The sequence below is a fragment of the Venturia canescens genome, chromosome 11 (genome assembly GCF_019457755.1).
Source record: "Venturia canescens isolate UGA chromosome 11, ASM1945775v1, whole genome shotgun sequence".
In the NCBI taxonomy this organism is placed as follows: domain Eukaryota; kingdom Metazoa; phylum Arthropoda; class Insecta; order Hymenoptera; family Ichneumonidae; genus Venturia; species Venturia canescens.
The window spans coordinates 11,012,257-11,084,345 of record NC_057431.1 but is presented as its reverse complement, the minus strand read 5'-3'; the positions used below and the strand labels follow the sequence as shown (position 1 = coordinate 11,084,345).

At 35.8% G+C, this 72,089-nt stretch overlaps 1 protein-coding gene across 1 annotated transcript; it reads right to left on the bottom strand.

Annotated features, from left to right (window-relative positions):
• Window positions 1-48,636: 48,636 nt before the first annotated feature.
• On the bottom strand, window positions 48,637-56,683 carry LOC122417998 (uncharacterized). Its single transcript, XM_043431966.1, has 6 exons — window positions 56,600-56,683; window positions 56,454-56,519; window positions 50,406-50,432; window positions 50,230-50,319; window positions 50,124-50,153; window positions 48,637-48,939 (listed from the first exon to the last, which is right to left on the bottom strand). Exons 1-6 carry the CDS (start codon window positions 56,675-56,677, stop codon window positions 48,919-48,921), a joined length of 312 nt encoding a protein of 103 aa, XP_043287901.1. The 5' UTR covers window positions 56,678-56,683; the 3' UTR covers window positions 48,637-48,918.
• Window positions 56,684-72,089: the final 15,406 nt, after the last annotated feature.

Sequence of the window (72,089 nt, the reverse complement as noted above, 5' to 3'; positions counted from 1 at the left end):
ATATGTTTACATCAAATCTCAATAAAACGGCAGTAATTTTTTGTTTTCCTTATTACCTCTGGTCGTGATACGTTTTCCTTATTGATAATTCTGACTGATTTATATTTGGCAATGAGATAACACAGGCATACGATGAGAGCTTACACATATTCGTTTCGGTAGATAAGACCAAGATTTGGGATGACGCATAGAAAAATTGCGTAGTCAAGTAAAAAAAAAAGAGAGCGTACAATATGCTTATATCTTTTATTGATAATATGTCAACAGCAATAAATAGAAGCGAATATATAATCGTATGCTCTATTAGCCGTTGTAAGTACTGCAGTAATGATAGTCATCGAAAAAGTGTTTAATACATAGCGACTTTTTACACCAGGAACAGCGAACAATAGCAACATTTTCACATCCTGGAACTTCACAATGTGAGTTGCAAGAATCTCCAAATGCAAAGTCTACAGGATTTTCAAAATTGGCTGGTTTTTTTTCAATATAACCACTTTTGTACCAAGAATATTTGAAAAGATCGATATAACGTGGTGACGACAGTTGGTTATGAACGAGTGACTGCAGCTTTATGATATTATTTCTCAAATGCAAATCAACATTATAATTCATCAATAGACAAGTATCAGAAAAATGTCTAACAAAATTTTTCCATACTCGGAATCCAAAAACATCGAGGGGTTGGATTTTTCCGGTAGTTCCTTTAGGTATAATCATTACTTTGACATCTCTATTTGAAGGTTTTACATCAAGTACAGCTAGGGGGCAGTGTCCAGTCCAAGAATCAATCAGTAATAAAGATTTTGAACCAATTTTCGGGAAAAACACATGCTGCAACCAAATTTTGAAATGATCTGAAATTAGAAAAACGTATTTTTTTCATTCGAAAAAATATCTATACATAAACAGTGGGTGTAATTTATACCTGAAGTAAGCTTCCCAGACTTGGATACTTCTATGTACACATTATCTGGTCTGAAAAGCGTTTTCTCCACTATTGGACCAATCTTGCCGGTTGGTTCTTTTAAAACCAAAAATAGAGGAGATAGCAGTTTGCCGTCAGCTGATATAGTCGGCTGAATCGTATAACTGTGGGTCGTAGATGAGACTGATTGTACAAGACATTGTACTTGCTTTTCTCCTTCGATTGCTAAAGTTCTTCCGGAATGCATTTCTAGCTGGAAGCCACTCTGATCTGCGTTGAATGTATTTGACAATTTGTATGTTGCAATATTTTGCTTTACGTCAAAGACAAATTTTTGAATTTGTTGTTCCAAGATTTCTCCATCTTCAATTGTTTTGGATGTAATGAACTTATTAATTTTTCTCGATACGATACGATGAGCCGCTTTAAATGATTTTATCCACTTAGGAGATGCTTTGAAACGAAAATCAGAATGCCCTATTTCTTTTTGAGTATGTAAGGCCCATTTTTTCAAATCGGAATCGCGCACTATTAAACCAGCATCCACAGCAGCTTTGAAATTTTCCAAAGTGTAACTACAAATTCGTGCTAATTTTTCTTTGTACGTCCCACCCTTGTTCAAATTGTGTGCCCACCGCTGCAACTGTCGTATAGATTGCACTCTCTTGAACTTTTGTTTAACACTGCCCAGACTTAAATTTCCTTTCTTCCCGCTGCGCCAATACTGAACGGCCCTTAATTTGTACTCGTAAGATAAATCTTCGTCATCACGAGTGCATGTATCAGGCGGAAGTTCTGGTTCATGCAAGGCGTTTGCCCACTCCTTATCTTCAACAATTTCCATTTCCCAATCCTTGAACGGTTCTTCAAAATCCAAAGAATTTTCTTCTACCATTTCAAAACCACTGTATTCGTTCATTGCAGTCAACAAAATATTTTCAAAGTTTTCTTTCAACTGTATTTCATCGTTATTCACTGGCGAATCCGGTAAATGCATGACTTCAAAAGTTGCGAGAAGCATTCTAATAACGTTCAAAGGATTTATCTTCATTTTAATTAATACTTGCAACTTCGTTTTAAATAGTCTCGAATTGTAAGGCACTTCTTTCGTGTAGAATAAAAATAACCGACTGTGGTGAATATATTCCGCGATCGCAATTTTATCACTGCTTCTGCGTCGTATTTCAAATCTAATTTTGGGAGCGAGTCACAGACTGAACAGAGATGACTTCCAAATAACACCGTCAAGTAAAGGGACGGGGGGGGGGGAGTTGATGATAACTTGAATTGATGATAACTATAGAAATGTGTCAATATTTACCGAATTTTTGTGAAAAACATAAGGAATAGATATTTTTGGAATTTGTCTTGGGGGTTATTCAATATTAACTAATAAAAAAAATTGTTATCTGTAGAAGTTATCCCATCAGTAATTTTTGGCGGGTAAAAGTGAATTCTTTCAAACTATGGATGTGATAGAATTTTCAACCGAAAAATTTGATGTTCTCGCATTTTTCTTGCTCAATTAGGTAAAATCCATTGTTTAAATAAATTTTGAATAGAATCTTCTAAGTATAACTAGAAGAGTCAGATTGCCTTCAAATGAAAAATAAACCATAAGGATTGGACGCATACTTTAGGTTCTATAACTTTCACTAGTTATGAAAATGTAATTTCGAGAAAAATCTATCCATCATTTAAGATGTAAATATTGAAAATGTGAAGGAAAAACGTATCACGACCAGAAGAAATAAGGAAAACAAAAAATTACTGCCGTTTTATTGAGATTTGGTGTAAACATATATAGGGGTAGTTCACCCCCTTAACTTGATTTGCGAGAAAAACGCAAAAACCCGTATCTACTATTTTTTTGCCCTCTTCGAAATGCAATTAAGTTCATCGAGATAGGTGCAATACTTTTTTTGTTATAACGATTTTGTGAATTTCAACCCCTATAACTTTTTTCCTATGCAACCCTCCGATATGAAACCAGTGGCATTTTTCATCGTTTATCATTAAGATAATTATCCATTTGGGTGCATTCTATTATCTCAGGTGAAAATAGGTGAAACCTGAAAAGTACCCCTCGGAGGTCTCAACTTTGAAGGGTGATTTCAACCCCTAGAAACGTTTTTCCGCCGATAAAAAAAAATACGTGTCTTTTAGATTTTGATGTAGAATAACATATTTAAATTTCATCAAAATCGAAGGACGTCAGCAGAGAACCTTTCCTTGTAAGTCTGGGTTTCAGTGTACATTGAGACAGAGCCACCTGTATCGGCCGGGTTTTCCACAGTTTCCCTCGGCCCTCGTGCAAATGCGATGCAGTAGTCCATAAGAACGGAGTGGCTGTGGGCAACACTTCCAAATAATTCTGTTACATTTTAAAAATAACTGAGATGTAAAAAATTTTATAATATTACAAATAGCAGAACATTGTGTTTAGATGTCGGGTTCCAATAAGAGATGAAAATCTCTACTATTCAAACTTCATGGATTAACGATATTTCAATTAGTGATCAGAGTTACATTTATTGAAACGCCAAGATCGAGATTTTGTTAAATGTTTAAATTTCGTCTTGCAAGCCTTGGTCAAAATTTCAAATTTTAATTAAAAATTTCGCATATCTAATGACAAAAGTTGAGATACGACAAAACATTTCTTCATCTAGCAAAAATATAAAGATTTGATTTCAGAATGTTCAATTTAAATGGTTTAGTACTAAAATTCACAATATTTCGATCATAACATTCAAATAGGACAAAACTTTCACAAAGTGAAATCGAAATTTTGTTGAAAAGATGAAACATTTTATTGCGTGAACACAAAATCTTGTTGTACGTACTCACCAAAATATTTTTAAAAACACGGTGAACCATTAAGTCAAACTTCCTCACGCTTTGAAATTCCTCGTTAATGTTAATCGTTATAAAAATAGTGAATGCAGGAATAAGTAGTTAATTATCGATAAATAACGATAGAAAATAGCTTGCGTAATAGTCGTGAATAGAAAATCTGTGCACGATGTGAAATAATATATTTGTTTACACATACTAAGAATTGTAATGATGAATGATTACAATAATTGTATAAAAATAAATTTATCTTGAAAAAAAAGTATTATTATACTTTCCAGTCATGCAACAATGGTAAAGTAAAGACGAAGAAGCCACCAATGAATTCGAAAATTCGAAGCTTCATGTAGAGAAGTTCGGAGAAAATGAGGTACTTAAAAACTTGTGAAATTTTTTTTCAAACTACGAATTTTCAATATTTTGCTGAAAATTAAAAAAAAAATTCATCGAAATTTCTCCTTTTATAATATTTTTTCAAATTTTTATTTATTTTTCAGAATTTCTTTCTTTTTATGTCGAATTCAAATATAGAAGTAAACAAATTTTTACGAATTTTCATGAGTAGCCCGTTTTGCCCTGGTCTTTCCAAATGTTCATAAAATTAACAACGCACTCTGATGACAAATAGATTGGAATTTGGAATCTGTTGCTTGTTTATTATGTTAAATCAACTGACAGGTGTTGTTTTTTCAACCGAGCTCGTTATAATTCCATTATTGATGCTCCAGACATGCTTTTACCATCAGCTGTATTCTTTGTTTATTTATTCTCCATACGAATCTCGTTTCACTATGAATACCGACTTTGTCGAGCCACTTAACATGAAAGATCATTCTTCAGCAACACTAGAAAACGTAACAGTGACAATGGATTGGAGAATAAAAATAAGAAGAGTTGAAAAATCTATTTAAAAAAAAAAAAAAAAAAAAAAACACCGAACGACTTTATAGCTCACAGAAGTGGTTCACAACGCGTGGGTTAATGTATTCTATTCGATTAAACAAACACGAGACCTATTAGAATGGAAAAGTGGCGCTGAATGTTGATTCCCCGTGGCACGAGAGCGGAAGAGAATAAAATTGGTCAGTTGAACGGTAGTACATTGGAATCTTCATCTCGTGCCGACCTCCCATCTTGATCTCGTGCTCAAGCATCGCTGTAATAAACGCAGAGAGACTCAATGGACCTGTGCCCATCTTTTCATCATCATTTTTATGGCTTTTTTTTATCTTCCCTCGTATAATAAACATGTGCGTTATATACGTCATTTCTATATGAACATATATCCTTCTGAGGGGAATAAAAAACGACGCAAATCATCGTAAAGTACATCCAGTCAAAACTTGATATGAAAAATTATTTGAATAAATAAACCTGTAGCCTTGGAAACCAAATTTCTTTCCCCATACGACCCAACAGGCAACGATCGCTCTCGGCATCTATGAGGTATTCGCTTTTTTCCCACTTCTTTTACACCTCGATTTTTTTTCAATTCAAGAATTTCTTTAAAAAAATTCTGACTTTTTCCATTTTTTCACAAACACTTCGAGTGATGGGCTCGTTCGAATTATAGAAACGATTTTTTCAGAGTTGTTGTTTTCTTTTAATCGTTAAATTAAAAAAAAAAAAAAAAAATTTATTTTAATTTTATTAATTTTGTTTCAATAATCAGTTCGTCCACGAGTATCGCTTTTTTTATTGATCCATTGGCGCTCGTAAATATCGTTTTTGTTTCTATGCAGTCACAATAGTTGCGCATTTTTTTGCTTGAATCCTTTGTGGTGACCTACGTTCGAGTATCGACAGAATTTCTTCGTGTCTGTCACATCAAAAAATCAGTAGCCTGTAACAGCGACGAATAGTCGAAAAATTCACTGCTGTTCTCATCATTCTTTCATCACTCAAGTTCCAAACTTTTCATTTCTTCCTTCATTTTTTGAATTAATTACTCAATTAATGTTTTGACGTATCACTCACTACTTTTATCACAGATGCTTGTGAGTGTCGTCAGACTCAAATGAAAAAATACTTCATTAATTTATCAGTGACTGGATAAAAAAGGAGAGAAAGAATGAGTGTTTGATTGATGATCATTAGCTTTGCCAGCTACTTGTAATACATTTCTTTACATATTTCTTAAATGCGATGTATTCCTTTGCCATACGCTTAAATTAAACAAGTTGCTCACAGTATTATTGTCTACAGATAACTCATCTAGATTTTTATGCCTTCATAAAATAAACTTTTTCCCGCAATCGACGTTTTTCGAAAACGTATCGCAATTCTACTAATCCCTCATGTAATTATATCGGTATTCAATCCAAAAAATTACAGTTTAATTTTTATTTGTCTAAATAGTAAGTTTCTAAATAAATATACTCAAATTATAGCTTAGCCTCTTACAGACATAAAGTGTAACACCTGACGCATGTCATCCACCTCTGTATACCTGTCACATTGCAATATGACTCTCATCGCTCGATTTCACGATATTTGCAGTTTGTTTAACTCACGAGTTTCGCATACCAATTAGCAGGGTCGCACGGTATTCGAAATGTATGGTAATAATTGCTTTGCATACCATACGTCGGGTATATGATGACGAGTATTAACCTATTCGACTTAAGAAAGAGTAACTCAGCAGCAAAATATTGAATTTAAGGATGTACAGGCGCGGGGGCTGTTTTTAGACAGCACTCTAATTTTTTTGTGTCTTACAATCCAACATTTTTTTTCTATGCCTGTGAAATTTCAAGACCCCACATCGATTGTTCGGTTGAAAAATTAAGGAGTTTCGGTACAGGCGATACAATGTTGCCATGCTAAACCATGCTAAAAACATAAAAAATTTCAAAAAGTTCAGAATTTTATAAAATTTGGTGAACATATTCTTTAGTGCCAAATTTGGCAATACAAATTTTTTAAGATTTTTCTTCTACACAGTTATCGAGTAATTGATCACTAAAGTTCACGTATATAAGCATAGCGTTTTCATATATATAGCTATATATTCCGGGCATAAGAAATCTGCTTTAATGCGTAATTACTCGATAACTAAGTAGAAGAAAATTTTGAAAAAAATTGTGTTTTTGCACTTGATGTTGAACAACATTATCACCAAGTTTGATCAATTTCTTAATATTTAGACTTTTGTACCGAAACTCCTTAACAGTCGAAAAGTACACGAAGAAAAAAAATATTCGTTTTGTATTGTGAGGAATATATTTTTCAAGAATTTTCAAAGTATTTAGGCACCGATTACAAAAAGCATAGTATTTTTTGAATTTTGCAATTTTTCATCCCTTGAATTCTAAACAGCTTTATGTTGATACCAAAAAGTGATGCACGTGAGAACTATATTTCGTTTTGTTTTCGGTTGTTCTTCGTCGTGTTAGACTAGCACTTACCGATAAGTGAAAATGTATTGTAAATCACAAATTTTGACTGTCAGCATATTAAATTCTATAATAATAAATACACGAATGTACACCGAATACGTGTGACATTTTACCATACATATAGTTTTTTTTTCAGACTTTCCCGAGCATACTTTACAATATAAACATTTAAAGTGACTGAAAACGTTTTTCACTATGCTTACAGAGAAAAATACTCTTGAGACTTTTTTAAATAAAAGGTATGGGTATTGGTCTTTTTACTATTATGGATAAAACAATTCTTATTACTGCTCTTACAATTAATTCTGCAATCCAGTACGTATATACTGTCCCTGAGATACGGTGCTCCTAGTACTTTTCTCTAATATTTTCGGCCTCATTTTTTCCGTATACAGAAATTAACATGTCGCTTATGCCCACAATGAGTTACTGGCCTCTTCAATCATCTTCTACTCCTTAAAATTGAATATATTTTTGAATGAAATGTCAAAGATTAAAACCATTATTTATATGATTTGAATCGTTCGGAATCCGTTAAAAAAGAGGGGTCAACGGCTATTTGAATTAGAAATATTGAGTTGAAGACGACAAATTGTCAACTGTCAAATCTAATCTGTTAACTGACTACGTCCAACGCTGTCGAACGCCGCCTTTCTGTTACTATCGAATCACGTGAAAGACTCGGAATGAAATATGTTCTGCAATAAACTAAACTTAAATATTACTCACGATCAAAAAATTAAGATAACTTTAAATAATAAAATTTTCGCTTTTTAAAATTTTTTTTTAAATAATATTTTGCTATATATTGTTATGATGGGCGAGATAAAATAGTCAACTCAATTTTTATAGAGATTGGGGCGGTTTATTTGGTTACAAAAGTAATACGATGTGTCTGCTTGAGGTTCGTATCTTGAATTGAATTCTTGATCTTGTTGACTTCTAAAAGACGATCGTTGCCAAGAGACATCAAATGTTCGTTTAGTTAATACAAATATATATGTGCATTTAAAAGGGGGAAACCGTAACACTACTCCCCTTCGTGAAAAAGATTGCCACCCCGGCAATCAGACTAGAGACTATTTGAAATATTTCAAAATTTCAATTTTCAAAATAAAAGATTGAAAATCATATATTTTTTATTAGAGAAAAGAGAATTTTACGAAAATTGTAAGATCTCACATAGGGAAGGCCCCAGTTTGTTCTTCAATTAAAACCTCCCAGAAATCAGCGTTGAAGAACAATCCCGAAACATTTACAATTATTTGATTTCATACAAACATACAAATTTTAGAAAAATTGTGTGTTACGGGTATTTAAAATGTTTTAATAGAACCGAATTATGTATTGATTTCCATTCATATAAGTCAATTCGAAGTGTGTGTAAAAATTTGTGAGATGAGACTTTACTGACATAAAAATGTTGATTGGACATTTTCCTCTGGTTAAAGAGTAAAACCTGTAAACAAATAATCACAAGAATTCTTTTAAATAGAGAGAATAAACAGAAATTTCAATCAATTACTACAATGCAATTACATTTCCACAATTACTACTTTTCTCGATCAAACAAAATCAAGCGCAATTAACTACAAAGCAATACTTTAAAAATAATAACTTTTTAAGTCCATGAATAATTATCTGTTTATTAGTAAGTTTTTTTTTTTAATATATTTTTTTTATTTATTTTAATTTTTTTTTTTTTAATATAGAAAGACTGTCAACTGACTAATACGACGCGTATGCGCGTCCTTAAATCGTTCAAAGCCTAAAATCCTCGAAAACAATTGCAAACACACATTCGTGTACATTGGACTACGATCAGGACAATCGAATTCTCGAACTTGCCTCAAGTGTCGTCAGTCTCGCGATCCACTTTTACGATCGGGCATAAAATTGTATTCCGGACATTTTCATTCGTTTTCTCCTCCCCAGGAAGGTCCCGGCGTTCATCCCTGCGAGTAGCTCAGGATATGGAAACGACTGATTATTCATTCTCCAACATTTGTGGCAGTATTATGGAAAGAAGGAAATTCGCTAAGAAATCTCTTATAACAAGTCTTTCTTGAACATCGCTAAAATTCACGCGGGTGAATTTATTTATTAGGAAGTTTGCATCCATCTTGGCCTGGGTTTAGTTCAAGGAATCAATTTAATGTCAGCGTCTCGTGTCATGTTTTATTTCAAAAAAATAATTTAAAACACCGTGATCATGTTTGGTTTTAACTGATCAACTCGCCAGCTCCTTTCAATTTTACATGAAATTTTAAAGAAACGAATTACTCACCAGCACACACAATAATTCCTGGCTTTGGGGCTATTCATTCCCTGTTTTACTGAGAAACCAGAAAGTAAGATTTTCGATATTAAAAAAAATTCTTTTAAGTTCAAAATTTTTCTCGTTGATCCATTTTTTGAATGGAAAATATTTGGCACATGTTTGACCCATACCGACTAACCAGTCAATGATTTGCGAATATTAGCATCGATCAACAACGTACAGTAAATCATTTTTTCTTATGATTTGTCGAATGAAAAATCTTTGCAGACGATTTTTTTTACGTTTGCTCAAATTTTTCACTTATCTGGTTACCTGTCACGTGACAGTCTCGCTTCAAGTACTTCCGAACACTTTTTAACTTTTTTATCCTAAAAACCACCTCAAAAGAGGGTACGTAAAAAAATTCGTGATTCTTTTTCATATTTAAAATTTTTTATGTGTTTTTCAAAATTAAAAAAAATAACGTGAAGCCTTTGATTATACATGAAAGTTTACTCCAAAAACCTTTCGATTCAAAAAATCACGTAACGAATCGTAAATTTATTTTCTGTTGAGGACCAAAACGGACAAAATCCTGACAAGCACAATATTCCCCGAGCTCAACTATTTAGCTCCAAATAATTCTCGAATACTGCCCGTCGAAAATTTAGTTTCCATTTCTCATGATGAAATCTTCAGCAAAGAATTTCATTAGCCGAACAAAAAAGTGTGTTTCTTTTTGTTTGTTGCTGTTCCACATAAATACGACAGATTTTCATGTTTGTTACGAGTTATTTCGAAGCGTTCGAATTTTTTTGATCGTCCAAGGTGTAAATTAGCGTGCCCAAAAGCGGATGGTCCGTTGGGAACTTTGACAGGATATGCGCAAGGTAGAAAAACGATTTTTTCGATATCTCACACCTTGGTATATGAATAAATGTATAGATATATCGTTATATATCAACGTATATATCCCGAGTGAAGAGATTACGAGTCGCGAGCCCGCGCATAAGTAAGATCTCGGGATTTTATGTCGTTACCTCACACGAAGTTTCGATACAGAGCGCACTCGCGCGCGCCTGTCTTAGGCCTCCTCGTCGAGATAGGCGAGAAAAAACGAAAAAAATGCGCGAATGAAAAAAAAAAAAAAAAACGAAATGTACATAAAAATAAAACGACGCAGATGAGTCCTGTTTCTCGTTGGTGTGCGAGCCGTTAAAATCGCATTGCAAGAGAGCGGCAACGTTTCGAGGGAATCACTAAAAGCGAGAGGAAATGAAAAAAACAAAACGAGTATTCGTTTTCGATAAATTTCTTCATCTTTTACAAAACAGATGAGAGACAAAATCATTCCAGTTGTTGGAATGCATGGAAAAAAAAAAAAATAAAAAATACATTTCGATTGAATATCGTTGGTGGGCAGCCATAAAAAGAGCTTTAAAAACAGCTATAAATCCGAGGAAGCAAGTGGAATAAAAAGAAATACTTTCCCAATCGATAATTCAAAGTATAAATCATTCATTTGTTAAATTGATTCGAATGAAAAGATCTGCTTTCACCGAAGAACCTACAATTTAATTATTGATTGTTCGAGTTAATCCAGCCTCGAATGCGCCAATGGTGGATGTATGGAAATGAGTCGGATGAATAGCATAAAGTGAAGTAAAGGAATAAGCACGTGTGGGTGGAACGCGCGAGCATACACTTCAGTCGCGTGTGATTAAGCGATGTTATCCACGGAGCTCTCTGCCTTTCGTATCTCATTGCGTTTGCCTTTCTTTTACGAGTTTATGTTGTTTTTTTTTTTTTTTTTTTTTTCATACCGCGTCTTCAAGAGGTGTGCTGAGGCACCTGTACATTATTGAACTCCCACTCAGATCTCTCTGTCTCTCGATCGCTTCGCCGCGTTGATCGTTCTCGTATTTAGTTTTCTCCTTCAATCAGCTTCTTGTCGGGTCCTTCACATTTTTTATACTCGAGATTGAATAAACTATTTAGCGAAAGTGATTGAGATCCCGGTAAGCATTGACCCCGCGGGATTCCATCTCAAAATCTTTTCTGCATGGAGCCAACAAACTCAAACTATTCATCGGGACCATTTTCCACTCCAAATATTATGATTATTCACTTGTTTGACTTTCGACCACCCAAATTCAAAACTCGTTATGCACTATGAACTATTATTGTGAACTAATAGAATTTAAGGTGATTCATGCACGAAACTATTTTTATGAAAAAGTCTTGAAATTTACACAGAGTTTAAATGGTTAGTCGACTAACACGCCTATCAAATTTTAAAGGGTTCGTCTTTATATAAACGTATTTAAATATAAAGAAAAATACACAGGGTTATAGGGACTATGCGTAAAAAATCGTTTATCTTGCCACATAACGAATGAACGCTTCTTACAAAGTTTATGAAAAACGTACATAATAATAATGAAGTATATAATGAAGGTTTGGGAAAAAATACGGGACGATTGTCTTATTAGTAACAATGATATGGTACGTTTAAGATTGAACGAAATCAGTAATGAGCACTTTTGAAAATTTTTCTAAAAGTTGATTTGTTTCATGTTTTTTTTTTCGAAAGGATTCAAATGCTACCATTTTTTTTTTAAAGATCGAAGTTGCCTAAAACTGTACTTTTGTGTGATCTTCATGTCCGCTGCCTGAGCACGTTCTTTACGATTAAAATTATAGCACATATCAAGGATTTATTTTTTTAACTTAAATTTCAACTTTTTTAGCTAGAAATGGTAAAAACGCACGTTTTTTTCCTTCATTTTCGATAAATGTTTGCCATTTTGTTATTTCTGAGGACATGGAAAATTGTAAGATGTGCCCTATGCAAACTTTGATTTTTATTGCTAGTCCAACGTGTGTCATTAACAAAATATCTTTATTTATTCTTAGAGTAAATCGCACGCTATACAAAAAAGTCTGTTATAATTTTTCGTTAAACTAATATAATAAAATAAAATAATTTATTATAGGTAAAAGTTCAATCTATCGAAAATTTCACCGGTTTCAGTCAATTACAGCGGATTTAATGGTCTTATTAAAAATAAGAATAAGCGAAGACATTTTTTTATGACTCACGATGGGCTAGCAATAAAAATGAGAATGTGCAAAAAAGAATTTTCCACAGTTATTCTTATCTTATGGAAAACAGTAAAGTACGATGCGGAATATCTAAATATTGATATGCGAAGGGCTTAAATTTTAACTGCTATATTTTTATACCAAAAAGAAACTTTTGAGCCTGTTTACAAGCACAAACAAAATACATTTTTTCCGAATCATCCCAGTGTAGAGTCCCTAAACGACCTAAATACCATTCCAACGTTATGTTCCAACTAGAGTTGTGAGTTCGTCAGAAGACGCGTCATTTGACCGTCGCAAGACCGTCATATGACCGTCTAAAAAATGACCGATTTGTGACCGATTCATTAAAATGGCCACCGTTTGTTTCCCGTCGAATTTTGAGTTTGTAACAACGGTTTGTTTAAACAAAGACTGAATAAAGTAAATGGAAGAAATAATAGAAAAATTGACGCAAGAATATAATTAAATATATTTATTATATTGGCATAAAATATGTGCGTGTATAAGTTTTCAATAAGAAAATGTATTGAATACAGAAATATAATATAAGAAAACTGACAATTGATTACATGTATATGCACTAGTCGAGATGGCTTTATATGAGAGTGAGATCATTACAATTAAAAAAAAAACGAAAAACATGTATAAAATATGTCAAATAAATTTGATACTGAATAATAAAAATTTAATTACTACGTTATTCTTGTATTGTGACTCGCGACTGAAATAAAAACATTCCCAAATAAAATTATAATCAATACAATTAGCAAAATTTGTGACCAATTCGTGACCATTCAAAAAATGACGGTCATTTTGCAACTATGTAGACGAAATCCAGCATTTGACGCGGTCAATTGACGTTAAACAAAAAGACGCTCATTTTAGTGTCATTTGAGCAGACATAAAAATGACCGTCCTTTTGCAACTCTGGTTCCAACCTTATTGACAAATAAGTGTTACCACCAAAATTGGATATCGTAAGTTGAACCGCAAAAAACAGTCGCATATGACAAGAAGACAAAAGTAAACGGTCGATCGCACCTATAAAAAAATAAACAGAGAGTTAAGTGCGCGTGAAATTTTCCACTTAGCAAGCGCTCGCGACCTTCATGATACTAAAGCAGATAAATTTCTCGTCGCTTGTGATAGCTCATTGGATCGGCTGGCTTCGCGGTAGCATATGAACGTACACGCGACCCGATACATTAATAATAAAATCCGCTGCGCGCGCTACCGTTGTCCATTTGAGCGTAGCAAGAGAGAGTATTGGCCTGCGTTAAGGAGCGTGATGATGATGGCCAGGAGATACTAAATAAAAGCACTAGTCCACGTTACCCTAGCGGTTACCGAAGAAACTAGCAGTTGGGCGGGTTTTAACTTCCAGAAGCGCATGCGCACGCGCATGCGCGCGCGCGCTCCCGCCTGGCAGCTACACCGGCGAGCGAGCCCAGAGGCAAACGTATTTATAATTGCACTTTCTGTCCCGAGTATACGCGATAGCGGCACCATACAGAGAATTATATACAACGAAAGCGAGCCGAGCCTAGTTTAGTAAGGTGAAGAGAATGAACAAGGGGAACGACGGCTGGGCGGTCGGGGGGGGGGGGGGGGGGGAGAGCTTAGAGACACGCGAGAAATACACAGATATCGTACTACCCGAGTCAGCAATGCATGCAATCTTACTAGACTCTGGTTTACTGCATCAACCGGTAACATCCAACCGTTATGCGCGTGTCCCTCGTTTAACTCCAACAACTCGCCGCTATTGTCTCTTTTATTTAGGAATAAATAATCGAATTAATTTATATATGAATGAAATTAAGGATACGACTCGAATCCATTTATCTGATACGAGTACAGGTTTATTAGGATTTCAACATATTTATTCCGGTGCTTGTCCGCGCTCACCGAGACAGAACTTTGGCTCGATCATTTGCTGCCTGCCTGCCTGCTTCATTTACTTCGTTTGAATTCTAAGCTGTTCACTCGCTTTGCTTTGGTTAATGTTCTCAGGGTTTCAGGGCCTCCTGGCGTTTTGCCGGATTCGTGGAAATGAAGATTGGAAGTTTGACAGAGATTTTACGCAGCCAATCCCAGCATAGCAGGAAGGGAAGTCCTCCAATTTTTATGGGAGACAGAAACGTAGCACGCTGCTCCTGCTGCTGCTGGAGGCTTAACACGGATCCGGCATTCCGTGGCTAAGTGAATTCCGGCGTGTGCGTCGTCCTCTACACCGAGGGTGTCGAAAACAGTCTAAGGGTATATCACGCACAAGGCAAAAGAGTTGCAGCACGCACGTGTGCTCGCCAGCTTCTTTCCTGGGTCAAATGAACGACCGGGTGTCCAAGTTTTTTTCAGCGGCTCTTCTTCTCCTTTTCGATTACCCGCTTAAGGTGCGAATTCTACGTTTTTATACGGATATCGCGATGCTCATTTATACAGGGTGTAGCTTGGTACATTTTCGAAGAGCTCTGCTTCCTCGAAATCTCAAGGTTTTGAGGATCGCTTTGGAGTTGCAGCTGAAGATTCAAATTGAGCGATTCGCTTCGAAACGTTGGACGAGAAGGTTGGATTTTTTTTTTATCTGCTTATACATACACAAAATTTCGATTTCCAAAAATCTTTCAAAGCACGAAAATCCTTCAATTTTTAATATTTCTGTATGATTTTACTCTAGACGATAGCCACTGCTTTACTCATCAAAACGCTCTTTGTTTTTTTTTTATCTCAAATTAATCAATCCTTCGGAATCGTGGAGACTATGAAAAAACATATCGGTTTCTGTGGAGTAGTTTTACACCGAATCAACCTGAGATATCAAAGTTAAGATATTCTATTACAGAGTTGAAATATCAATAAATAAACCCTTCAAACTTCAAGAGTCTATGTTTTTTTCCTCACCGAAAAAAAGTGGCGAAAAAACCGCAAAAAATCCGGCTGCCACACGGGGTGACCCGCTTAATATTGCTGGTGCTATTATAATGGGAAGCAGTCCCAGATTCTAAATGCACAATTTTCTACTCGAATGTCCCATTTTCTTCTTTTTTTTTTTTATTAATGATTTAGGGCAAAAATACAATTTCTATGGTTTTTTGCTTAAAAAATTGAAACTAATGGAGCACCGTTAATGGTCTCAGGGAATGAAACGCAGAGTTTCAAAATACGAAGATTGTGGGCACCTGAGCGATCCGATTGGATTATAATTGAGTATGAGAAAAACGAAAAAAACCAAAAAATTAAGTATTTTTATAAAAATTTGTGCCGTTGCCTTTATCACTCCGCTATGGCCAAAGCTAGAAGCTTCAACTCGATATTCGTCTATTTATTCCGATGCAAATTATTGAAGAAGCAATCGCGAATCGTTCGATTCCGAATTGTTTGATTGGATTTTTTTTGTACTCAACAAAAAAAGAAAGCACTTTTCAGTTTTTACGTGTCCTCTACATATTTTCTACGCGATGAAAACGCGATAATTTTAATTCAGTAAATAGAAATTTGAAAATCTTTGAGATGAATGAGAAAATTTTAATTGAAAAAAAAAAAAATAATAATCAACAGATTTTTATAATACGGATAAGGATAAATTTGGTGAAAATTTTTATGGCATTGAAGTTTTTCAAGTTATCGTCGTTCTAATAAAATAGTAAGAAAAAGTTTTAGTGCAATTACTCACAGGTTAAAGTATTTTTTGCATCCGCATTTGTATTGGATCACCTTGTATACGTGCGTGTGCGCTTCCATAGCAAAAATTCATACAGCGCATCGAGGAAGATGGTGGCAGCCAATGCGTACTCAGCCAATTGACGGGATACATAAAACTCCATCGTTGAAAAAAAAAGCAGAGAACCGAGGGAGAGGGGAAGGGAAAAGAGGCAAGAAAATCGTTGGACGGTACAACGAACCCCACTTAGAGCATAGCCGATTTAGAGTCAAAGTAGCACAGGAAGAAAAGGATTTTAAAGGGTGCAAGATTCAACCCCCCCATTTCATGGATATATACTAATACTTAGATCGAAGGGACTTTTTTCTTTTGGGACTTCAACCGAGGCTGACTTAATAACAACAAAAGGTCATTGGTGGAAAAAAAATAAACTTTTTCTACGCACATTTTGTATATATACGTGGGAACGAAACATGAAAGAAAAAGACGTATTTGAAATGTGATATGTTCACATTGTAAAAAGTAATGATAAAAAAGAACAACTCTTTCTTAAAAAATAATTGAAAGTGAAGAAAAAGAAAATATCAAGAGAAGTGGCGGTTTTGTTCATGAACCTCGAAGAACGAAGTCTTTAAGCGTTCCTTTCGCATGACCGTATTGTTTGATGGGGCAAACTAGGACACTCGAAATTTGGACTGATTCCTAAACTTTCAGGAGTCACGGTTATATGGGAAAAGCTTCTGCTTCTGCCATTTCTCCAACTTCTTAATATCTCTTTTAAAGATTCGGTAAGCCTTTATTTTTATCATCGCTATGGATTTCTTAGATTTTGTTCTATCTGTGAGACAGTTTTTGTATCAGGACTTTAGAATTATTTAGTACATGAATTATTAAATAGAAATGTGGTGATGATCTCCATAAGTTCCCATATAAATTTTACCATTTTTGAAGTTTTCATTCTTTATTAAATGTTCGGTAACCTGACCTGAAATTTCGCAAATCTATTCGCATGCACTTTTACTTTGCTGTCATTTAAAATCAGTTATTTGTAGAATATTCGGGTTCGTTAACGAGATACCTTAAAAAAAATATTGTAATTCGTTTGAAATTGAATTTGAAAATAAAGCATTTCGAATTTATTATATCCGATTCTATATATAAAAAGCGATTTTGGCTCGTTTTTTAGCGTTATACCAAAACCAAGATTTGGGTCGTCACGATCTGGTATTTCAGGAAGTTGATTTTACCATAATCGAGTGATTTATTAATTTACGTTTAGAGCATCCTAATGAAAATCATAATTTGAAAAAAATGCTTTTTATTTGAAAACCGATGAAATAATAAGGTGAAGAATTTAAGGTCGACCTATCGCAATAGCTAATCAAGAGACACCTTATTATTTTTTAAACTTTAAATTAACAACAGATGATGGATTTATATATTATTTTATTAGTATTACGAAAGTCCATGATTTTTCCGTGACACGTCTAAATAACTTGTTCAAAATAACTTGTCAAAAATAACTTTATTCAAAAATAACTTCTACATAAATAACTTCCGCAACAATAACTTTTGCAATAATATCTTTCGTAATAATAACTTGAATATAATAACTTTTCTGAATTATTAGAATACTATAAGATATTCTGAACTATTATAATACTATGGCTATTCACACTTGTGTGCACGTGTGTGTATAATGTGTCAATGTGTTGTATACGACAGATATAATCGTTGTTTCAGAGAATTTATTCAGTACGGCAGTGGTCATTATGCGATGATTATTATATTCAAGTTATTATTACGAAAGATATTATTGCAAAAGTTATTGTTGCGGAAGTTATTATGTAGAAGTTATTTTTTGTTTTTTTTCAATTATTTTTGACAAGTTATTTTGACCAAGTTATTTTGAACAAGTTATTTAGACATGGAGCCGATTTTTCAGGTGTGTGTCGTAATGATTTATAAAACATCATTTATTATGAAGTTTTTTAATGTTATTCTCATTTGATTCACATCGTCCAATCAGTCATACTCCTAATACATACGGCAACGCTGTCTCCTTTGCTTACCATTTACTTTCCCTTTATGCGAGGAGGTTACATTTGACCATGGATCAAAGATGTTCGACTTGACCAGAAACATTGTCTTCAAACAAATTTATTTTTTCTAGCATTCTGTTTCTCGGATAAGAACCCTCAATTCAACTATTCAATGAATACAGTTTGACAGTTCACATATTCAAATCCGTTCCGGGTTATTCGAGGTTATGCAGCGATGCCACCTTTACGCAGTCAGTAGCAGAAGACGACGACACACCACGTTATTACTCGACTAAATCGAATATTTTTATTTTATTTGTTCGGCAAACTTCGTTTTTTTTTTTATTCAAAAATGATCCTCATAATTTTTTTAACATTGGAGAATTTGTTTTTAAAACATATCTAATCGGGAAAATTAGTTATTCATGGCTCAAGTCTCTTTTGGAGCACGGTCTTTATAAGCCGTGTGTTAAATTTCGAAATTTCATCGATTATTCATTGTTATAACTAGTCGATGATGCGCTCAAAAATTTTGCAGACATTTTCCTGTGCACTTTAACTATGAAATAAAAAAATATCACGTTCTTATCTAATAATGAAGTTTGCGATAGGTCAAACTTAAAGTTCACTCGCCACACGTCGAGGTCTTATTTCGATGGTGATTTTTTATGAATGCATGATTCTTTAAGGTAAGAATGAACCGCGAGAGAGAATATCGCTTCGCTTCGGTCCGGTCTCCTTTAATTCGCACCCACGCCACGATCATTAGCTTCTCGCGGCGTTCTCCCATCTGGACCTGCCTCAACACCTCGCATTATGCGTTCTCGATCATGCGTTTTCTCCGGTGCAATTCGTGTTTAGATTTTTATATTACTTTTTTTATCCCCTGTTCTTTCTGCGCCAGCCTGGAGGCTCGAACTCCAGGTTTCTCTATTCGGTATCGTGTCTTAGTACCTTCGTGCTCGTGCCAGAGTTCCGCTTTTTTTTCTCATCACATTTGCATCGTAAATAACGAAGATTCCCGGTAATTGTATTAGATGAACGGCTGTCTCATACAGAGAACCTTTTACGTTCAGAAAAAGTCGAGGCTTCGTGTGATACTGCAAAAATAAAAAATACATTTATTTATAGATCCAACTCATGTCAGAGAGAGAAAGAGAGAGCGGGAGAGAGGCAACAAGTGCGAATCTGAGCATAAATCAAAGTTCCTTGACGATTTCCTGCCGAACTTTCCTTCATTTTTTATTATTTTATATTTTTTACAGTATCACCTCTCTCAAGACCTATGATAATAAGATTGTTCCCACAATTGAATAATAAAAGTTCCAATTAGAGTTTAAAACTTGGGACAGGAGTGGACGAGGGAGACATAAATTTTATTGCAAATGGAACTCTTTTCTCCTTACTCGGTTCCAAGTTGAGTCAAAAGCCCTCTTTGACCTAATTTTGAATCTATGAAAGTGAAAATGAGATGAAGTGAAAAAATATCATCTGCGACTCAATTTGGTACTCACATTTCCACTTAGGTCCTGAGCTCCAATTGCGACTTTTTTATTATTTTCTATAGGTACTCGCTCATCCGAAAGTATACATATTTAAAAGTATCACACGAAAATTTTATAAAGATCTGAGCAGTCTGAGTGTACTTTTGAGCGAGGTTTACTTGGCTGTCTGAGCGCGCTGATGCGCACAATCAAAATTACGTTTTTCGACGGATTTTTGATAAAATTTTCGAAACTATTCAACCGGTCCTTACCAAAAAATTGTCACGTTTTTTGTATGACCATAGCTATAGCGCATATCATAGGAATTTTGAAATTTGGAATGGAACTATTTTATTTCTTGTAAAAAACGATGAAGAAAAACGTGCTTTTTCGTATTTTTGGGAAAAATTACCGGCGTTTTGTCACTTTTGAAAAAATCGTATGATATGCACTAAAGTCATTTATCTGTTGAATCTAAAACGATTTTTATTTTTTTCTCCGATCATCCATTCCAGAGATTTTATCAACAACGACCCATCGTTTCTTTTGGACCCGTCCTCCCCCATTTTTCTATACGAAAACTGAGTAAAATAAGTATAAAAAAAAATTTTCTGTATTTTAAGAGTGTATTTTTTAGGCCTAAAACTTTTTGCATCCATATTTATAATTTATACCGATCAAAAAAATTCATGAAAATAGACTTTTTTGCTCGTCCCATTAGGGTAGACCCTTTAAGAAGACGAGAACTGTGCGTTTGACTAAAAAATGAATTTTCAATATTCTTCCAGCTAATTGTTTGCAAAAACGACAAAAAATCACTTACCACAATATTGAACTTGTATTCTGTTGTCGATGGGTCATGTTCCAGGCTGTCATTCGATATTATTCATAATAAGTTTGAGTAAAATCTTTGAGTTGCTTGCTTTAAATTCTGTACGAGGTTTTCACCCAGAGGTACTTAATGCTCTTCTCGTGTCTGAGTTGCATATAAGGTGAAAACGATACATCACCGTTCTTCTTCTTCTCGCAGTGTTTTCCTGCTTTGCCAAGAGTTTATATCTGTGCTTGCGCAGACCGGAGAGCCCGGGGAGAGTCGTAATTAAGGATCTGGCGCGTTTCTTGAAGGTGCAGGTGATGTGGAGTCGCGACAGGATCAATAGTCCAAGAGCGTTTGTTACGAGACACATTTATCCAGCAACACCGGACGAGATGAGCTTCGGTACTGAGATTTCGAGCACTATTTAGCCGAGGAAATAAGGAGACTTCATTCGTGAGGTTAAACGTACACGAGACGCGATTTACGCCCTTTTATCTCGGAGCTATCGATGCATTTGATCAAGTGAATCCTACGACGAGGAAGCGCAAAGAGCACCTTCGTTCAGTGACACGCTGCATGGAATTTTTAAGTACCCATTCGTAATAAACTGTTTCAGGTTCTCGTCTTAAGTCCTTCCTTCTTTGAATCATCCTCGACGAGAACAGACGTCTTTTGATTCACGTCACCTCTCGTCACCGTGCAAAACTCTATCCATTAATCAATATAGTTGACGGTTTTCAAAGATATTTACATATGAGAAGAAAATGGCTGGATCGAACCACGAGCAAAATCTCAGATATTGACAAGATGTCAGTTTTTTGTGATAAAAATGTTTTCCTCTTTATCGAGGAAAGTTAGGACGTGGGGAATTAACTGTTCATTGTTAATGCTTTCCGTACATTTGTTTTTGACTCTTTTGAAATTGTTTTGTGGCTCGTCGTTTCCCAGGGAATTGTATACGCGCTGTACAAAAAAAAATGTTGAATCGAACAAAGTTCCAATGCAACCTCAGTCTTGGTCAAATTACTAAGTTTGTACTCAACATAATCCTGTCAGCCTGGTGGACTCTGTCTGGAAAATCCTCGTGACATGAGAAAGCGTCCTGACGATCCTCTTGGCTTCAGGAAGTGTCCACCCTTGTTCTATGACTAACGGTGAATAAAATTTCTGCTCAGAAATTGACAGTCTCGAAAATTTATGATGATAGGTATGGACTAAGAAAATTGCTAAATCAAACGATGACCAGCAGAAGCAAACGTCAAGAGTAAACTATTCTCAACAGGATTCTTGCTCTAAAATTATACTCGTAGAGCTCTACCTATTTGAGACTCTCAGAAAAAGTTATTTTCATTATTTTTGTTAATATTGTTGAAATTGATACGAAGCCCGAAAAATATCTAAATATTCTTCATTTTAGTCACTTTTTATGCACGAAAATGGTAGTGAAAAAAAGGTGATTCGAAACAAAAAATCAAACGGTTTTAGATTCAGTATGTTTTTGATATTTGCACAAGTAGCTAATCTTTTAGACCAAGTTTAACGTACCGATTAAACGTATTGTTCGTATATATGCATAAATATTTTATTAACGTGAAAAAATATTAAAAACGATAGTTTTGCAAAACCATCAACTTATGAATGCAAACTCCCATGACGACGTATTTTCACAGGTATTTTTCAAAGAATTATCGGTATTTTTAAACCGATTTTATTTCATCACATCTCATTTTGTTTCTTAGTTTAAATTTTTCTTAATATTAATATCATTTTAAGTTTTTCACTTAATGAAAAAAGTACATGGTGCATTCGTAGAGGATCAGTTAAGGAACAAAATGAGACGTGGTGCAATAAAATCGGTCGATAAATGCAGATAATGCTTTGAAAAATACTAGCAAAAATGTGTAATCGTGGAAATTTGCATTTATCAGTTAATGGTTTTGCAAAACTATCGTTTTTAATATTCTCACACGTCAATAAGATATGCTGTGATAAAAATCCACTAACAATACTTTCAATCGGTACGTTAAACTTGGTCTGACAGAGTTTTGAAAATTTAGCACTCATTTGACTAGCATGCAGTGAAAGTGAAGTGTTGCTCCATCATTTCTTTATCACTAAATACATTTTCCATCCATAAATAAATGAATGTATTGAAAAGTCGATGTTCTGAAATATAATAAATGCAATTTGGACAAAACACTTTCGAGCAATTCGTCCCCAAGGTCGATATGACGATCGGTCAATCAATTAGAACAGCCATTTTTAAAACGATAACTTACCCTTTAGAACGAGTTGCCAACATCATCGGTGGCGACGAGATTCCAATGGTCTTTTAAGGAGGGTGGCTACATTCGTCAAAATAATAAGAAATTGATCAAATTTGGTGATAATGTTCTTCAACATCAAGTGCGAAGATACAACTTTTTTCAAAATTTTCTTCTACTTAGTTATCGAGTAATTACGCATTAAAGCAGATTTCTTATGCCCGGAATGTATACCTTTATATATGGAAACGCTATGCTTGTACAGGTGAACTTTAGTGATCAATTACTCGATAACTGTACAGAAGAAATATCTTAAAAAAATTGTATTGTCAAATTTGGCACTAAAGAATATGTTCATCAAATTTTATAAAATTCTGATCATTTTGAATTTTTTTATGTTTTTAGCATGGTTTAGCATGGCAACATTGTATGGCCTGTGCAATATATCCTTAATGCGTAATTACTCGATAACTAGGTAGAAGAAAATTTTGAAAAAAATTGTCTTTTCGCACTTGATGTTGAAGAACATTATCACGAAATTTGATCAATTCCTTAATATTTAGACTTCTGTACCAAAACTCCTTAAACTCATTCCTGTCCAAATTTTATAAAATTCTTATAATTTTGAAATTTTTAATGTATTTAACATGGTTTAACATGACAACATTGTATCGTCGCTATCCATCCTCCTTGAGCTCGGTCAAAAATCCTTAGAACATCAAGTTGATGGTGGGTGAATTCTCAACAGACCGAACGACGAAGCGATGCAAAAAGGATTGGAAAGCGACAAAATCAAATGTGAACGATAAATTAAAAAAAAATATATAACTTGACGAGCATCCTCGTCAGCCGGATAAGTATTAAACGAGAAAACCTCCACGTTTTTATCAGTTTATTTAAATAAAAATGATTCGAATAGATTTTATTGGATTTTCGAAAAGTTGCAGAGCGAGCTTTGCTTGAATTTTCAAGGGTTAAATCATTTTGCAATATCCCGTCCCATAAACTCATATTTTCAAAATTTAAAGTTTATTTTCACGTGAGATAGTGAGATTATACGTAGGAAGAATAAAATTTGGCGGCGGGGGAAAGAAAATAAGAAGCGAGGGCGTCAGCACGATCGAAAACTCGGAGGTGCATGTTTGGGCTCCTAGAGGATCGTTCGCTGCTGATCCAGGTAGTTCGATCCTCGCATTTATAAATCATAAATGCCAAAGAGCGTGCGGCGGTGTATTTCACGTCAGGGAATACCGTAATTTGTGCTCCGATTTCCTTTTTCTTTCTGCCCAACTACGCCGCCGTGTTTCGTCTTCTCTTTTGTTTATAACGGGATGCGAAACCGTCGCCACTGCGACGACGCCGCGATCCTCACCGAACTTTCCTCTCGTGACACGACGACGACGACGAACGTTTCGGATGTCAGTTATATTTCGTGACTCTCGAGACTCCGGACACGACTATGAAAACCACGACCTCCGAACCGTCATATATTTATTTCATTCTATGTATATTTATCCACAGGATATTCTATGTGAATTCGAAAACTCTCAGAGACTATACAGAGCAACCGGATTTGTATAAAATCTGAGCAAGTACCACTTTCAATTGTGATTAGTCCGAGACAAACATTTCGATTAAAAAATTCAATGAAAAATAAGTGGAATTTGAGATATTCAAATCAGTTATAAAAAATTGTATGAAATTTACAATATTTTTACTATACAGCGGTGTATGAATTTTACAAACTGGGCATTAGGGTGGCGCAAAAAAATCGATTATTTTTTTTTTTCACGGTCTCCTATGAAAATATGTTAATTTATCATGTTTCAAGAGCCCCCTCCAAAAATCAATAGAACAAAAAAATTTTTAAAGGTCGCTCAAGATTTTTAAAAATTCCAAAAATAGTCAAAATTTTATTTTTTTTATTTACAAATTTTTTTGCTTGACACAATTTTTGGGGGCAAAACGGACACAGTGTCCATTTTGCCCCATAAAGTTGAATTCCGGGGCAAAATGGATTTTCCCGAAACTAAAATTTCCTAAAATGCATAAAATTTTTTTTTCGGTTCCAAATCATGTCCTGACCATAAATCATGGTAAATTGTTGAATTCCACGGTGACATCCCCAAAAAATCGCACTCATAGCTGGCATCTTCGTCTTCAACACTTGTACACAAGGTGTATGCCCATTTTTTGGATGTTACACAGTAAACCCAATCTTCAGAGGACAACGGATATGGGAATGTGGGGCAAAGTGGACACCCGGGGCAAAGTGGGCACTTGAAAAATTGAATTTATTCATTTTTTTTTTAAATTCAAATTTCTTCCAATTTGATTGTACATGTGTGAAAATTAGTTTAAATTGTCATTTGAGCATTTTTTTCTCGGAGCAGGTGCCCGCTTCGCCCCATAATTATTTTTTTTAAGGATATGGAAAATAAGCATGGGGATTCAGTTTTTTTGGACACAACAGTAGACGAAAGACCATATGTAAACCGATACATGTAGCTTAATCGCTTCGGGTGCCCACTTTACCCCACATTCCCTTATATGCACGATACGGTGAACCTTTCTTTACTAGGAAACTGTAATTTTCCGTCTTCAAACGAGGTTTTGCAAGCTTCATAACCGGTCCTTCGTAATTGAACATCAACATTATAAAAGTCGCGGAAGTTTTGTTTATCAAACAAGTGACATTTTTGTATTTGCTCAATACTTCGGCGCACCGAATTGGATCGTTATATTCAACGAATCGACTACTCGATATCATTGAGTGATTACCGAAAATGTTGGCTAGTAATTTCAAATATTCTGCGTGCCCGACGAATGTTAGCCCCGAATTGGCCAGATCTTCCAGAGTTTCATACTCAATTTCAACAGTTTTTTGAAAAATGATATCTGTTACCGAGGCAAAAACCTCGGCAGAGTAAATGGCAGAAATGGTAAGTAAACAAGTGAAGATAACACGTTCGACGTTACGATGAGGCTGTTGAGGTCCTGGGAAGCCGAGTAGTAAACATCCGATGTGAAAGGCTCCCCATGAATCAGAGTCGATTCGAAGTAAACGTGTAAATGCCCAAAATATGAAGATAATAAGGAGAGTCAATGCGGCTGCCACAAGGAAATTCGTTGACACAGTAATTTCTGATTCCGTGAAAATCGGCACGACGAAATGAATTCCTTCCACTCTTATCGTTGTTGTTGGTTGCACGAAGTCCTTATAATTGGAGTCTTGAGAGATCAATACAGATACGATGTCGGTATCATTTGTTTTTGGATCGGAGTACAGATTTTCTATCATAGCGGAAACATTTGAGATTATAGGCACTTCATAGAATTTCGCAGAAGCATTGAGCGCTTCTAGTAGAATATGCATCAGCTGAATGTCAGGATCGGCACTATGCCAAGATGATGGCGGTTTTTTTTTTTCATGCGTGTTCCAACTACTCACCATCAAAGGGTGGCCTCGCAAGTTCTTAACTTTATTTGGAAAAAGATTATCCATTCCGGTCTTCCATGTCATCCTCGTGTACTCGTCCTCGAATATATTTATCCAGTGAACGATCGGTAGAAGCGAAACTTTCGATTCAGCAACTTCGATGATCGTTAAATCGAACATAACCTTGCTCCAAGCGTATCCCAACAATTCCTTTACACGATTAATTGGTTTCCGATCGAGGGATACGATGAGAAATTTCGGTTCATAATGATTTTCCGCAACTTTTGTAACGGCGTCGATAAATTTTTTCATTTTTGAAATCTGCAGAACACTGCGAGATTCGACCACGAAGAGGAAAAGAGTCGAGGAAGTTTCCGGTACTAAATCCTTTGGAAGTTGAAAATTTTTATCGAAATTGATTCTCCATATGGGCACATTTCGTACCAACTTGATGAATAATTCGTCAACCAGGGTCCAAAGTAGTATTACAATGGAGGAAAATGAAAAAATGAACGATCAAAAAGTTTACCGGGATAAAAATCGTCGTTTTGTAGAAATTTACAAAAAAACGTGGCGAAGCTATAACGAACGACAAAATATGACCAAAAGGTCGAACTGACGTCACATGCGAACGTAAATTGAATGCAGCGTTATCAAAAGTTACTGATGCATTTGTCGTGTAATCCGAATTGTCGTGTAATCCGAACGATCGATTTTTTTTTTTGCGAAATCTTCGATATAACCAACGAAAAAATTCAATAACTTTTCATGTGTGTACGGCTTTCATATGCCGGAGTGATAAGTGTCAAAGAAAAGTCGATATTGAATAATTAATTTACACGGTAACTAGCGTCGAAATTTTGCAAATCTATCCAGTACGTATTCATTTTTGCCTACCAAAAATATCATCGCGTAATCTTGGATAGCGAATATTCACCCATCTACCTTAACGTCAAAATGATTGAGTAAATTTCCAGGATTTTTACCGTCGAATGGCTCGTGATTCTCAATAGAAATTCAGCTCTTCTGAAAAATATTGAGAAAAGGACGCAGCAAACACTATTGGAATGAAAAATATCAATGCATGTCAAATGAGCAACTAAACAAATCTCGACTCCAAGTACCGAAAAGAAAGAAATAAAATAATTGAAACTCCATAAACTTTGATACTTTCTTTGCTATATTTTTCAGTGAATCTTAATGCTCATTTAGTGGCTTATTTAAACGAGTATTTAAAGGCCGAATGCTTTTTGTTAAATCGGAAATCTACGATTGCGGTGACTTGTCTGCTCCATTTTGATAAATGATTGTAGACCGTATCAAAGTGAAAAAAAAAACACAAAAAGAAGGGAGAAAAATGAAAATTAATTAGAATTCGATTTTCATGAGCAGTTGAATATACTTACAGCTTCAATCTTTTTGCGTTTGAAGTGCAACTTTCCATCAATTTAAAAAAAAATGCACGATCATTATTAGTTTTTATTTATATATTATTTTTCAAAAACTCCATGGGATGCTAAAATATTTGAAGTCATTTGAACTCATACTTATAGAGAAACCAGAATTCAAAGATTCTCAAATCAAACGAATGCTAAAATGATTGTTCTGAAAGCTTGAGAAAGCAAATTTTTTACTTTTAATTTTTGTTTTCAAATAAAATTTTTGCTTATACACAACAGACTTATACCCAATATTTTACAAAATTTCCAAAAATTAAAGTGGTTAGACGATTTTTTTAAAAACTCATATTTTTGTAAAATTCAAAATATCATAAAATTTAAACCGCTCAACCGATATTCCCCAAATTCAATACCAACCTTCCTATTATGATAATCTATTTATAAAAAAAATTAGTAATAAATCTTAAAATTTTCGGAAGTTAGAGCGTCGACACCCTTTTTATGAAAATTTCAAAACGTCGTAAGATTCGTATTTTTTTTTTAATTCTGACAAAATTATCAGAGAATGAAGTGCTTGTATAGATTAACATCTGTGCAAAACGGTAGCCCTGTATCTCAAATCGTTTTCGAGTTATAAGCGTTTGAATTTTGCAGTGCCATGACACACACACACACACACACACACACACACATCCGGACATTTTTTCTAGATATGATTTTTTGATGTTTTGGGACATTTTGAGCACATTGACATTGAAAACTGGAAAAAAAAAATTTCATCATCACATAGTTTTCTATATTAAAAAGCAAAAAGATTGAATATTTATAAAAGTAATATGAGATTGAAAAAATGCTAAGACCGTTCTCAAGATTTCATAATGAAATTTGATCTTTCAACGCCTACCCGTTAATTAAGGGAGGTCGAGGTAATGGTTTGTTATTCAACGTAACAGGGTTGCAAAGTACACGGTGCCAGGAGGGAAATGAGTTGGCACAAGTAGCCTGCTCGTGAGTGCGTGTAAGATAACAGAGGAAAAAAGTGTTGCGTCCACGAAGGTGGAAGGTGCGAGGTGGATTGCACCTACTCTGGCTCTTCCCACTCATTCTCAATTTTATTTCAACACAATCTGGTCCCTCTTATTCCGAAGGCTGGAAGTAGCGATAGATACTTCAGGGATCTTCGTACTACCTCTTCGGACTTAATACATATATCGTTTGTATAAATTGAGTGTCCTCGCTCTGGGTGTCCGATGTTGTCCGGCTCTTGTCGCCGCTCTCGGTGGTTCTGCTACCTGCAGGGCGTGGGCGTCTCGATATGAGTTACGGGTCCGTCGTATTACGGGGGGCGCACGGGGGGACAGGAGACGAGAGAGGGGACACAATGTTGTGTTCCATCACGGTGGTCCAGCTCGTCCCTTCGTATCAACAGCCATTTATACCCGAACCTTGACATCCACAACGTAGCTTGCAACCCAAGTGGGCCTCTGAAAAGGCGGATTTGCCATTATTTGACTTCGGAGAACGATCAGCCCGGCGCTTTTTCGGGGGATTTGCTCGCCGATTTTCGTTCCAAACATTTAAACCGATGCTGATATACTTTAGCGCCTGCGTTTTGCCAGCACAACGAACGCCAATGCTGGTCGCATGCGTACGACCTTCGTTTCTCCATTTCAACCTGTCCGCCATCCTTCGGAGGAGATACAACTTGAGAGATAATCCTAATGACGCGAGCAGGCTGCCCCGTAACGTGGATTCCTCGAGAGGTCGTTGCTTCTCGATTTTTTAAGAGAAAATTATCGCATACGGACACTCTCATTCGAAGTGTCGCACGAAATTCGAATCCCTCGTGAGGATTAAACTCGATAGAGATTTTCGTTGAATTTATTCATCTACAGTTAAGGTGGTTCCTCCACGGGACAGTTAAATTAAGAAATTATTTAAATTTGGCATACGTATTGTTTAACATATGAACAACACCTCTATAAAATTTTAACAAGTTTCACCATCCCGAAGCCGAGATATATGCAATTGAAGTTGACTCAATTAACACGTATAACATATGGACCATGCATAGGCAAACAGCACATTATTAATTCTACCGCTAGTACTAAAATTAGGAAGTTTATAAAAAACGAGGAGGAGCTAGAGCAGAATATCACAGATATTGTGAAAAAAATCAAGGTGATTGACCATCTAGTTTGACAGATACAGTCTCGAGAAGTACGAAGGTTTAGGCTGCATACGATATATTTTGCAAGCGAACAAGCCGAATGTCGTCTGTATAGACAAGCTTTTCTGTGTGTTGAAGCGTAGCCCGGATAATAGTTCCGTCAAAAAATTTACTCGCCATGTCAGATAAAAAATACTTTCAGAATAAATTTTACGAAAGCAAATGATATTTGCACAATATCTGTTGGCACCGAGTACGTATATATAGGGTCTTTACAAAGTTATCGATTACGATCCGAACAAATTATCAACTCTTTTAATATGCAGACGGTACATAACTTTTGGTTGGGGCTGTCGTAGGGGATCGACCTTAATGTCTTCAGGCTCTTAGTCCGTTTAGGGAGTGCGGATATTACATACAAAATTAACACGACCACTAAATGATTCTGGTCTGTCGCTTTTCGTCAATATTTCAAGTGTAATACGCTACTGTATACTATACTGTACTGCATGCTAGTCAAATGAGTGCTAAATTTTCAAAACGCTTTTAGACCAAGTTTAACGTACCGATTAAATGTATTGTTAGTGGATTTTTATTACAGCATATCTTATTAACATGTAACAATATTTAAAAAGATAGTTTTGCAAAACTATCAAGTGATAAATGAAAATTTTCACGATGACACACATTTTCATTGGTATTTTACAAAGAATTATTTGTGATTTTTCATCGATTTTATTGCAAAAAGTTTCATTTTGTTGCTTAACTGGTCCTCTACGAATCCACTATGAAGTTTTTTTTCAACTTGATCGTTTTACTGTTGGAGCCAATTATTCATCAAGTGAAAAAACTTTTTTATCAATAATTTCTCAAGGAATGAGTTTAAGGAGTTTCGGTACAGAAGTCTAAATATTAAGGAATTGATCAAATTTCGTGATAATGTTCTTCAACATCAAGTGCGAAAAGACAATTTTTTTCAAAATTTTCTTCTACCTAGTTATCGAGTAATTACGCATTAAGGATATATTGCACAGGCGATACAATGTTGCCATGCTAAACCATGGTAAAAACATAAAAAAATTCAAAATGATCAGAATTTTATAAAATTTGGTGAACATATTCTTTAGTGCCAAATTTGACAATACAAATTTTTTAAGATTTTTCTTCTGTACAGTTATCGAGTAATTGATCACTAAAGTTCACGTGTATAAGCATAGCGTTTCCATATATATAGGTATACATTCCGGGCATAAGAAATCTGCTTTAATGCGTAATTACTTGATAACTAAACAGAAGAAAATTTTGAAAAAATTTGTGTTTTCGCACTTGATGTTGAAGAACATTATCACCAAATTTGATCAATTTCTAATTATTTTGACTTTTGTATCATTCACCCTTAAAGCAGATTTCATTACTCAATGAACAATTACTCGATAATTGTGTAGAAAAAAAATCTTAAAAAATTTGTATTGTCATATTTGGCACTAAAGAATATGTTCACTAAATTTTATAAAATTCTGAACTTTTTGAAATTTTTTATGTTTTTAGCATGGTTTAGCATGGCAACATTGTATGGCCTATACCGAAACTCCTTAAAGAATAATGTACGTGGTGAATTCTTAGAGGATCGGTTGAGGAACAAAATGAGACTTGGTGTAATAAAATCGGTTAAAAAATACAGATGATTATTTGAAAAATACTTGTGAAAATGTGTCATCGTAGAAATTCGCATTTGTCGGTTGATGGTTTTGCAAAACTATCATTTTTCATATCTTTTCACGTTAATAAAATATGTTTGAATGCATTAATATCTACTAACAATAAGTTTAATCGGTACGTTGAACTTGGTCTAAAAACGTTTTCTCATTTGACTAGCATGCAGTACAGGAGTTCCCCTAACTACTTAAGGAAGTTGAGGCTGTACAGTCATTTTTTTTATCCAAAAGTTATGACCTGTACCTTTCAAAAGTTAGGCCAGTTTACAGTTTGGCAATGTTGCATACACTTTAAAGAAAAGTTGGGGAAAAAAAGACGAAAAACTGGTGAAAGCTCAGTCGAAAACACGAACGGTGATCATCCTAGCCTCAAAAAACTGCACGGGAAACAGATTATTATTAATATAATCTCAGCAAATCTCCTAATAAATCTGAAAAAAAATTGTCATTATTCAGCAAGCCTCGTTCATGTTGCCCAAAAAATTTCATATTTTTAGCATCATTTTTAACGGAGATATCACTGAATGTGTCTTGACTTCCATAAGATTACATGTTATTTGGCTCAAATTGTTATTGATTTTTCTCAGCAACGACGCTCCTAAACTGTCTGAAAATTTAACTGATTTTTTTTTACACTTCACTTTATAAGATGCACTCGGTTTAAAAGCGATGACATCATTTTCATTCTAATGCCTCAACTTCCTTAAGAGTCATCAGGGTCGCGTGATCCACTGAAAATCGATGGTGGCGCCTCTCGTGATATAGAAATCGCGACAAACAAATTTTGTAATTAGCAGTGAATTGGTGAGAATCCGGCTCTGGTCTTTTCGGTTGTGACGAATGTGTGTATAATTTGTGATAAAATAATTTTTGTGACTGGCGTGAAAGGTGTCACGGCGTATGCAAACTGCTTCGTACTTTTCATTTACTCATTGCATTGATGAGAAAAATCTGGTGTTCAAAAACGAACCACAGCCGGAATCAGTTAATTAAATCGCATATTTTGATATTTTTTATTTTTTCGTAATCGTTATATTCGCAATAAAATCCAGTAGAAGCGGATTTCAGTTTGATTTTTTAACACTTGACGCTGCGTATGTCATCACTCGATGACTCTTAAATTTTTCACGGCTCGTTTGACGAATTATGTTTATAAAATATCTAAAATTCCTTTTGCTGACACACCGTCGATAAATTGGACTTAACCTATCATTGACACCGCGACGCGAATAAAAAACGCCGTTGATTTCTCTCATTTATCTTTGATTTATCGTTGCCGGGTTGAGTCTCGCATATTCTGGAGGTCGTTCGCGATCCCTTAATTCCTGATTCAATCGCCTTCGATCTGACATTCCAATGAAAAATTTTCCTTCAATTTTGGCACAGTTGCATTTGCATACATTGAAACGTCATTGTTGGAGGATTTTTATGTGGATTCCTGTGAATCTCGCGAGCTGGGACTTTGGTTTTCATACTCATCAGAACGCCTTTGCATCACTTTACTCCAGTCTTACACGAGTGCCTTAATTTTTTCGACTATGAACGTACGTACAATTGGACATGCATGAAAACGGATCGACCACGTGCACTTAATAACCGATAATTTATTAATACTGCCCGCTCAGCATTAAACCGACGAGTAAATCAAGGCATCCTCGTTTTACGGCGTGCATTCATTACGAGGCAGGTTGCATTCGCTCGTATATCTCCCTCGGTGCACTGGACTCTTGGACCCGAAGCGACCCGAGAAGGAGTCGCCGTTGAATAGTGCAAGTTGTTTCGTCCGCGCATCAGAGGGCTTCAGCATGTGCGTCTCTTTCTTTTCGTTCTTGGAATACATACGAAACGAAACAATGAAAATAATAAGAATGAAGATAAAAACGAAAGAGCCTGCACGAGATGTACACGCGCTTTCAGGATTAGTGCGCTAAATAATTATCCTTCTGTGAATCCAAATCGCGTCCAAGATATTTTGTAACGTTTGTTTTATTGCACACTATTACACAATTTATGAACGCTATGGTTTTACGAAATATTAGGTTGCAGATGGTAAAACTCACTGTGGAAAGAATCGTAAAGTTTTCATGCAAATTCATGGCTAAAGTTGAGGCAAAATGGAATTAAACGGGCTAAGAAATGAATGCGGAGTGTTGGTCACCCATTGGAAAGGCTCTTTCGTTTAACAATTCATGTGCCATTCTCCATTTTGATTGTTTGCATTTAGATAAATGAACGAGAATAGTAACCCTACAGTAGTTGCAGTTCGAGACTATTCTCAGTTTTTGAGAAAAATCTACCAGCAGTCGTCGCAGCTTCATCTTAGAAGGTTACAAATCTGATGCTAACAACAAATGCAAAAATTTTGGAAAATTTTTCGTTTCTCATAAATATTTCGGTGCTCTTTTTTCAAACTCAGAGTCCAATGTAATTGTCAAACCTTGTACACTTCGAACTCGATTTAGTGAGCCTCGGTTTAAGAAATTTCGCCCACAACTCGCCAAGTGTCGGTCGATTTGACCCCGGTTTAGTGAACCCCGGTTTAGGGAAATTTCTTCCAGAATGTGCCAATTTTATTGAAACCGCGATAAATAGATTTCGTAACGAGCAGTAAATTGGTGTGAATTCGAGTGAATATTGATTGCGTCGATGAGAAAAATTGCTGTCCGAAAACGGAGCACAGCCAAAATCGGCTAAATTAATCAAATTTTTTGATATTTTCTATATTCCCGACAAAATCCCGTAGAAACGGATTTTAGTTTGTTTTTTGGACACTTGGCGCTGCGTATCCCATCGCTCGACGACTTTTAACGCTAATTTCCCAAATATGATTATTTCCAGGTTCCGAGACACGATGAAGTTTTAATTAATCTCATTTTCTTTTGACCCATTTGAGAATATTTAGTACAGGCTTACAACGTTGCCATGCTAAACCATGCTAAAAACATAAAAAATCTCAAAATGATAAGAATTTTATAAAATTTGGTCAACATGTTCTTTAGTGCCAAATTTGACGATACAAATTTTTTAAGATTTTTCTTCCGTACAGTTATCGAGTAATTGATCACTAAAGTTCACGTGTACAAGCATAGCGTTTCCATACATTCCGGACATATGAAATCTGTTTTAATGCGTAATTACTCGATAACTAAGCAGAAGAAAATTTTGAAAAAAATTGTGTTTTCGCACTTGATATTGAAGAACACATTATCACGAAATTTGATAAATTTATAATTATTTAGACTTTTGTACCATAGATCGTTAAAGCATTTAGTCCGAACTCGCATTCGAGAATCGAGGAGCGACCGTGACGACATTCGATCCAGAGTACACAGAACGTCCACCCAAAACTCGTGCTTTCCGGCAGTGTGTGCGCACATTGTTAGTCCGTTTTATGAGGCACGAAGATCGCAGGGTTTACGCCTTTCCCCGTTTCTCTTTCTCTCTCTGACTCGCTCACTCTTCCATTCTTTTATCCTCTTTACGTGTACGTCACATCACGGCGTTTACGATCTTGGTGCACGGTCTATTGCTGGGCATGTATGGCCCAAGGGCCGAGCGATACCGAAACGTGTACCTCCTTCGCGTGTATCGCAAAGTTAGCAAGCTTCTTGCCGTTTGTTTACAGTTGCAAGTAGATTGGAGAAAAAACTAAGAAAGAACGAAGGTAGCTCGTTTGAAGAGCACCAAATTTTCCCTCAAGCCATTCCACTGGTACCGATGTATGTTTATGGTGTAAACACACTCATGTTTGCAACAAATATTCTCTTTTGCCGAAGCGATTTTTTTCATTTGATGCGTGAGACAAAAAGTTTATAGCTGGAAAAAAAATGTTGTATAAATTTCAAAATTCCTTCTTCTCTGAACTCAATCGTCCAAAATGGCACGCAGTGTAATTCCATCAATTGTCGTTATTTTTATTAGAATTTTTATCCATGTCTTAAAAATTAAATATCGAAGTTACTTAGGAAATTTTCGATAAATTCATTTTCGATAAACCATGCTAAAAACATAAAAAATTTCAAAAAGTTCAGAATTTTATAAAATTTGGTCAACATATTCTTTAGTGCCAAATTTGACAATATAAATTTTTTAAGATTTTTCTTCTGTACAGTGTCGAGTAATTGATCACCAAAGTTCACGTGAACAAGCATAGCGTTCCCATATATATAGGTATACATTCCGGGCATAAGAAATCTGCTTTAATGCGTAATTACTCGATAACTAGGTAGAAGAAAATTTTGAAAAAATTTGTGTTTTCGTACTTGATGTTGAAGAACATTATCACGAAATTTGATCAATTTCTTAATATTTAGACTTTTGTACCGAAACTCCTTAAACGTTTTTTTTTCAATGATAAGTTACATTTTTTCTATCGAAAACAGAAGCTTTTTATGCAAATACTGTTGTATGAGAAACAATAACTTTTCATTATTTTATACGAATAATTTCTATGTTATTTATTAATCAATATTTTTTCATGTCTTGTCTCCGGAATTCTCACTTCCGAAATCTCCACTACAAAAGTCTTGAAACAAACGAAACTACATTTTATGCCCTTCTTTTTCTAAACAGACAAGTATATCCATCGTATTGATAATTTTCTACTTCAATACTGAATAGGGTTACTATTTTATTATGCCTTATTCCTACGCGATGTTAGATCGCCTCGAATTCAACGGCATAGCTCTGGTGCCGCCATAAAAAAAAAAAATTCCATCATAATTTTCTGTCGTACATTTAGCTTTATGCTTTAGAGCTCCCTCGAATATTATTATTCCATAAGCTTCTCTTCCAAGCGAAAAAAAAATTGTTGAAAAAGGCATTTTTGTTATTAAGAGTGGTTTTACCCCTCGCGATCCAACGCCAGAGACTTCAATGTTTTCTAACGATAATTTCATCATCTCGATCATCCTGGACTGAACGATTTTTTCATCAGAATGAAAAGGTACGCTGTCGCAGACGTCAGACATGGTAAGACTTGTTATTAGCCGTACTTTAACGGTGTTGCCTTTGCCGAAAGGAGAGCACGATATGTAAGAATCTTCCCCTGTTGTTGTTCGATGTAAAGAAAGTCTCCCTCGCGCCACCCTGCGACAAAAGGACACCGCGCTTGATCGCTCTCCAGAGAAGCGCTTCGCGTACTTGGACGGGATCTTCTTCACGCAGACGTGGCCGCACATAGAGGAGCAGAGGAACAGCACAAGACCTCGTCCACCGTCAAGATCTATATACACATTTGTGTGTGTATATTTCAAAGTATGTACGAGAGGAAGATGAAGTGCCTGCGTGCGAGGTGGACGCGAAAGGAGAAAGAGAGAAAGATGGAGCTCTGAGAAACGGAGAGTCGAGTTAATTAAGAGGATCTCGACTTGACTGACATGAGTATTGTGCCAGAGCGTGCGGCAACATCCTCCCTCCCTCTTCTCTCTCTCTCTCTCTCTCTCTCTCTCTCTCTCTCTCTCTCTCTCTCTCTCTCTCTCTCTCTCTCTCTCTCCTTTTCTTGATCTACCTCCAACTCAAGTACACATACATTATAATGTCTATATTTATGTACGCAGTATGCAAGCCTTTCTTGGACTCGGGCGTGTTACACTTTACGCTCTTTTCTTCGTCCGGGACTCGCGTGTGTCATTGGCTCAAACATGCTTGTGTTGAGGAATCACCTGACACCGTTTAACCGTATGAAGGTTACGGAGCCGAATGTGGTGGTAACGAATTTCGTATTTCGCTTGTTTTTAAAACGCTTTAAACTCAGGTGTCCAACTCGAAAACGAGAGTCACCGCCGTTTTGGATTGAGGTAGATCATGCCCGATGGATCGTATTTTATGGGTGTCTAAATTCGATCGACTTTTTTCTCCTTAAGATGATGGATCAGTCGGTAATCACACCTCGAATTTTTAAAATTGAATTACTCTTTGACATCGTTCGTCCGATTAAAATAATAAAAATGTCATCGTACGCAGCACGATCGCAAAAATCCGGCGACATTTTTATTTTTTCGATCAGACGAACGATGTGGAAAAATTTCCTTTTCAAAATTTGCAGCTATCTCTCTCGCACTCACGGTTGTGATTACCGACTGATCCATCATCTTAATTAAAGATATAATCACATTAAGGAGTTTCAGTACAGGCGATATAATGTTGCCCTGCTAAACCATGCTAAAAACATAAAAAATTTCAAAAAGTTCAGAATTTTATAAAATTTGGTCAACATATTCTTTAGTGCCAAATTTGACAATACACATTTTTTAAGATTTTTCTTCTGCACAGTTATCGAGTAATTGATCACTAAAGTTCACGTGTACAAGCATAGCGTTTCCATACATATAGGTATACATTCCGGACATAAGAAATCTGCTTTAATGCATAATTACTCGATAACTAAGCAGAAGAAAATTTTGAAAAAAATTGTGTCTTCGCACTTGATGTTGATGAAATTTGGTGATAATGTTCTTCAATTTCTTATCATTTTGGCGAATGTAGCCACCCTTCTTAATGGTTATATAATTTTCTATATGATCGACTGTTAATGATGTGAATTTTACCGAATTATAAATATGATTATTGAAACATATGAGATTTAAAAAAATGAACTACTTCGGTTTTGATGTTTTGTTTTTGCGGGTCATGTTGCATACGAAAATTAATCTTGACAGCACAACGCTTAGTCACCGATTGAAGTTAATGAACTTTCACGTGATTCGTGTGCAGGACAAAAGTTTTTCATAAATCTGTTAGGATATCATGCTCAGTGTCAACAGTCAATTTCTATACAGCATTTCTGATCGGTGAAGAAACTGTAACTGGATTAAGTAGAAAAGTAGAAAAAAATCCATACGCGTGTGCTCATTATCGGAGAGCCAATATTGAATGCTGTTTCAATAGTTTGAACAGATCGATGCGTATCGTCGTCCCAATATTCATTCAAAAATTCTCATGAAAGTGGATTTTCAATTTGTTAAATTGAGCTAACAACGTCATATCTATGATCATGGAGTCTTTATCCAATTGCTGAACAATGAAAGAGAAAAATTCCGAAGTAACGTCGACGCTTTGCGTTGAATCGTGCCAAATCAAGTGTTTTTCTTGACACTGTATATTTTTCCAATGTAGAGTGAGCCATCATTAAAAAAACTTTCATTATAAATAATTCAATTGTTAATAATTCATATAATTAGTTGAACTTATTTAATTGAAACTTGAAGCTCGAGTATTCCGGATGCATACGTCGAAAGGAGTGAGAAATTGTCCGATTTAAAAAAACGTGAAGAAATAAGATGTTTGATGAACAATGCGAAAAAAGGGGCTCGAGGTCGAGCTCCAAAAAATGATATTGGAAAAATCTAAAAGTTGTTCAGCCCTTGGCTACTGATGTTACGAAACTCATCGATTTCCGGAAGCATGATTCATTGAGTGAAACGATATCTACGATACGCCGATTTAGTAACTCCGGTTACGTAACTGTGTTGGTCTTTGAAGGCTCGTAAGATCGCGAAAAGAACGGTTCGATTGAAGAGACAAAAGGAAGAAAATAGCGGAAAGGGAAGGGCGTTTATGAATCGCGTATCGGAAATAGCTGTGGAGTTTCATGAATTATTTATGCATTGACATAACGCGTATTGTGTTAGGTCTACATAGGTATAAGCGCGCGTATAAGGATAAACGCGTCGGGGGGCTTGCGGAGAGTCCTGAAAGTGGTTCGTTCTCTCGTACCGGTGGATAGATACCAATGTTCTTTTGCGGTGGATGAAAGACTCACCGCTCGAATATAAAGTCGAATGGGGGCGTCCTCGCGACAATTAACAACCACGCTTGCCCACAAATCACTCTCCAGCGATATGTACAAACGTGCATATACGAAACTACGAACCTTCCTCTGTGTGTGTGTGTGTGTGTGTGTGTGTGTGTGTGTGTGTGTGTGTGTGTGTGTGTGTGTGTGTGTGTGTGTGTGTGTGTGTGTGTGTGTGTGTGTGTGTGTGTGTGTGTGTGTGTGTGTGTGTGTGTGTGTGTGTGTGTGTGTGTGTGTTTTAGGTATGTGTGTGCATAAGAGAATGAAAAAGAAATGAAATGAAAGGGAGAGATAGGAGAGAATCGCGGCGGCGAGTTCTAATCACGCGCACGAGGAGTGGAAAAGCTTCGCGAATAACTACGATACTCCTCTGTCGAGCATTTCCATTTATTTCTATCTTTGTATAAATGTTACGTACGCATGCCTTCCCGGCATCCATTCTCACTTCACTTCCCCTTAACGCTAACGTTGAATTCATTGCTTTTTCAAGATTCATTTTTTCTATAATTTTATATCGAGCTATGGCACACGCAGCTCGGAGCTTCCCAAAATCAAACTAAAATCCGTTTCGGACTCATTTCACCGCAAATATAGCGATTACGCGAATACGAAAAATATCGAAAAGTATATGTCATTCAAGAGTCTTGAGCGATAAACGCAGCGACAAGTATATAAAAATGAAACTAAAATCTGTTTTTACCGGATTTCGTCGGGAATATTAAAAATATGAAAAAATTTGATTTAATTAGCTGATTCCGCGGCTCATGTTCTTGGAATTCACCGGCTCTTGGCTTGTGCCAAAATACGATTGTCTTGGGCGAGATGGAGTCGCTTCTTCGTAGAATTTAATTGAATCAATCTGGTGATTCAGAAGTTATAATTGAAATTAAAACCCAGAAGTCCAACTTTCGGTTATCACAACTTCGGCATTTTTCATACACTTTCAAAATGACGTACGAGCCACTTTGGTCGCTCATGTTGCAATTTTTTTCGACAACGCATTTTCCATCTTTGACAAATGATAACGAGATGCAAAATATTCAGAATTCATGAGCTTCAACTTCATCGCCCGAGTCACAAAAAGGATTGCACGAAAGAGACAGATTTGAAAATTTGATAGTGCATTTGAAAATATACGAAAATATTATTTTGCAGAATCACAAATCCAAGAAAACCCACGTTCGGATGACTCATGTCAGGCTTCTATGGAAGCTACAAAAATTCTTCAAGTGTGTGTGTCTGTCTATTATTCTCTAGATAACACAAATAAGCATCGAGTTCGATTAATATTTTTCGTTGTTTTCCACAATTATTGCCATACTGCTAAACATTCGTTAAAATTACCAATTCAAGTTATAGAGTGAGCCGAAGAGTTTTTAGATTATAATAGTAATGATGATGCGATGAATGATTGAAGAGTCATTAACGTGATCTATCAGTTGTTCAGTCGGTAAAAATCCTGCTACACGTTTCATTCAGGGTAGGTTGATATTTGAAAGAAAATATGAGTTACACGCTATTCTCATTTTATTAGAGAACAAGGTGTAACTTTTATTTTTCTCAAAAAATCAAGGATGTCCGGATAAAACGTGTAACCATTTTGCAGCTATCTCTCTCGCACTCACGCAAGCACCACGCAAGTGATAGATCACCTTAAGGAAGCTCGGTCGCGTAGGGCCGGGTTCTGTGGGTGCATGAACGGGGCACCCCGTTTTTTTTTTAAATGCGCATATTTGCATTACCACAATGCATTATAAAACGATTATTAATCATTTAAAACAGAAATAATCAGTCACACATCAATAAAAAAAGAACAGAAAAAAAGGTACAGTTTGACGTTACGATCCTGCTCACAAAAAAGTGGCAACGTCGAAATATAGAGAAAATAATTCAACAGCTGAAAATGACTTGATTTCATACAGAAATACTCAACGATCTATTACGATTTTTTTTCGGTCTCATTTACCTGTGATATATAACATTATTTATTATTGTTGAAAAATAAGTATATAAATTGTGTGTTAATCGTTAAAACTTGACGTTTTTATACAATTAATTCGTTTTTTAACCTCTATGTACGCGTATACACACGCCCGGACGTGCGTGTGTTTTTCACAAAATCCAGGTTAGACAGTCGATGCTTCAAATATCGCTCATGTGCTTCAGCGCTGTGCTGAATATCTGATTTCTGCGACGTTGCGGAATCGTCTCACCGTCACGAAACATCCCAGAACATCGAGTTTGTAGACATTTTAACAGTCAATATCTTTTTAGATAGGTCGATAACTCCAAACTTTTTTGATATATTCTGAATCCTTACGATTTGGAGAACAATACTCTATTTTTTTGTTTATTTCTGTTGCGTAAGTGCATATATATCCTTTAGGACACGCGTTTTGAGAGTGACTCTTCCATAAGACCCGTGTTAAAAATCCTAACTTTCACTATTTTTTTCGTTCTTAAATGGTCGATGACCCCATCTGAAATTTTGCACATGTCATTATTGATAATCTAACTATGAGATATTAAAAAATTATTTTTTTCTGTTGCGCAGGCATTCGCGACCGAGCCTCCTTAAGCGATAGCATACGCATCGTCAAGTACGAAAAAAAACACGAACCCAAAAGCCTAAATTCCGAATTTTGTTACGATGATACAGTAGGGTATTCCGCTTTTTTTTTTAACTGTTTTAAAATAATCCTGAGATCGTAATAAACCAGTAGAATTTTTATTACTATTTTATAAGACCGAAAAGTGCCTTAAAAAAGCCGCTATGTTGTTTCGGTTTGTGGTGTCACTCCGTTAGTAAACAATACGATTTCGAAAGTCAAAGTAACAAGATTTGTATAATGAGTTATGGTGTCTCGTGCCTGAATGCAATAGCGCAGGTGTAAAAATGCCACAAAAATTGTCGATTCATCGCCACTATCAACGTATTTATCATTGGTAGATTTGTACTTTCTGCTTTCACAAAACCGTATTCCACGATGTGATTTTAATCAAATGAATGACAAAAGTCCACAAACGTGCATAATAACTTGTAAAATTTCAAAATAACACAGAGCGCACGATAAGAATCTAGATTGTTTACTATCGGAGTGACGTCACGTTGGAATGGTAGCAGGTCTAAATATCACAGTCAAAATATCACACGAAAAAATATCACAGACAATATATCACCACGACAAAATATCACACGTCAAAAAATCACGCACACAAAATCTCACAAGACCAAAAATAACTGTGACAAGATATCACATCGATAGTGTATAAAGGCAAATCACGAATATATCAAAAATTAACGATGTATGGTACAAAAGTCTAAATAATTAGAAATTGATCAAATTTGGTCATAATGTTCTTCAACATCAAAGTGCGAAAACACAATTTTTTTCCAAATTTTCTTCTGCTTAGTTATCGAGTAATTACGCATTAAAGCAGATTTCTTATGTCCGGAATGTATACCTATATATATGGAAACGCTATGCTTGTTCACGTGAACTTTGGTGATCAATTACTGGACACTGTACAGAAGAAAAATCTTAAAAAATTTGTATTGTCAAATTTGGCACTAAAGAACATGTTCACCAAATTTTATAAAATTCTTATCATATTGAAATTTTTTATGTTTTTAGCATGGTTTAGCATGGCAACATTGTAAGCATGTACCAAATATTCTTAATCGAAGCTCAATGTTGTGTTTGTATGTTTGTTTAGGTTTGTTTGTGTGGGAGTGTATGTTTGTCTGTTCGGGTTTGTTTGTGTGGGGATGTTTGGGTTTGTTTGAAACCACGCGCGCAAGTGCATGTGTGTTTGCTTAGGTTTGTTTGTGTGGGGATGTAAGTGTTTGTCTGTTTAGGCTTGTTTGAAACTACGCGCGCAAGTGCGTGTGTGTTTGTTTAGGTTTGTTTGTGTGGGGATGTATGTGTTAGACTGTTTAGGTTTGTCTGAAACAACGCACGCGCGCCTGTGTGTGTGTGTAGATTTGATTAGGTTTGTTTCTGTCAGGGTGTATGTGTTTGTCTGTATGGGTTTGTTTGAAACAACGCGCGCGTGAGTGCGCGTGTGTGTATGTGTGCGCGCATGCTCAAATAATTTAATGGTGATATACTGTCCGTGTGATATTTTGTCGTGTGTTTTTTTGTCGATGATACATTTTCACCGTGTGTTCTTTTGTCATGTGATTTACAGTCATGAAACCGTTGGAATTCAGTATGGCGGATGGCGTTTTAAACATTTGAAAAACAGATGAAAAAAGACGATTTTTAAAATTGAATTATAAAATTTAGATTGCATTTTTATGAATAAATATTGACGTTTCTCGTTTACTTTCTACGAAATGTATCACAAACTTGCATTTTTATATATTTTTTTACATGGTGTAAAATACCCTATAATTCGTAGAAAATATAAAAAAAATTATTAAAAATTGAAAGATTTTGACATTTTGCAGTACTAAAGAACCAGCGCTAGATTCGCACCACTTTACGGCATTTTTCAAACTTTTTATGCCTCATTTCGATAAAAACTGGCCGAATAATCGAAAATTCTGGACGCGATGCCTTTGATGTTTGTCCGCGACTATAGAAACGCGACGTTGTTTTTCGAGTTGGTAAGGCCTGAGCTCGATAACTCTTAATTTATTTATCTGTTCGTTTCGATGCTTTCGATGTATGCAACTCCTGGCGGTGTTGGTGGGTTTCCATATCGTAATTCCCAGATTAAGGAGAGTGCGCTCTCGTCGAGCGTGTATGGCGTTTAAAGTCTCGTCGGGGGCGATGGTGCGTAAGAATTTTATCGGGTTCTCGCGCACCGTCATTTTATCTTCGTGCCTTTTTGGAACGCTATCATTCTTTAAAGTGATGCACGTGTGCCATGAAAAAAGGAAAATCGGAATAAACTTCCGGAGAATAAAATACGAAACAGGATCTTCGATTCGATGAAAAATCTCGCTAATCTTTGGTAATTGAGATTCGATTCCAATTAGAGACGCGATCGCGTGCAAATCCTTTTTTTATTTCAGCTTTTATTTTTCGTAGATCATCATGAGACCCCGGGGAGCTGAGAAGCCCTTGGAGATTGCCGGCTCGATATAACGAACAAATCAGATACTCCGCGGACGACGGTTTCTGGTGTTTTTATCTCGGATGCAATTAATTGAACGGGTCTGACGAGTTGGAAAATTGAGACACCCGATTTTTCAATAAATTCAATATAATAAAGAAATCGTCTCAAGCGTTCAAAGGTTTGCAAGGGATGTTGATTGTCGAAAAACGATTTTTAGTTGGTATCTGAGTCAACTGGTTCGATTAACAAAACTTTTGTTGGTCCAACAAATTGTAGAGAACGAAATGAAATTTCTCTATTAGCATTTTGTTATGAACGAAACGAAATTTCATAAAATCCAACCCAATAATTAACGAACCAAATAAATATTTCTCGCTGCAATGAAAACGTCGGCGAATTAACGGCAGTTCTTTCATACTAAAAAATGTAGTCTTGTTCATCGCATAATGTTTTTGAATTCGCACATTTTTTTCTCGATGTGCGTAACTTTGGAATGACGCTAAACACCGAATGACGATTTTTCTAAAGACCGGCAATTATATTTCATTACGAATAACCGAGACGTGAAACTTGAAACTTTTTATGTCAAAATGAAAACCATTTCTTTTAGCATTGTCACGTTCGCGACTTTGCAAGAGTGCAAAACATAAGATAGGAAGTTGACCCGATTTTTTAAATGTTCACCTCAAATTTCGCATCAAATAACACGACTGTACAAACAAAATTTTGTTTGTTCTAAAGTTCATTTAATGGTTTTTAGATTAATTATAATTATGCACAAAAACGAAGAAAGAATACTCTTATTTCATATAAAGTTTGCTTTCGTGATAATTATACTAATAGTACTCATTTTCATGAAGTTTATTAATACAATGGAGATTAGCCGGTGACCTCGCTTTAAAATTAAGGAGGTTGAAGCGTATCTTATGTTAAAACTATTTTCCAACTTTGCACATTAAATTTTTTTAAACAGAAAGCTTAAGACAATATTAAACTTCTGGCGGGATATGCCGATAATTCACCGTCGTGAAATTGAGATATTTATTGTCGAAGTTAGCAACTTTTTGAAAGCTTCCATAAGAGCCCATGTTTAAGGAAGTTGAGGCTGTACAGTCATTTTTTTTACCCAAAAGTTATGACCTGTACCTTTCAAAAGTTAGGCCAAGGAAGTTGAGGCTGTACAGTCATTTTTTTTACCCAATAGTTATGACCTGTACCTTTCAAAAGTTAGGCCAGTTTACATTTTGCAATGTTGCATACACTTTAAAGAAAAGTTGGGGAAAAAAAGACGAAAAACTGGTGAAAGCTCAGTCGAAAACACGAACGGTGACGATCCTAGCCTCAAAAAACTGCACGGGAAACAGATTATTATTAATATAATCTCAGCAAATCTCCTAATAAATCTGAAAAAAATTGACATTATTCGGCAAGCCTTGCTCATGTTGCCCAAAAAATTTCATATTTTTAGCATCATTTTTAACGGAGATATCACTGAATGTGTCTTGACTTCCATAAGATAACATGTTATTTGGCCCAAATTGTTATTGATTTTTCTCAGCAACAACGCTCCTAAACTGTCTGAAAATTTAACTGATTTTTTTTACACTTCACTTTATAAGATGCAATCGGTTTAAAAGCGATGACATCATTTTCATTCTAATGCCTCAACTTCCTTAACCTTGTCATTTTCAACAATGAATATCCCGATTACCAGGCGGTGAAACCTCTCCAAATTTTTCACACATAATTAAGCGCTGTTCAAGAAGATTCACGTAAATTTTCAATTCATTAATTTGGAATAATAAAATCTAATGTATTTTTCGTGTCATGTCCTATATACATCGCTTCAACTTCCTTAAACAATCACCGATACTTCTTAAAAGGTGAAGATACATGTATTTGCTGTAACGATGAGAAAAAAGAATAAATCAGTCTCGGTTTTTTCACGATTATTTATCAAATGTGATTTATGAGTAAATGAATCCTGAGGATCGTCTCCCTGGACAGAAATATGCCGACTGTTCAATCGATGTGATATGAGCCGTATCTAATTACGAAACGATCGGTGTATACGTTGGCGATGTAGAGCGTTCAATCAAGCCACCTTCCTGTCTCGTCTCCGTCTCTTCGAGGTGCACACCGGTGACCGGCAACATTCGCGTCCATTATCGCGATCGTCACACACAATCATCACCGTACCCATCCGTTTAATGCCCGTGTACGTTGGATTCAGTCTTTTCGCATATCGAACGCTATGTTGAACTGATTATCTTTGCTGGTGGTCGGTTTGCGCGCGGACGGCGACGATTTAACGAATTGCCGAAGCGCAAAAGACGTTTACCGTCTCGCGTCAGAGCTCTCGTCATCGCAGTTTCCCCTACTATTATCATTACTTTTATATTTTATTTTCGTCGTAATGGAGGAAAATTTGTGAAGAGCGTTTATATTCAATTTCTTTGTAATTCACATGTAAACTCCATGCTTATACAGGTGAACTTTAGTGTTCAATTACTCGAGAGCTATATGGTAGAAAAATCTTAAAAAAGTCATATTTTCTTATATATTTTTAAAGAATGCATTTACCAAATTTTATTAAATTCTTATCATTTTGAAATTATTTATATTTTTAACATGGTTTAGCATGGCAACATTCTATCGTCGCGATCGAGGTTCCGGATTAATGGGGGGGGGGGGGGGGGGGGGGAGAATAAAATTAGAGGAACACACATATAAAATCGAATACAGGCAAAATAAAAGACGTTAATAATCGGATTAGAAAAAAAATGTAAATGGCTATATTCGTAGCCCGAAGACCCGAAAGCGTAAGAATAGATTGTAAAAATATGTCAACGACACACGAAACAATACATGATACTAGATTACTGGCTTTGGACGGAGAATGTTCCGTCACATCAATAAATTTTCAATTGATATCTTTAAGAGAATTGCAACAACACGAATTTATAACATTTAAACCGTTATATGATCTAACAAATGCAATTGGAATGGTAAACGCTAATCACCCTATTTTTAATTACAGTGTACTATCGTACGATCGAAAATAATAACATAGATAATTGGAAACTACTCTATAAACGCCATTAGCATGATTCTAATCATTATTATAATTATCATTCTAACAATCTTCAAAGCCAAACATTGCCAACGAATTCGATTTTGATGCAACAGACTAACGATATCGAACCAACTCTGACATTCGTGGTGAGACCAAAAATTATTTGACAAAAGCATGCCCCGAAAACAAACACAAAGCCGCGTACGAAGGGCTTCTTTGTAACTTAAACAAAAATTTTACAAATAAGTGGGAAAATGGATTAAAAGGGAAATGGGAAAAATATAATTAAGAAGTCACTGAAATTTGGTGCAAAAAGTAACCGAAACAAATTTCGTCTCTCAAAGGAGAGTAGGATGTTGTGCCCGTATATCGCACTCATAAAATGAAGAGTATATTAATTAAGCACTCTCAGCGTAAATGCATCGATGACGAAATATCGACGCTCCTGAACGAGCGCATCAAGCCTTGATGTCAACATCGAAACTTCCAGAATGAAATTGATGCTATATTCGCATGAGAGGGAGAAAACCACCGAATCTATAAAATTATCAATTAATCGAAAATCACCAGTCCTTGACGAGAATTGTAGCGATTATTGGTTTCGAGGCAATAGAATCTCGAATTTGTAACGTCTTAAATAAACTTATTGTTAACTTGTAAAAGTTTCGAGTATTCAGCTCTTTTTGGCCTTAATTCCTAAAATACTCGTCCTCGATAACTCGTCCCTTCGTGACGGTCTTTGCGGACACAACAGCCCCTTGATTGCTTCTTTAAAGAGCATTGCATAGAAGTGAAAGAAAGAAATTAATTTCTAAGTGAATTTTTAAATGGAGAAATTTTAAAAGAATTCCATTTATTTTCATTGTTGAAAAAGTACAAATAATTGAAAAGATGGAAAAAAATTGTAGTTTTCAAAAGACCCCGTATTGCCCCGGTCTGCTTTTTTCAACTTGCGAACAACTTGTTCGCAAGTTTTCGGTATCATTGAAAGACAAAACTAATTATGACGCAGAAGAGTGAAAGCAGAATTGAGTTGTTCAGCCCCGCTCGAAATTTCAATCATTCAAATTCCCCATTTCCACTTTCCATCCTATCGATTTTATAGATTAATTTGCAGTGAGAAAAAAATGAGGAAATAGCAAGAATGAAAAAGGCCTTGTTTCTTTTTTATGGGGTCTTTATATTCAATATTTCAAACACATTTGTCATATTTGTATTGAACAATCTCTCACATATCCAATACATCGATGATTTACCACACTATACTTGTGGAGTGTGACGAGAATAGGGAAATTAAGTTCTGCCAGCCTTGTTGAATGTCAATATTGTGAGTACATATCTACAGAGCGTTTCATAAGAAAAATCGTCTAACTCCATTGGACGAATTCTTCAAGCCTTGACATTGGAATCACCACGCATCGACTGATGGAGTATTACGTAGTTAGTTGGTATTTCTAGCACCCTGAAGAAAATTAAGTAATTCATTTCATCCAACATTTTTATATACTCTCTTAAGGTGGGACATGATTTTTGGGAACGACGGGGGGATTTTTCCGATATTTTATAAACAAATCGTTTGACTGAAAGCATTGAAGATATCAAAGAGCAGCTTACCAAAGGTATAGAATAAAATTAGGAAAATGTTATAATAAAGGGACCTTCGCTGATCACGATAACTCATGATAGCTTGACCTCCAATTTCATCAAGTTTTTTTCGTTGATGAATGAATCAACTACCAGGAAATATTTCGTTTTCTAATTAAGGAGGTTGTGTACAAAACTTTGTGTATGTGGTTGTGTACAAGCACTTTGATGTTCTTCAACATCAAAGTGCGAAAACACAATTTTTTTCCAAATTTTCTTCTGCTTAGTTATCGAGTAATTACGCATTAAAGCAGATTTCTTATGTCCGGAATGTATACCTATATATATGGAAACGCTATGCTTGTTCACGTGAACTTTGGTGATCAATTACTGGACACTGTACAGAAGAAAAATCTTAAAAAATTTGTATTGTCAAATTTGGCACTAAAGAACATGTTCACCAAATTTTATAAAATTCTTATCATTTTGAAATTTTTAATCTATTTAACATGGTTTAGCATGGCAACATTGTATCGTCGCTATCCACCCTCCTTAAGATAAAACTATCATGAATAACCGTGACATCCGTCCTCTTTTCAGGGCTCGCCGGAAATCAGAGTAAATTTCTCAAATTTGAGATGAAATCGTTTAAAAATATTGTTAAAATGTTGCTCGTCAATGTGCTCACCATTTCTGATATTTTTTTATGAGTACAAATGGAATACTAAGTAAGAATTTTCCAAATCTATGTTTTACAGAATTACCCTGCTTGATTCGAAATAGTAAATGAATTTATGAGTAGCTTAGATTCAGAACAAAATGATGCATACAATGAATTGAGAGATTAAAAACTCAGGATGATTGTCATAGACACGTACCTCGGCTGATTGAGCCTCGGCGTAATTCTTGATTTAAAAAACATTTCGTTTTTAGAAATCGAACAAATACCGTTTGGAGAAATAAAGTTTGAATCTTTTCTGGAATGCGAAGAGAGGAAAGCAAAAAAAAAAAGTGGAAACCTAAGAACGAAGAATCTTCGAAAATGATTGATTTTAAACAAACCTGCATTCTTTCAGCACTGGCGCAGTAGTTCTGAAACACATGACAGAGACATTATCAATTAGACTGCTGCACAATTAAGTGAAGAAACGAACGTAGTATGTCTAACCTGGCAATAAGCAGTGGAAGAAGACGGACACATTAGCCGGGGGTGGGTGTTCAAACATGGAAATCCGGCATCACCGACTGCTTCGGGCAGCTGCAATGAAAATTTACTTTCAGAATCACAATGCAGCTTGTGGTTACTGTTAAATGAATAGAAAACATAATTAATGAATTACAGACCTTTGGGGCTTTGGTGTAACAATAAGCCTAGAAAAAAAAAATTCGTTAACGAGCACAATTCAAATATATTGTTAACAGATTTGGCTATATAATAACTTTGTTACATTTTACAATCCAGAAATATTATTCATACGAGTTATCGAAAGTGTGCGGTTTCAACTTTATTTCCTGGTATTTTAATTCAATACCGATTCGCAGTGGAAATTTTTGAATCAATAATTGAGCTAAACGGTAGATGGATAAGGCTCAATGAGTTTGAGCGTGCAATTTCTAAACGCAATCTGAATGTAACCAATCGAACCTAAAACACCAGTTCACTTGAAACAGCAAACTTGAAAATCATGAAAATCAGCCCTTCTAAAAATTCTTTTAAATTATTTCTCACGGTTTACGACTGGATCAAAAATGATATTACGTTGTCACTTGGCTAAAAGAACGACGATTTTATCTTTGGTGACGATTGCTGTTCTATTTGAAATATTTTCAGCCACGTTGCTTTTGTTTACATTCATTATATTCCATGTCTCGTTCTCGATGATAATTATGTAGTCATGCTTTGTCATGCTTATATTCACAACGTTTACTGTTTTATTCTGAAACAAATGACCTCTTGTGGTCATCTTCCCTGTCTTTCCTCCTTGATCTTCATATTGTTTCGTTGTGCTTACGAATCAACACGTTTATTATAATTCTCAAAAAGAAAAAAGGAAATAATCAAGAAAGCGTATTAGCATGTCGAAAAAACGCTCAAAATCTCGATCGCGAGACTCGAAGCGCAGAAAGGACGAAAAATTGGAAAAAATTGAGATGCAGATCGTTAACCTAACAAAGGTTGTCGAGGCATTAGTGAAGCGACAAGAGGATGATCCGCCGACTAACACCGAAAGGACCCAAGAAGCAGAGGTCGTAACCTTAGGTAAAACCGAATTAAATATAAATTATTATATTCGGGATCAATAAACTCATCTTTCCACACGAAAGTTGAGAAGTGAAGCCCACACGGCAACACTCGGTCCATACGACCTTATTGAAATTAAATTGCGAGTGAGTTCAATAAGAACGGAAATATCGCAAATGGCACAACAAGTGCTCGTATTATTTATTTTTTTTTTTTTGTTTTTCCGCAATCCCTCAGAGCATGAGACGGACAAGGACACCGAGTCTCAAGACGGTGCATCGAGCATAGACTCCGATCGCATTCAGCCTGATCAGGCGAGGGAAATAATCCCAAATACTGAGACTGATCAAGAATCAGAAAAAGACAGTGTCCTGAAAGTGCTCGGAATGGATCCAACTTGTTCCTATAAAGAGGTTAAATATCACCCAGAACTGTTTAACACATGGTTGAAGTGGATGATCGAAGGACTGCCAGAGAAAAACAAAAAAGAGATACTTGAGACATATAATAGGAAAGGCGAGTTTTACACAGAAGCGCCGAAATTAAATCTGGAAATAGAGCCCTTGCTGAACGAAATTGCAAAAAAGAGAGACCAACATTTTACGGAGACGCAGAAGTGTGTCGGAACGGCTCTATCGGCTCTGGCCGCCGCTGTCTCCATGTTAATACAACCACCAGAGGACGGGGTCGATGAGGATCTTCTCATTGATTATATAAGTCAGGCAGGCCAGATCCTAACAGATGTTTTTCATCAACAATCTGTGGCGAGGAAATCGTACATCACACCACAGCTAAATAAGAACATCAAACCAGTAGTAGAGTCCATGTTGTCAAAAGAATGGCTCTACGGGGATAATCTGAAAGAAAAAGTGAAGGACGTTAAAGAAATCGAAAAAGCCTGTGCCGACATTAAAGAGAAATCTACTCCAAAATCGACCACAAGACCTCGGGACCAGGGAAACGGAAGATACCCATCGGCGAATTATCGTCCGATGGGTCATCAACACAGGCGTCGACAGTTGAAATTCAAACCGAAGTCGTATCCAACATCTCAGCGCCCATACAAATCGACCGCGCGAGCGACGAACCCGTCATCATCAAGGAGATAAACGGGGTAAAAAATATTGCAGGACGCTTGCGTCATTTTGTTAATCAGTGGGAAAAGATCACGTCAGACAAAATCATTTTAGACTACGTGAAGGGGTACAAAATCCCATTTACAGAAACACCATATCAAAGGTGGCCTCCGAGGGAAAAACATTTTTCCTCTATAGAAAGGGAAAAAATCCAGAAAGAAATCGATATACTCTTATTAAAGGAAGCAATTGAAGAGTGTGAAGAGTGTGAGGGACAGTTCTGTTCCCCATACTTTCTTGTACCAAAATCCGATGGTTCAAACCGTTTCATCTTTAATCTCAAAGAATTAAACAAATTTATTAATCCGCCCCATTTTAAATTAGAGGATATGCGATCAGCATTGGATCTCATTTCACCAGGAGATTATTTGGGCACTTTGGACCTCAAAGATGCGTACCTTTTGGTCCCAATGTACTGGGATCATAAAAAATTCCTCAGGTTCAGGTTTGAAGGCCAACTCTACCAATTCTCAGTTCTTCCATTTGGCCTGTGCTCAAGTCCGTACATATTTACCAAAGTAATGAAGCCAGTCGTTAACAAACTGAGACTCAAAGGGATGTTATTAGTGTTATATTTAGATGATTTCCTTTTTGTTAACAAATCAAAAATTGAATGCGAGGAAGACATGAAGCAAACAATCAGATTGTTAGAACAATTGGGTTTCATTATAAATTTCCAAAAAAGCTCGCTTGTAGCGAAACAGAGTTGTAAATATCTGGGCTTCATTATTGACACGTTGGAATTTTCTTTGAGATTGACCGAGAAGAAAAAGGATCAGATTATTAATTTTGCAGATGATTTCAAAGTCGGGAAGTCATACAAGATCAGAAAATTTGCCGAACTCTTAGGTATTCTAACATCGGCTTGTCCAGCAGTAGCTTATGGTTTTATACACTGCAAACGATTAGAAAGGCAAAAATACTTGGCGTTAAAGGTTAATGGTGGAAACTATGAAGGAAAAATAGAGATCGTCAAATCAATGGTAGAGGATTTGAATTGGTGGAAGGTAAACGCAAAAATTGGAGCGAATCCAATTAAAACACACAAGTTCGCGATTGAAATTTTCTCAGACTCGTCGCTAACGGGGTGGGGCTGTTATTGTAAAGGTTCAAGAGCACATGGTTTTTGGAATGCTCAAGAGAGAAAGAACCACATTAATTACCTCGAGTTGCTTGCTGCCTTTTTTGCAATTAAATGTTTTGCGTCAGAACGGTCAGACTGTGAAGTTCTTCTCAGATTAGACAATGCAACAGCCATTGCGTACGTCAACAGAGCTGGTGGGGTGCAGTACCCACATTTAAGCGAATTATCGAGAAGGATCTGGGATTGGTGCGAGAAAAGACATATATGGCTTAAGGCATCTTACATTGCCTCGTCTGAAAACGTGGAAGCCGATAAAGCATCTCGCTATATAAACATTGACTCCGAATGGGAGCTGTCTGAACACGCATTTAACGAAATTGAAAACCGATTCGGCCTTTGTTCCGTCGACTTATTTGCATCGCGATTAAATAAAAAGTACAAAAAGTTCTATTCAAGATTCCCAGATCCGGAGGCACAGTCAATCGATGCATTCACCGTATCATGGGAAGCGGAAAAATTCTACGCCTTTCCTCCGTTTGCACTAATTATGCGTACTCTACGCAAAATCATTAACGACAGGGCTGTAGGAATTATAATTGTACCATTGTGGCCCACACAACCATGGTACCCACTCTTCACATCGCTTTTACTCGAACCCCCTATAATTTTCCAACCTAATAGCAAATTATTGAAATCTCCTTACAGAAACGAGAGCCACCCTCTGTCATCCCAACTTTCATTGGTGGCAGGGAGATTATCAGGTCAGCGTATTTGAAAAGAGGAGTTTCGGAGGAAGCTGCGAATGTATTGTTGAACGCAATAACGTTGTCAACACTTAAACAGTATGAGAGCAGCTTGAAGAGTTGGTGGGAATTTGCTCAGCACCAAAAAATTGATATTTTTAATGCCAAAACCTCAGAAATACTAAGTTTTTTAACGAGTTGTTTCAATAAAGGGGCAAATTATAGTTCGCTTAATACACGTCGCTCTGCGATCTCGTTGATATCTGTCCATGACATCAATGAAGATAGGTTAATTTCAAGATTTTTAAAAGGAGTTTTCAAACAGAGGCCGACCAAACCTAAATATGCTTCGACGTGGGATATTACTCCGGTACTAAATCATATAGAACAACTAGGTCCACTGAAAGATTTAAAAAAGAAAGATGCAGCTGAAAAAGTAGCAACCTTATTAGCATTAGGAACTGCCCAAAGACTGCAATCACTATCACTAATTAACATAGAAAACATAGAAAAATCGGACTCAGGAATTCGTATAAAAATAACAGAACAAATAAAAACCTCCAAGCCCGGAGCCTTTCAACCGGAATTGAATTTGCCGTTTTTCAAGAACAAACCAGATTTATGTGTGGCAACGGCGGTCTTGGATTATTTAGAATATACCAAAGACTTAAGAGATATCAAGACAAAAAGGCTGTTCATCGCCACAATGAAGCCATATGGCCCAGTATCAGCGCAAACCATTGGCCACTGGATTAAATCTATGCTAGGAAAAGCTGGAATTAATATTGAACAGTTCACGGCGTACAGCACCAGACACGCAGCGGTATCAGCAGCATATAAGAAAGGTGTGGACGTCGGAACAATAAGACGAAGTGCAGGATGGTCACCTAATTCAGAAACATTTTTTAAATTTTATAACAGACCAATCCAAGCGCCGGACGATCAGTTTATACGAGCGATCATAGAATAAGTTTAACTTGTTACATGTTCAAATTAAATAAACGTTAATAAAAACGATTGCCTCATGAGAGGAACATCGAGAATTATCACTGAGCTCTAAAGAACTACATAATTATCATCGAGAACGAGACATGGAATATAATTGAACAATCAAACGAGCCCGCCGAAGGCGGGCGAAGTTCGATTGAAATTATATGAAATGTCTCGTTCGAAGATGATAGTGACCCACCCATACTTGTGACCCAAACACCCGCTATCATCTTCAACATAAAGTGGTGATAATTCTTCCGCTCACAAAACAATATGAAGATCAAGGAGGAAAGACAGGGAAGATGACCACAAGAGGTCATTTGTTTCAGAATAAAACAGTAAACGTTGTGAATATAAGCATGACAAAGCATGACTACATAATTATCATCTTCGAACGAGACATTTCATATAATTTCAATCGAACTTCGCCCGCCTTCGGCGGGCTCGTTTGATTGTTCAATTTGACTGGATCTTAGTGTCGTTAGTGTTACTCCGCATAGCCTCGCTCTCTTTTTTCTCGCCTTTCTTTCATTTCGTACTGAATGTGAGTTAGGTTGGTCTTTTGAAGAGATCATAATTCTCTTAGGTTGGGTGAAAAATGCAGTATTAATAAGTATTAACGCCTTTCTGTACTTTAGGAAGTTTTTTGCGATTACAGCGTCATCTATCGCAAATGGAAAAAAAAATTTTGAACATGTAAAATTTCAAAGTTGCCCCACCCCTAGCCTAGGGGGGTATTTTGGTATCATTGAGTGGCCTTCATTCCACAGTGCAATTTTATATGAGCAAATATTTCTGTAAACCTTATAGTTCCAAAAATTACTAGTGTGCTAGTAGTTATCGGATCACTCTGTATTCTATAAAAGTTTAAGGCCAACCGCAAGTTCACTATTAAATTTTTATCAATTATTCAACTATTTTCGTTGAAAAAAATCCCTTCTCCTCCAAAAACACTTTCGCCCTCCTCTATATTGCAGGAAATACTATTCTTGTTCAATATAAAAAGTTAAAAAATAATGGAAAATAAATTTAAAGGAAGAAACCGATGATAAAAATTTACCAACGAATTTGCTAATAAAGCGTGATAAATGCTCTATATAAACTAAATAAAATTCCCTAATGAATGATAGAATTATGTAGTAATGATAATATAATTCAAGCAAGAAATAAATTAACGGTCAATTTATTGTAACATACCGCACACTCGCGACCACTATTGTGAGGACAAATTATTGGAGGGTTAGTACGCGGACATATTATTTGCTGGAAAAGAAAAAAAATCGTTAATTTCACATTTGTATTTTCGAAAAAAAAAATAAAATAAAAATCCGTGTCCAACAAACCTTTCCAAGTTTCACAATTTCAGCCGTACAAATCTGCATAGCGGCGATAAACAGAGCAATAAGTAAGTACAACTTCATCGTCTGTCAAATGAATTCTAATCATCGCAATCGTACCGACGAATCGCTTATATATGCTACTCGTCCAATGAAAAATTGTGTGTTATTTTTATCTGACCTTATCTCACCTTATTATTTAGATCATCTTTTTTTCGATCGGTTCGACTATTAGTGCAACAGTTTTATATATCAGTATAACAAAGTAAAAATGAAACACTTGAGCAAATTTCAAGAAAATACGTGACGCTCGAAATATTATGAAGTATTGAAACATAGATAGAGTATGAAAGCGTGTAATGAAATTCAAGCGTTGAAGAAAAAGGAAAAAATAACCGTTTGAAAAGTACAATAATGGGAACGACAATATCCCGTTTCGTTTCAAGAACTGAAGTAGAAGAGACCGGGGCAAAACGGGATACCTAAGGAAATATTGAACTTTTCAGAAGTTTGGGAAGCTCTCTCTATTTTTTACTTCCAAAAACTAAGAAATGTACTGGATTTTTTTTAATTTTTCAAAAAAAAAAAAAAAATCCGAGGCAAAAAGGGCTACCTCTCAAAAACTCATGAAATTTTTTTTTACTATGATTTTAATTCAATGCACCTTGGGTGCATTTTGCACCCATAACCGAGTGCTTCCGACTTACCGCTGTAAGCATTGAAAGTGATCTCAGTGCTTACAGCGCTCAAACGTAAGTCGAACGCACCCTCTGTAATTCAATTTAAAATTAATGATATGAATAATAGCGAAGATTGCCAATGTTTGTTTTGTAAAAATTTGTATTATTTATCCACTGAACCATGGATTCAGTGCCAAAATTGTGCGAAGTGGCCAAATGATTCATGTGCAGGTGCAACCACGCATGATGGTCCGCAAACATATACCTGCGATTACTGTCGTAGACAGTAATCTGCCAGGCACTAATTGCAGATTTACAAATACTTTTTGTATACCTGTGCAAAAACGTTTTCACTTTGGAAGTGATGTAAAAAAAAGAGAATTTGAAAAAAAACGAATTTAAAAAAAAAAAATAAAAAAAAAACAAGATATTTTGGAAAAAATATGCTTCATGTTCTTTTCGGACAAGTATAAAAATTGGAAAAAAAAGACGAAAAAATTTCTCTCATTTTTCGGGTATCCCGTTTTGCCCCGGTCTCCCCTACTTACAAAGAACGTGTGTGGCCTTAAACATAGGAGTTCAACAACCCAAGTTACCGATGGCAGAATTGAGAAGTTTCCTGATGGAGCAGCGAGTCCCTGATCGAAGTCCCCACACTCACTTCGAACCAGGATTTTCGTCAGGGATCAGTTGCAAAAAAATTCAATTTGGAACTTGTTTTGGGTTTCAGTTTTTCACTTCAGTGCCGTCATGATTGCTGGTCCGTCATGATTAAGGTCTCAATAATCTCCGAACTTGTTCACCATTTCCTATGATCATTGGAGGTGCTGGTAAGAAATAATTTATTTAATGGTTAAGTTCTAAACTCGACTGAAAAGGAACTAGATCTGTGAAAATAATACAGTTTTTACGAGAAAAATTTGAAATTCGCATAGAAGGTAGTTAAAAATTCAAATGTCGTCTCAGTATAATTTCACATCAATTCGGTTCGGTTATTTACTGAGCTCCGATGAAATATATAAGTCGTACCAATAGCGCGTGTTCTTTCAATGAAAAACTCATCACGTGTTCTATGAAATATTCCACATCGATCGAGGCTGAAATCAACTAAATTTACCAAAATTGTTAGAAGAATGTTTTTTTTCACTATTTTCAATTTTGGAAGAACGCTTTTACTTTTCTGCAGCAATTTAAAGTTGAAATTTCTGTTCTACAATTTTCAGATAAGAATGAAAAAAAAAAAAAAAACAGTGTGACGCTGGAAATTCGAAATTTCTATGCCACGATCGTTAGTAAAAATTAAAAAAAAATGTTAAACTCATTCAAGCGATCTCTAAAATTTTTTTTAGAGCCCACATTTTCAGCTTTTCTTTTCATGGTAACTCAAATTAAATTTGTTCATACAACGTGACGTCATCCAAATTCAATTATCAACATTTTGTCGCTGTTGAATATTATCCAACGAAAATAGGAGGGAAAATGCTTCACTAATTCTCTTTTATGAAGCGACAACGTCCAACAGATTATGACGTCAATTTCAATATTGAGACAACCGCAAATGCGGACTAAATTTTGAAAAAAAATAGCCTGAACCAGTTGATCAAATAGTTTGCTAGCAACATACGTATTGATGTATCTTCAACATTCTTTTGGGAGATAAGAAATTCATCAATGTACCATAAGTAAAGAAAAGATAAGAACCCCCTGTAAAAACTTTCAAAAAGTGATAAAAAGAACGCCAAGGTAAATGTATTAAAATGTCGCAACCATATCTATAACATTACTACTTGAAATAGATAACATCACTAAATAAAACTTACCTTCAAACTTAACTTCTAATAATTTTGTATTTTTACAAAAATAAAATCATATCATTTCAACCAAGCCAAGTACAGGTGATTTTTAAAAATTTACAAAAAAAAATGTCCTGTTAATACATTTAAGTTTTGTCAATTTAGCCCTCTCTTCCTTACTCAACCTTCCTGTGTTTTTATTCATGTAAGTAATTAAATTATTGTATTTCAATGAAATGTTCAATGAAATTTAATGAAATGAAATAAGTAATAAAATGTACACACAACATGTGCTGTGCATACTCAGAAATGTTGACATTCGAACAATGCATTTAGCATGGTCCTTCATTAAAGACAGCCCGGGTGGTAACCTAACTTTGATGATGATAGAGGCCTCATTGTTTATCATTAAAAATAAAATTTCTACTACAAAAACAAAGTTGTGGGGTGATGGTGGGTCTGAAAATCTTCATTTATAATCTCGCTCTCTCGCTCTTCCGCTGCGACGTTAAGATTGTCGTCGTTGCGATTCATAACCAGAAACAGAACCAGTTTGTCTATGCCATAAATTGTGTAATCTTGTCTTTCTCATTGTGGATCAAGCGCGTTCTTTCCTCTTCCAATCCTCCCACTCTCGGTGTGCATATATCGGCCATTATAAATCGTCGGATTCGTCGTAACCGAGGCTAATTATTAATCTCAGATTCATGTAACCTGTTCTCGCGTTTTATGCTCGTCCACACATAACTACAGGGGAGACCAGGCCAAAGCGGAGTACCTGAGGAAATATTTTACAGACGTTTCAGAACCTTTGTCTATTTCTCACTATCAAATACCATTTACTGGAATTATTGGTGATTTTTAAAAAGACATTTTTTTTATGCTTCCACAAAAACTTGTAGATTTTTTTTCTATGAAATTCCAACTCAATTCACCTTGAATCCTTCTTTTGATAAACATTTGAATGTAAATTTTCAAAAAATTCAATTTTTTTCATCTTTGGAAAATATAAAAAATAAATTTTCACAAATTTTTAAGTATCCTATTTTGTCCTGGTCTCCCCTATGTATATCGCAGTGTACCTCTGGATATACGTATCATACGCGTATAGTGTTCAAATGGGATGTGAGATGTCGCATATATTAGCTGCTTCGAATTCAATATCGGACTGATATGAATGCAGTCTCCCTTGCTAAACGAGCCATTGAGCAATATTAACAATTAGTTCTGTCTTTCGAAGCAGTCTAAAAATACGATTGAATTCATTGACTTGAGTAATGCGAGTGAAGTGGGATTCATTCATTCATTTAATTGACCAAATATAAATGATTTAAAACTCATCATTTATAGCTGTGGCGACGATTCGACGTATAATCAGGCAGTTAAGTCTGTACGCGATATAATCAAATAATGTACTTGATTATGGACAAGTTTCAAAATTAATAAGTTAAATTAATAATTAAATTAATTAATTAAAAATTTAGAAACTAAAAATTTTATTTTTAATTTCTAAATTAAAAAATTAGAATTAAGAAGATTAAAAATTTTATTTTTAATTTCTTTTATTTCTATTAATTTTAATTAATAGAAAAAAATTTTTTCAATCTTTAATTCATTTAGCCTCAATAATCATTGCGATCAGTGAAAATGTACGTTCAAAAATTGAGATCCGAACGAAATCAATTACTTATTTTCTAGAATATTTTTTATTTAGGATAGATAATTTAGAAAATGTTTAACTCAAAGTTATTTAATTTGCAGATAGAACGTGATTCGAAAACTAGGATGGGGTAAAATCACGTCTTTAAAATTATACAGACCACTGATCATCGAATCGAAGTGAATAAATGCTATAAGCCTGCCTTGGTATCATTGTCATTAGTAAAAAAATACTTCCTATAACAGTCCAATAATAAATAATTTGATTTGAGCTGTTTTATTGGTTTCGGAGTCAAGAAAAAGCACATTTTCTCTATTTTTTTTATCAAATTTAATATACAAATCATTTCATTCAACTATTGAGAACATCCAAGGGAAGATTTCAACGACATGAAGAAAAATTTGAATTCGAACATCCAAAAATTTTTTAAATTCAATCGAAAAAGTGTCCTCTTGGTATTCAGTATAACTAATAATATCTATGAACGAATAATATTTATGAAATAGAAATTTGATATTTTCGTAGATTTGTGCCCTAAACATTTCAATTTTTGGAACAAATTACACTAAATTTTTCACACCTTATCAAATTAGTTGCACTCGAAACAAAAACTTCCGTCCAATCTCAGATCATACATATCTACTAAGAAAAAAATATTGGTTTTTTTTTTTTTAATTTCACATAAACCTAACATGAGTTATCTTGAATTTCGCGAGGAAAAATTTTTTTTTTTTTGATTTCCGAAAACCAGATCCAATTTCCTGAATTTTGGAATGAAATTCTTTTAAATATCGTTTAAGTGTTGCTCTTCCATATGCCATCAATATTTTTGGTACAATAATGCATACCATAAAAAAAATAAATAAAAAAATTTTAAAAAATAAAAAAAATTTTTTAAAATAAAAAAATTAAAAAAAAAACTTTTTTTTTCTCTCGAAGCTCATTCAACGCGTGAAACTTGATGTTCACTGATTTACGGTCCTTGCGAACATCGTAGTAGGAAAATATATTGCGTAAAGCGTATGAAGTTTAGTGGGAATCTTGCTTACTGACGTCGATCAGTATGAAAGGAGTTCAAAAAGAGCCCACTTGGACTGGAGAGTGCGTCCGTACGCAGCGATCGGCAACCGGGTCGTTAACGTCCTGGTGCTTCTCTCACTCCTCTTCTCATTTGCCCGATGTGAAATGGACGCAGCAGCAACAAGTAGCAAAAGCCACACGGTGGTAGGGCACATTATACGCTCCATTCGACTCACCGCAAAACTTACGACGGGGCGCATAACTCGTCAGCAAACTTGTCCGTATCCAGGGTGGATTTTCTCGGGTATCGTCTTGGGTGGTATTATCGTATGAGTCTTTCTATACGAGTAAGAATATATTTCTACATATAGATATTGCCTCCTATTGAGGAATCAATAATATCCAGCGGGGACTAATTAATTGAAAAGATCTCGCAAGGCAGTTCATTAATTAAACACGAAACTTGAGCCGCTGCACGCGAATTACTAAATCTATATCGAACCAATCATTCACCAAGCAATTCAACTATTTTCATACACGGACTTAAATTTTTTGGATGAAACCATTTTGGACAAAAGTTAAAATTTCTGATTAATTAATCCATTGATCGACGCCGAACCGACGGACGCATTCAAATTTTATCTCATCGAACATTTTTCCTACCTCCGGGCGCTAATTACTTTTTTTTTGAACTGAACACTTTTTTTTTCTTCCGTTTATTAGCGTTGACATTGAAATTAGGATCAAAATTTGCAACGGATGCGAAAATTGGATGGAAGGAAATTGCTTTGAGAGGTAAAACCACTGTAATTATTTACCACTGAATAATAATATCCAAAGGAGTCTGTACGACGAAAAATTATGATTGAAAAACATTTAAACAGTCGTGAGGCTAGAGCCATCCCAATAAGATTTGTTAGAGTCGAAGTGGTCTGCGGCACGCAGTGTAATAATAAGTTGAACCGAATTAAAAAAGAAAGAGATTGTACTCAAGCTTAATCTGCGGTTGTGAATGTTGTATGTGAATTTCTAAAGAAAAAAAAATGCAAAAATTGAAAAATTGATTTTTCATTTTTTTCAAAACTTGTTCTATGTTTTTCTCTTTGAATTTTTTTTTTTTTGGAATTTTGAAAGTATTCGTTTTATTAACTTTTCTGGGAAAATATCCCAAATTGCAAGAATAATAAAAGAAAATTTCCGCAGTTTTTGAAGAATCCTGTTTCGCCCCGGCAGCCTGTTTTGCCACGGGCTCCCCTATTTCTTTGTGTCTTTTCACACATTTTTTACAAATAACATTACGATTCTCTCGCGAATTAATTGCAAGTCGACTATTTTATTATTTATTTGAAAAAAGTTGTATGCAGCTAATGTGAAACGGAGTCACGAGCACACAGAAAAATTATTCAATTTTTTCGTTTCAGTATGTGTTGTAATAACCTTCATATACCTCCGTTCAAAAGTGTCTACTTTAGCTTAAATAAATAATTATAAAATTGGGTATAGGAAAATGAAAAAATGAAAAATCTCATAGTTTGGAATATTTATGGAAACATGTTGGAAAGCTAATATGATGATTATACTTTATTTTTTTTTGTAAAATAAAAATTCTGAAACAAGTTCTCGAAACGATGAAAAAACTCTGACCGAGTTTCAGGAAAGAATTCGAAAATAGCTAGTCGATTTTGCATACTGACGTATGCGGAGATCGATTTCAAAAGTACGAGATAATGAGGAGAAAGATTTTGGCAACAAGGTTCATAGATAGGAGAGCAATAGAATGTTGTCTTGCCAAAAGAACAGACGAATATTTGAATGGAAAGATTCAATTTCCGACAGAAAAAGGGGGTAATTATTTATTAATAAAAAATGTTTAAACAAACTTATCGAAAATTTCATACGTATTTCATTGTGAATTCTTATTTTTTAATTATTGTAAAATAAATTCAAATAAAGAGAAAGAAAATTGAAGTTATATGCTGCGTGCCGTTTTGATGAATCGTGTTTCGAGAAAAAGGCGTTTGAAATTCTGAATCGTGGTCGGAGCAGCTAGACGAGCTAGAGGAAAAGTCAAAATTTCAATGAAAGAAATGTTATCCAATGAAAAATGGATTCGAATTATATTTCAAGGCACTAAGAAAAATCGACTTTTTGAAAATTCTTTTTCGACCCTAACACGTTTCAAGAAAGTGAATTTTTTGGATGAAACGCTCGACAGCAAAGAAGAAAAAGAAGCTGAATAAAATCATTGTTTTGACCAAATATATATGCGGGGTATCAAGTTTCCATAAAGCAGGTACCCTTTTGGAGACGCGTGCACGTCTTCAAGCTCATTGACTCGACTGAGCAGCCTTTTTGTCTTTTCCTTTTTGTTGCTTCAAGAAAAAGAAACAACAACGAAGTCAAGAACGATGCAAAGCGAGTTAAAAGAATGCGGTACTTTTTTGTGAATGTCGAGAGAGGATCAGGACTGCTAGGGAACATATCGAGATCGTTACCTGTTGGAAATGAGCCAAGTGGACGCAAAGTTTCTGCTTGAGAATCTTGTCAGGACCTCACGGACTTGAGGCCCTTCCTCTCTTTAGCTTTTTCTTCTTTCAACCAAAGCAGCAGCCGCAATACCAACGCCCTCTTCCCCCTTGCCACGTTAATTTGTTCGAGTGAAACAATATCGAGTTACTACTGATGTTATCGCCGAACACGCACGTGCTGTACAGGATTACGTTTGCCTCTGTTGATCGTCTGATGATGTCTTCTCAGTTTTCGTCCCCCTTTACCTCCACCGTTCTCCTTTTCTTTTCGTTTTTTACCCTTTTTCCCCCTTTTCCCATGTGCCTTGTATTCTTTCACAGATTTTTGCTTTCTCTAGCTATTTATATCTTTTGCCACTTTCTACTTTAATTTATTGTTATTTGCTCAGATAGAGCACCGAAAATTCCAACCAGATTTACATTCTGAAATAAATGGGAGTTTTTTTTTTAATCTTTCTTCGGAATGAAAACAAAAGATGATGTTTTCAAAACTCAAACAAATGCAATTGAATCTTCTGTTTATATTGTGACACTAAAAACTGTTATTCAACACTTTCAAAAATATTTCAGTTTATTCAATTTCAAATTTATTGTGTTAAATTCATATCAAAAGTATAAGAACTCGATATTGTCGAATCAGCGAATTATCATAGTCCCCAAATCATTCGCTTCACGAGTCGATACAATAGAACGATTAATAAGCAATTTTACATCGGGTTTACTAAAAACTTTTCCGGAAGTGGGAGAGGGAAAATACATTTTATATGTGATTTATTAATGTGAATAGAGGAACCGGACACATTTAGTGGGTTATCCAGTTTACAAGTCCAGAAGTCCTACACGTCGTCACTGTGACCCTCAATGCAGTGCATTTAAGGTAACTCCTGTACTGCGTGCTAGTCAAATGAGTGCTAAATTTTCAAAACGCTTTTAGACCAAGTTCAACGTACCGATTAAACTTATTGTTAGTAGATATGTATTCAAGCATATTTTATTAACGTGAAAAAATATTAAAAATGATAGTTTTGCAATACTATCAACCGATAGATGCAAATTTCCATGATGACACATTTTCACAGGTATTTTTCAAAAAATCATCTGTATTTTTTAACCGATTTTAAAGCACCAAGTGTCATTTTGTTCCTCAACCGATCCTCTACGAATTCACCACGTAGATTTTCCTTTAAACTCATTCCTTCAGAAATTATGAATGAAAAAGTTTTTCACTTAATGCACAATTAGCTGCAACAGTGAAACGATCAAGTTAAAAAAACTACTACATGGTGGATTCATAGAGGCCCAGTTGACGAACAGAATGAGACTTGTTGCAATAAAATTGATGAAAAAACGCAGGTAATTCTTTGAAAAATACCAGTGAAAATGTGCGTCAGCGTGGAAATTTGCATTTATCAGTTGATGGTTTTGCAAAACTAGCGTTTTTAATATTTTTACATCTTAATAAGATATGCTGCATACAAATCCACTAACAATACATTTAATCGGTACGTTAAACTTGGTCTAAAAGCGTTTTGAAAATTTAGCACTCATTTGAGTAGCATGCAGTACAGGAGTTACCTTAAACACATTTGTGAACATTTCAATGGAAGTAAATTTATAGACACGTGCGAATTTCTGTCATCGATACTAAGGGCGTGAATCCGTTTGATCAAGCGTTTGAATTTGGCCAAAAAAGGCCTTTTGCTGTTGGTATTCGATTCACCGAAATAAGAAGAATTGGAGCAAGCGAAACGTTCGCAGACGAATGGACAGGAAGTGGCCTCTGAATGCTCAAATTGGATCAAGCCTCTCCATCTTTTGTCCTCGTCTTTTCTTTCCTGCTATATTTCGGTGGCTAAAACACTCAACACCAGTCCATCTAACCCTAGAAATGGACCATGTTCGTTTTCACGTACCTGCTTCGGAACATTACAAATGGATGTGGGGAATAAATCTTAGCTGCAATACCATTCAAATCTGGAATCATCTTAGAAGATAATCCATTCGAGTAGCGCACGTCCATCCGGTTGACCCAGTGCATCAGGAACTCCAGGTCCTGGAAAGTAGGGGAAAGTTTGTTCGTAATCTTCGCATCTTTTTGGGGAGAACGTTCGTTCGATTAGTCCTGGAAGAATGACTGAAGTAAATGGATCGTTGAAATTTACAACGGATCCCCACCGAATCCTAAATATATAATACAATTTTGCCTGCATCCGCTCGACGTCGATGACGAACATTTTTTAATTCTATTTCTTTTGAATAAATTCAACATGTTTTTGTTTTTTCATGGAACTTGATTTGCGTTGAAAGTTTTGATTTTATTGATGAACGTGTTGTGATTATTTTCGACATCAAGATAGGAGCTATTCCGAGCTGTTTTCTTATAAAATTTGTAAATTAAAAACGAAAACTCAATGTTTTACGTGAAAATTTATTAAAATTCGAACCGCGTATGTAATTTTTTAATTCCAATTGTAATTTTTCTTCATGCTCATTGTTCTGTCAGCTTCAAATTAAATGAATTATCATAAGATTCAAATTCAAAAGAATCTCTCAAAAGTCATTTCTCCTTATGTTCAAGTTTCAATTCAAATTTCAGTTAACCAAAGTTCTCGTAGACGTCAAATTGTTCACTTGGAAGAAAGAACGTAGTAGCAGGTACAGCCTCAAAGATTGCTCTAAATGTGCGAAAGTTTCGATACCATTGGGCGCATTGGATCAATGTCGAAATAACCAGAGATAGAGGAAAACAAGCGATTGGCGTAACCGAATGCTGGTATACGAGAGCAGCGTGAGGCTGAGATTGAAATACGAGTTTTCCCTTTCAGTCGGTCTCCTCCGGTGATGATAATAATCTTCCCAGTGAAAACATGGAAGCCGTAGAGGCGTGTAACTTCATACACACGCTGATGTGCAAGAAAAAAGTGGAGGAAAAAATACTTACTGAGTGAAGGAGAAGCGAGTTAAGATAAGGAAGAAAAGACTGAAGGGGGAAACAAGAATGAGGAGGAAGAAAGGACATTCGGAAGGTAAATCGTAGTGGCGAAGGTGGGACAGCAGATTGCTAATTAGGCGCCGATCGCGCGCGAACTCAACTACTCTCGAGTCCGACACTGAAGTTAGTTCTTCGCGCGCGCGCACGCACACATACACATACACGTAAAGCCAAACGTACGCGTGCAATGATATCGGGTGTCCCATTAAAGTTCCTTATTACCGTTGAATACTGAAAATTTACTAGCATATTTCTTTATAAATTTTCATCCCGATCAATACCATTAATTAAAGTCCAAATGATTCATAAGTAACATGATGATCGTCACTTCGTCGCAGTGCGAATAAAATCCAATAAGTTTTTGTGACAAGCCAAATGTTGATCGAATTCCCAATTAAAAGGGATGCAAGATTCTATCTATTGAAATTCAGACTAAATTACGGATTTGTATCGATTTCGAGGACTAATATTTAAAAAAAAAAAAAAAAAAAAAAAAAAAATGAATTGGTTTGAGTGGAACAATTCAAGCGGTTCAAAATGTATTTTTAATGAGTTTACTGTTGTGGTTAGAAACTCATTCAATTGTGTAACGTGTACGAACAAATGTGTGACTCTGTTTGCAGTAATAAAACCGTTTGAGATTCGTTGTTCGTACTAAAAACAAAATTTTTGCGAAACCAAAAAATTCGGTGGAACGCAAAAACTTTAAATGTTGAAGTTGAGTACTCTAAAAAAGTAGGCAACAAAATATTTATCGTTTCAATAAAATTTCATTTCACTGTAAAATAAACTTTGTTGTAGGCTTCAATATTTTTATTCGTGAACTAAAAAATTGATTCAATCCACGCAACAAAATATTCCAACAAATAATTGTTTTTAGTGTCTGTTATTTCGAACTCGAATTGCTGGTAATTAAGGCGACACCTTGTGTATGAAGTTAATCAGTTGGACAAAGCGAGCGAAGCCTGGTCCAGACAATACTAGAATTATATTGATCCCCAAGTTGTTAGAGGGAGTCAGAGCAACAGCTATACAATTTCAACGATCGAACGAACGACTCATACGCGAGGCTTCATTACCGGCGGCCGTGTTAATTAGTCGTTGATAGTCGATCGAGCAAACTCTCAGAGACTTTTCTTCGAGTAAACCCGTTGTTGTCGCTACTCCCGTAATCCCTGTTCGGAAAACAAGCAGAGAGCGACAGAAAGAGATGGAAAGCTCGGGACGATAAACAAAACTAAGATTTGTGTGTGATTCGAGCATCGCTTCGCCCGCTTCTAGCTCGATCCAATCAAGAATAAAAAATTTTATTTGCAACGTGAACGACAAATACTTTTTGAAAATTTTACAAATTCTCTACTTATTCCTTCAAAATTGAACGTTTTTCATATTCCATTCCAAAAATTCAGAAACAATATCATTCTGTTGAATATCGCTTTAACTTTCAGAGCCAAAACAGTCTCGGCAAATAAGTTGCTGCATTTATTGACCGATAGATATACGAAAAAACATAGTTTCCTACAATTTTATGATTGGAATATCGAGTTGAAAGTTTCAAATATAGCATGAATTTTTTCAAAATTTGTCTATTGTTTTACACACAAAAAATCACCATTTTGCTGTTCCATACAGAAAAGTTGCTCCATCACGAAAAGTAAATTCGAAAGAATGAAAATTATGCTCAAATGAATTATTTTGTTCTGGCGAATATTTGTCATTATTATAACGAAAAAAAAATAGATAACACATCTACAATAATTCGTATAAATATTTACAAGAAGTTAGTATAGACGAAATTTGTTGAAATCTCTAAACAAAAAGTGCAAGAAAAAATTCCTTTCATTCAAGGCAAAATTGATACAACAAATTTGTTATGTCTCGAAAGAGAAACGATTCATCACGGATAATAATTAAGCCATTCCCATTCCACGATATGAAAATATAATGATCATTTTAAGGGTTAATTCTAGCATAAAATAAGTTACATAATAAAATTTTTATTATTAATAATTTGATCGTTCCCGATTCGATATCTAGCTAGCGAATATTCTAATCAGTGCCACACAGCGCGGGATTACACGGTCCATTTAATAAGTTAAGAGAATGAAGAGTTCAAAGATTTCACGTGGAGTATTATGAAAAAACGGTAGATAAAATGTTGATTGGTCGTGTCGGTACGTGCGATTCCAAGAAAGTGAATAATAATCTAGTGTTTTTTATTAATCGTAAATCGTTGATGGGTGGAAGGGCGTGGCAATCGAGTCGTTTCGTCACACATTCGTTCCTTCTCATTGAGTAGTAGCTGGTGGGGTTCAAAGGCTTCGAGTTATTCGCTTTAATTCATTAAGGCACCGACACCGCCTCGGCAGCTCTGTAGATTACTATGTAAAGTAGCAAAAAGGGGCATTGAGAGTCGAGCTGGAAGTTCCGAAGGATAAAGAAGACTGTTTCAGTGAGGAGAGCTCTGCATGTGTAGCATATAAAATAAAGGAAAAAGCTTCATAGCGGAGCCTGTTCTCGCGGTGGAGTATATGCGAGTGGCGTGCGCAGGATCAACAGCACGTGGGAGACACGCCTACCGACAACCTGCCCCAGGTTTCACCAACCCCAACCAGCATCAATTAACATTGGCGAGCGAAAGAAAGGGAGCCTCGATCCTGGCTAGTCGGGCTGTGCCACCGTCGCACACTCGTACACACACACGCACACAAAGTTCAACGTTAATTAACGAAACAGAACGATTCTAGAACGACCAGAAGTGAATCTAATGAAGCCCCAACCACATGGTAGATCTGCGCAGGATCCTAAATGAGGAGCGGACCAACATATCGCAGGACTAACCGCGAGACACTCTTGTGTGTGTTTACTGCAAACAGCCAACCGTTCATCGAACGTGGCGGCGGTTCTCTTTTTTTTACGTTCGACCCGCGATCCCAGGCCGAGTTTCCTCATTCTTCAATCGTTCATCTTTTATTCTCACGTTTTCTACATATATTTTAATCACGATTTTGTCGCGTATGTGTCTACGGAGATACTTAAGTAGGTCATCGTGCTACAAAATGCTCGAACGAAGGGGACCACGCAGGTCCCGGAACAGTCATTCATGCTTGCACAAAGAAAAAACTCTTTTTTCATAATACAGATCGATGTTGAAATAATAGTGTTGGAAAATAGACGAAAAAACTCAGGGATATTGGAAAATAGAATCAGAATAATGATCGAACATAGAATTGACAAGCCCGCAGTGTGCAGATTCTGCAATGGAAACTCCGAATATCTCCGCAGCTTCAAAAGGATTCTGGAAGAGAAGAAGAGATTTTTAATCTTTGCCCAAAGTAAACAGTTCCGGAGATTTCAGTTCCTTTCATTATTTAAGAATTTCAAAGACAGGGTCGAATTGTAATAACGATGTTCATGATTTTACTCAGAACATGACTCGATTTCCCAATAAAATGTGCATAGCACGAGAAAGAATAATGCTGAAGTTTGGAGTCGGAGTCCGACGAAGTGAACGAAAAAAGGATAATTATCCATTGATTTTCCCGCCCTAATTTGCAGTTCGTAGTTTTTCAACATATTCAAAGGATTCGTGCATTGAAAAATAGAAGAATAACAAACTTATTTTTCCTTAATTTCGTCGGACTCTAACGTTGCAAATTTCAGAATAATCAGGTGCATTCTTCTCTAGGAATTAATTGTGTGGCATGGCATCGAAAGGACTTGACCAATCTCTTTGGTTAGAAATTCTCCAAGTAAAAAAAGCTCAATACGTTTAGTAACGATCGCGTGCAACAATCACACAACTGGTTAGTCATAGAACGCGTAAGTTAGGAGAGCTATGTGTAGGGAGAGACGCAGAGAGAAAGTAAATGACGTCTGACCGGTGGCTCGTGTGTCAGTCGTGTTCCGTATTAAACGGACCCGCATTGAATATTCGCCGGACAAAATGTCTCCGGAGCCGTCTCTCCGTAGCAGTCATGGCAGGTTCGGGTCTGCTGTGGCTAATGTACAGTAGAAACTTCCCCTGTCATTGAGACAACGTGGTAGGAGGATCCTTCTGTGTCCACGGCGGATCTTCTTCGCAGCTGAGTGTGTATGCGACGTAATGAAGCTCCGGTGGCCAGCTTTCTGTGTCGTTCAAATGAATACCAGAGACGTTTCCTTCCCTTCAAAATCACACGACATTCCGTTTTACAAGAGCCTCGAGAGAGTATTCCAACGACGAATTTCTCACTCGCACGTATTTGCGTGCGCAGTTGAAAGCTTCGGGGAGTGCAACTGCTCGCCGCGAGCTCGTGGCCACCCGAGATCACAAACGCTCAATGAGTATAGTGAGCGATGCTATTTCTCTTTTTTTCATTCTCTCGGGAAGCCGTGAATGGAGGTCGTTTACTCGGCATTCACGCCACAAGACGAGACCTCCAGTTTGTATCAGCCTCAGTCAAAGTAGCTCAGGATACATCGCCGCGCCTGCTCGTGAACCTGCTATTGTGCTCGATTTTGCCGAGGACCCTCCCAAAGATGCGGCCACTTTTCTCTCTTTCACTCTCTCGCCCCATTTCCGCCAGTTGACAAAACTCTTAACATTCGTCGGGACAATGCACCGGGTCCCGGGCGACAGGTCGTATATGACACAAAAACTAAAATATATTTATAAACATAATGGATTTAATTTTCGTCGGGAGAAGTCTCTAATCAAATCATTAAGCAAGAACTAGAAACATCTCCCGACAAATATTAAATTCCATTATGTTTATAATGTATTTTAGTTTTTTGTGAGATTACATTTTTTTTATTATATCACCTTCATTCTTTGTACAATC

Excerpts from the sequence above, each read along its gene's own strand:
- LOC122417998 (XM_043431966.1), bottom strand. The coding sequence starts at position 56,677 with ATGAAGTTGTACTTACTTATTGCTCTGTTTATCGCCGCTATGCAGATT. Across the intron at positions 56,520-56,599 it reads AAATTGTGAAACTTGGAAAG|CAAATAATATGTCCGCGTAC; the intron begins GTTTGTTGGACA and ends TTTCTTTTCCAG. Across the intron at positions 50,320-50,405 it reads GTTACACCAAAGCCCCAAAG|CTGCCCGAAGCAGTCGGTGA; the intron begins GTCTGTAATTCA and ends TTTTCATTGCAG.